Here is a 62,308-nt window from a genome sequence, read left to right on the forward strand (position 1 = left end):
GCAGTCCTGCCACAGAGCTCAGCCACCGCCTCTTAAGGCCAGCGCTGCCTTCGGAATCAGGAAAGACAAAGTGTTTGCTGCCTCCTGGTGGCCACTAAGAGAATATTCTAAGAGGAAAAACAGCTTGTAAATTAGGGAGTATCGACCTCAAAGCAAAAATTAATTAATTAATTGATTGATTGATTGATTGATTAAGGCATGCATGGGATTAAAAAAATACTCCGTGGGGTTGGAGAGACGGCTCAGCATTTAAGTGAGCTTGCTGCTTTTGCAGAGGTTTGATCTCCAGTATCTACATCAGGTGACCCAGAGCCATATGTAATTGCAGCTTAGGTGCTCTGACACCCTCTTCTGGCCTCCAAGGGCACCCGCACATGCATGCAAATATACATAAAAAGATAATAAAACAACTCGTCTTTACAAAGAGAAAAAATGCCTCACACAGTTTGTATTGTTCTGTGAAGGGACACCATCACCCTTATAAAAGAAAAGCATTTAATTGGAGACTTGCTTACAGTTTTAGAGGGTTAGTCCCTGATATCATGGCAGGAAGCAGACAGGCATGGCACTGGAGCAGTAGCTGAGACCTCTGTATTCTGGTCTGCAGGAAGGGAGAGAAAGAGACACCGAGCCTGGACTAGGCTTTTGAAACCTCAAAGCCCACCCAGTGCCCTGGGACACACCTCCTCCAACAAGGCCACACCTCCTAATCCTTCTCAAACACTTCCACTAGCTGGGGACCAAGCATTCAAATATGTGAGCCTGTGGGGGCCATTCTCATTCAAACCACCACACTCAGCTTAAAAACACAAACAAGTTTTACCTCAGCCTCCAGGTCCCCAGATCCCACACCATCTCATGCTTCCTTCCAGGAACATTTAACAGCCACACAGGAAAGCGCAAGTACACATGCTTTGCTGTATCTGGGTTCTTTTCCTTTTTAATCTGATGTGGTGATGCACACCTAGAATCCCGGAACTCGGGAGGTAGACACAGAACAGTCAGGTCAGTCTTAGGTACATAACAGGTTCTAGCCTGGGCTAGCCTGGGCTGCCTGAGACCCAAACAGTACACAAATGCATAAGAACAATATATCCTGAAAACTGTTCCACATCTACCCTGGACCATTTCATTTTGTTTTTTAATCTTATGGTATGTGTATGAGTATTGTGCTTGCATGTGTATGTGTAGACCACGTGTATGCCTGGTGCTTGCGGAGGTCAGAACTGCTGTGAGCTGATATTAAATGCTGGGAATTGAACCCAGCCAAAGCTCTTAACTACAGAGTCATCTCTCCAGCCCCTACCCTGGGCTGTGTGGAGCCAGGCTCCAGTAGTGGATGCCTGGATTGTTTTTTTCTTTCTTTCATTAGTGTGTGTGTGTGTGTGTGTGTGTGTGTGTGTGTGTGTGTGTGTGTGCATGTGCATGTACTTGTATCCCTCCCCAGTTGTGGAGGCCAGAGGACTACTTCCCGGAGTCTGTTCTTTCCATTATATGGTTTTAAGGATCAGACTCAGACCCCTGGGCTTGGCAGCAAGCACCTTGGCCCACTGAGCCAGCTTACCAGCCCACTTAGGTTGTTTCTAATGCCCGGCTTTTGTAAGTGAAGCTGCATGGTGATCCTTGAACTCAGCACTTTGGACGATGATTTCTGGCAAGAGCATCTACCAATACTGGAGATCAAACCTAGGGCCTCACACTTGCTAGGCAAGGGCCCTACCACTCAGTTATACCCCCAGCATTTTTTTTTCTATGTTTTTATTTAGAGACAAGATCTAACTATATCACCAGGCTGGCCTTGAACCCACTCTAGTCCAGGGAGGACGTCCTGAGTCCCTGGAATGACAGACCTATGTCACCAGGCCTGGCTACTCACAACATTTCCTGAAGTACGTGTTTCTGTCTCCATTCTATAGACGAACAAACAGACACTCGAAGAGACTAGCTCCCTTACCCAGGCAGATCCAGGCATGACTCAAGCTAGGTCACCAGCCCCTCAGTGTAAATTAGACAAAGACATGAGCCGCACTGGGGGAGGACTTTGCCAGATCAAAATGGGCTGAATTTCTGGGCTTGGTTGATCCGAAGAGTGCCCGGTTTGCCCGATCCTTCATCAAGGCTGTATGCAGTTCCTAGGCATAAGAGGGTTATGAGTTCAGATCTAGGAGACTGAGGAGAAAGTCACGGGTGTGAATCAGATTTGGACCAGTTATTTGCTTCCATTCTTTGCAGCCTCTGCTGGGAGCCAGGCCTGGGAGCGATGTGGGAAGCAGACAGACAGGGCTCTCACATAACCCAGATTCCAGCCCTGCCGGGACAGGCAGCTTCAAGTCTCCCATGGGACAGAGGGAAGGAGCACAGCAATTCTGGGGTGGCCATTTATAACTTATTTATTATTATGATGGGGTGGGGGTGCTCGAGTGTCCTGTGTGGAGGTCAGAGGACAACTGGAAGGAGTCAGTTCTCTCCTTCCACCGTGTGGGACCCGGGCCTGGCCACCAGGCTGTCTGTCAGCCTTGGCTGTGAGTGCCCTCACAGCTCAGCCACCAGCCCAAAACATTTTTATCAACTGTCCAGGAAGGCTGGTTGATCTTTCTCTTCGTGGGAAATACAATGAAATTCTTGCTAGATGGCAAGCATGCCACACGCAAAAAAAAAAAAAATGCACAAAAGAATGCACAGCATGGCAGGGAGGTAGAGAAAAAAAATCGTTTGTTCTAATTAAATGTTCTGATTGTAATAGACTTGTTCTGATTATCATAAATGAGGCTACACAAGCCGTAACCCCAGAATTTGAGAGACTAAGGTAGAAAGACCAAGTTAGAAAATTAGAGACTAAGCCGGGCGGTGGTGGCACACGCCTTTAATCCCAGCACTCAGGAGGCAGAGGCAGGCGGATCTCTGTGAGTTTAAGGCCAGCCTGGTCTACAAAGTGAGTTCCAGGAAAGGCGCAAAGCTACACAGAGAAACCCTGTTTCGAAAAACCAAAAAAAAAAAAAAAAAAAAGAAAGAAAATTAGAGACTAGCCACATATCTAGTAAAAACATGGCTCCTAAAAACAAACAAACAAAAAACCCAAAGAAACCACAAAAACCCACACGTTTGTAGGTTAGCCTGGGTTTGGCCTTGGGTTCTATTTTCTTGTCCTGTTTGCTGATGAGATAAGATTTTAGATAAGATTCTATAGTGATATTTCATTTGTGCTGAAATGCGATTTTATGTTAATAAAATATGTATGTTAATAAATAACGTTGCCTGGAGATCAGAGCTAAAAGCAAGCCATTTAGCAGAAGTCCGGCAGTGGTGGCACATGCCCTTAATCCCATCACATGGCAGGCAGAGTCTCTGTGTAGTCAAGGACACAGCCAAGCGGTGACCCTAACCTTTAATCCCAATACCAACCATAGAGACCTGGAGGTCTGTATAGACAGGCAGTGATGAGGAAATCATGTGGTTGGGTTTAGTTGAGTTTAGAGCCATGAGAAGGTAGAACAGAAAAGCAATAAAAAAGACAGGTCACACAGGAGAAGGTCTCTCTCTCTCTCAGGGGAAGACACGGCAGCAGGTGGTAAGCCAAAGGCTGTTCGCTAGTGCTCTGACCTCTTTGGCTTTTAACTCGGTATTTGGCTTTGTGTTTCTTATTTAATAAGACTGTTTAAAATTTCATCTATAAGATTCTGTAGCTCAAGCTGTCCTGGAATTCACTATGTAGCTCAGGCTACCCTCAAACCCACAGTGATCCTCCTGTCTCAGCCTCCAAAGTGCTAAAATCACCATGTGCAGCTCCAAAGATCATATCTATAGAAATTTGTTTCTCATTCTAAACAAGTATATGTTTGCACTCAAAAATTATTTTTGTTTACAATTTTATTTTTAAAGATTATTACTACTATTATTATTATTATTATTATTATTATTATTATTATTAAGACAAGATTTCTCTGTGTAACCCCAGCTGTCCTGGAACTTGCTTTGTAGACCAGGCTGGCCTGGAACTCACAGAGATCCGCCTGCCTCTGCCTCCAGAATGTTGAGCTTGGGGGCGTCTTTGTGGGGGTGGGGAGAGGGACAGGAGCACTCCCAGTGGAGTCTTGGCTGACCTGAAACTCTCTTATGTAGACCAGGTTGGCCTCAATGTCTTTTTTTAAGATGTCCCTAAATTGTTGATAAAACTTCAAGCTCCGAAAAAACTTGAACTTCACCTCATCTTATTAACGAATTTCTCACCCTGAACATCAGTTTTTTAAAAAGATCCAAACTCTCTGGATACAGAGACGAGGCCAAAGATGTCTGCCAGCTCTGAGATTCTCTACATCTATGGCAACTGTTCCAGCCCCCGGCAGCTGTGAGCGAGACAGAAAGACAAGGAAGTCCTTTCTCGGAGCTTCTCCAAGTGTTTCCTGCTGTCCTTGGACTCCTCGTCCTGCAAGGTGGCAGGAGACAAAGGGCCAGTGTGCAGATCTGGTGAGCGAGGGGGGTGAGGGCAGGTGCTCTGCAGTTACCTCCGTGCTGGGGAAGGGAAGAGCAAGGGCTGGGTCAAACCCCGCGCTTGCTGCTGTTTGCAGCTGTCCCTCCCTGGGATGATTAAATGTCAGACTGGGGATGAGGCTGGGTGGATTGAGGGCTTGTCTAGCTCACAACAAAGCCCTAGGTTTAGTGGCCAGCGCCACCTAAAGCCTGGTGTGGAGCCAGCAGGATGACCCCGTGAATACAGGCACCAGCCACCAAGCAGATTACCTGAGTCTGGATCCCCTGGTAAGGTGGAAGGATCCACTCCTGAAAGTTGTCCGCTGTCCTCCACACATGGGCCATGTTGTATACATACATGTGTAAATGAACATGCAATGATTTTCAAAAGATTTGTTTTGTTTGAGACAGTGTCTATGTAGCCTTGGTTATTGTGGAACTTGCTTTATAGACCAGGCTGGCCTCTAACTCACGGAGATCTGACTCCCAAGTGCTGGGATTAAAGGCATGCGCCACTATAAAGATTTTAAGTGTGTGTGTGTGTGTGTGTGTGTGTGTGTGTGTGTGTGTGTGTGTGTACATGAGTGCAGAAGGCTAGAGGTGTCATATCATCCCGGTGCTGGAGTAACTGGTGTCAACCAATGTGAGTGCCAGGAACCGTACTTGGGTCCCCTGTGAGAGCAGAGCTCACAGCTGTCTGTAACTCCAGTTCCAGAGGATCCAATGCCCTCTGCCCCGCCAAAGCTCACTGCAGAGAGCTGGATGCTGGCATTCATTTATTCAGTGCATATTTATCGAACATGGCAGGGGAGGAGAAGCTTCCTCAGCCTTCCCGGAGTTCCTGACTAGGTCTGAAATAAAGCTGACCAAGACAGATCCACAGGATGGAAGCGTAACAAATTTATTTAATCAGTTTTCTATGACAGGTCACTTTAGAAGGAAGGTCTGAAGACCCTGAGTGAGCTCTCCATGTTCATGCTCCCATTTGATGAAACAGAAACAGCCATGCAGAATGCAACTGGGCAAGAGTGTGGTCTGATGGAGAGGGTGACGGCGAGGCCCAGCGAGGCCCAGCTCCCTTCTTCCTCCGGGGTGTGAGGCAGGCGCCCTCTGAGATGAAGATCTTATAGCTTACTGTTAGAGGGGTGCAGGTAGATGAGAGCACCCCTTTCTGGCTGGTTTCTTCCCCCAAAAGGTTGGGGAGTTTGCGGAGGGCCAGGTTTGTGAACAGACTTTAGATGGGGGTGCTAGTTTCTATGACTCACTCTGGGTGTGAGGAATTCTAGTTTCTCTGGTCTGCCTGGAGGGAAAGGGAAGGAAGGGAGAAAGGACAGCAGGAGATGAGTAGGCCTCTTTCCGGTTTTCTTCAGATCCACAGGCAATGTGTGGAGGGCCTTCTAAAGGCCCGGGCACGGCAAACATGGCGCCAGCAGGTCTTGCCCTCTCCACTTGCTAAACCGTTAGATTATATTCCTAGAGCTGACCACCCAGGCCTATTCTCTTATTTGGCCACTTCCTTATGTCTAATCCATTCCTGAGGTTGATCACCAAGGTCCAACTATCAAAACGCCAAGGTCCAGCACCAAAGTTCATTATTTGGTTATACTAACATGTCCAGTCAGGACTTAGCAACTCATCCTAACAGACATCCTTTTCTCCTTAAAAACCACTCCTGCAGAGACATTTGCTGCTGTCTTTGCCTGATCCAGAGGCAGCTCCCCTGCTTGTCCCCTCCCAGATAAATAAAACCTCCTCTGTGCTGAGAATTTGATGTCTGGACGTTCTGTGCCAACTCTGAGACTCCTTCAAAGTGGGCAGGTGCCACGATTTGCGGCACCGGGCTCTGAGACCCAGCACCTTCTGGACACCAGCAACTCAGGAGGAGATTGTGGTGATTAGTACTGTCAACTCAACAGATCTAAATCACCTGGGTGATGAGCTGCTGGGCATGCCTTGGGAGGATTATCTTGACTGAGTATATGGAGGCAGGAAGATCTGCCCACTGTGGGTGGCACCATCCCCCGTTAGGACCCTGGACTGTGTAAGTGGAGAAAGGGAGCTGAGCGGCAGCTTGGGTTCAGCACTCTGTTTCCCAGGTGCGGATGTGATGTGGCCAGTTCCTTCAGGTTCCACCAAGATGGACTGCACCCTTGAATTGAGGGCCAGAACAAAGGCTGTCCCCTTTAAATTGCTTTTGTCAGAGTATTTTATCACAGCAATGGGAAAAGAAACTCAGACAGAGATTCACCAGATGCATTTCCCCGGGGATGAAGTTTCCTAGACAGTTAAGGTTCTGGATGGAGAGACACACACACCATAAGCATGCAAAGAAATACATAGCAGGGGATTGTGGGTAGAGCCCAGTTGGTAAAGTGTCTGCCTATCATGTATGTATGAAATGTCTTAGGTTCAATCCCCAGCACCATATAAATCATCAGCCTGGGCTATAAAGACTTTGTCTGGGGGCTGCAGAGACCGCTCAGCGGTTAAGAGCACTGGTTGCTCTTCCAGGGGACTCAGGTTCAATTCCCAGCACCCACATGGCAGCTCACAACTGTCTTTGTAACACCAGTTCCAGGGATCTGGCACCCCCACACAGATAAGTATGCAGGCAAAACACCCATGCACATAAAATAAATCTTAAAAAAAAAAAAAAAAGACTTCGTCTGAAGAGAAATGGAAACTGAGGTGACTGACTAAAGATGTTGCTCTGTTGGTGGAGTATTTGCTTAGCTCAGAAAGCCCTAATCCCTTGCAGATGTGGTGGTACACTCTGAGATGGCAAAAACATCAGAGAAGTTCAAGTCCTGCCTAGGCTACATAAGACCCTGCCTCCCCCCAACTCCCAAAAGTGCCTGTGAATGGCGATCTGACTCTAAGTCAATTGGGCAAACGCAGTTTGGGTTTTATTTCATTAACAATTTTAATAATAAAAGAAAGAGGGCCAGGCCCATCTCGTGCTAGCTTTTTTTTTGAGGTACTATACACACGTATCCCCTCCTGTGGCTTATGGGTTGCGGCAGAGAATGACACGTCGCAGTGAACGCTGGGTTCAGGAGAAAAACCGACTGAAATGAGGTCACTGTGGTTCTCCAAGGTGAATCTAGATCCCTCCCCAAGGCCACAGGCTCGCGGAACTGGATTCGCCGGTTCCTCCGTCTCAGATGATCTTTAACTCTCCCGGGCGCGGGCTCGCCGGAGAGGGCACCAGTGGCCACTTCCCAGGCTTGCCGCCAGGGACGACAGAGGGCAACTGGCTGGGCATTCCGGGGACCTCCCCAAGGCGACCCGCCGAGGATGAAAAGACGCGGGTGAAAGAACGGAGTATTTCGCATTGTTGCTCCCTGAACCCCCGCCCCAAAAGAGCCAGACTCCGTCACTGCCCCAGTTTGGGGAATGAGACCCTCTCACTTTGTTACCACCCTTCGGGCTTCCCCGGTGCGGGTTGTGTGCTCTGAGATAGGATATTCCCCATCGGCCTTCCACTGCTGATCACCTGCCTCGGCCTGACAAGTGCCGGCGTTATGACCTGGAGAGCACGTCCAGCTCCTCATCACCATGTGGGTTAGACAGCTGGCCTTTCTCTTCAGTGCTGGTCACAGAACTATCGAAATGCAATGAGCTCTTGCTTCGCGGGTTTGCAAGCTGACGGCAGGAGGAAGTACCGGGTGCAAGCTTCTCTGACCCTTGGGTGATTACAGACATACTCACTACCTGGCTTCCGGGTTTGAGGAATGGATTCATGGGGGCAAAAATACGTAGCCCCTGGCTGGGCGCAGTGACGCACCGCTTTAATCTCGGCACTTGGGAGGCAGAGATCAAGGGATCTCGAGTTCCGGGCCGGCCTGGTCTACAGAGCGATTTCCAGGGCAGCATCGTGAAACTCGTGCCACGGGGGGAAACAACGCTAAGACCCACGCCTGGGGCACTAAAGCACTCAGCAAACGCTAGCTTAACCTCGTCACTTTCGCTTTGGCCACGGGGCCCAGTCGCCCTCTTAAGGGACACTGCCACTTCCCCACTTGGGCGGAAGTACCCCCGAGGGCTCCGGAAGTGACTTCAGAGCCCTTCAGAAACATGGCCCCGGAGCGTTGTCCCGGAAGCGGTCACGGGTCTCTGCGTGACGCTGACCGAGTGAGAGCGTCCCGCGGTGTTTCTATGGTGCCGCCCGCAACCCCCAGGCTCTCCGCTTCCTTTCCCGCCTGAACGCCGGGAGCTGCGAGGCCGCCGGCGGACCCCACCCGCGAAGCGGACAGCGGACGCCCGGGGGGAAAGGGTTTGGCCAGGAGGTGGCGCTCTGGGCGGCCCCGCCCGCGTCTCGATGGTGCCCGGCGCTCCAGCGCCCCGTCCCGACTCCTCCGGGCGGACGCGGCCCCTTTAACCGGCCGTGGGCGGGGCCGAGGAGTTCCCGCGAGAGCGGCGGGGGGCCGGGGGGCGGCGCCGAGGCCGGGGGGCCCGTGGCGGATGGAGCCCGCGATGGAGCCGGAGACGCTGGAGGCGCGAATCAGTGAGTGTCCGGGAGGGGCGCGGGCCGGACCGGAACCGGAACCGGGGGCGCGAGGTTGGCCCCTTTCCCCCGCGGGGGCGGGGTCCGCGCGCCCCCTCCTCACGCCCCGCCCCCCGGGCCCAGGAGGGGCGGCGCCCCAGTTCGCCGCTCGGACCCTGGCAGCTGCGCAGCGGGGCTGGGAGCGGGCGCCGCCCACCCACCCGGGGACCGGGCCGCCGAGAGCGACCCCCAAACCCCGAGGGCCCCGACTGCTGCACCCAAGAGCAGCCCCTCGAGCCCTGCCTCCGAGGGACCCCCCACTAGCTCAAGGCCTGAGACTTTTCACCCTGTGCTCGCAGCTAGTCCCCGGGTCCAGGGACGGGCGGACTCCTGGCCCCTCTCCCCCTGCTCTGGCCAGGCTGGGAGAAACTCCCAGTGCTTAAGCTCGGAAGGGTCCCGTCTCAGACTCCATGAAAGAGACCCAAGTTCGCTGTCACTGCACCCAGCCCAGCCTCCCTCCACATCCCAGATGGCTTTCCCAGCCCCTCCTGAGCTTCCTCCCGAGGCCTCTGCCCTTGCTTCCTGTCTCCTTAGAAACGGCTTCCTACAGCTCCTGCTTCCAAGCCCCCAGCCCCTCCCTCTGCTCTCCCTGTCCCACCCTGCTGAAGATCCTTGGCTTTGCCAACCCCATTCTTTAGACTCTGCCCCCTGGGAGCCGCAGGCTGCCTCTTCTGGTCCATCTAGGGACAGGTCTCTCCTAAGGCCTTTCTGGATGGGGCTATCAGCTGAACCTCTTGGCCTCAGGTACACCAAGGACCCTGTGCGGGGTGATGTGGGAAGTCATGGCCAGCACCTTGGAAGCCGGTCTGGAACAGAGTTGAACCAGGAGACTGATTCCAAACCACACACCATCTGGGGGAATGTAGGAGAGTCAGCCTGGCAGTGGGGGAGGGGAGGGTGGGTGGGAGAAGACACTGGCTGTGGACTTCTGATACCACAGCTTCACAGGTCTCAGGAGGTTAGAGGTAAAGGGTAGCTTCTGGGGAGGACCATAGATGCTTTCACCATCAGAAGAGTCACACCCCCGTTGTGAAACACCCCTCCTCACGTACTCTCCCCTGCCACCTGCCAGGGGAGATGCTCCCCCAGGTGGAGGCTGGGGGAAAGGGAGGGGGCCTGTCTCCTCCAGCTCTAAGATCCTTAGTTTGCCGAATGCTGGGGAGAAGCTGGTCTGGGCAGTCAGAGTTTCCTTTTCCCTGGCTCCTGACTCCACATTGACTGCCTCCACCCTCACTGGAGCTCACGTGCCTTTGACACTTCGAAGGACTTCCTGTTTTAGCCCTTTTCCCAGCTGTCCCCTTTCCAGTGTTCAGTCCTTGGCCATTGTGGGGGACAGTAAATGTACAGCCTTCCCCGAGGAAGCAGGAGATGTCCCTGGTGTTGCTGGGGGCTCACTGGTGTCTTCTGTTTCTCTCAAGGACTGGAGGGTCCCCGAAAGACTTGTGGGATAGATTTGTACCAAGATAATGCTTCTTCAGCCCTCTGCCCAGCCATATTGCCTCTGAGCCCCTAGGAGAGAGCAGCCTAACCCAGGACCTCCCATTCTTTCTGCCCGCTCTGCCCTTCTCTACAGCCAGCCCTTCTGTGATCGCTAATCTGAGTCGTCAACGCTGCTTTGTTTAGGCCAGTGAGCTTCAGGAGAGCAGGGCTTTTGTCCACCACTGTATTTTTTAAAAATAAATATGGATCGTGTGGATGGCTGCCAGGCACTAGGGTGTCTAGGCCCCCAGGCATAGCATAGATCCCCAGCTGGGCAGGTGCCGCGTACTGGGCCCTAGCCTCCTCCGGTCTACAGATCTTTCACAGCCCCACCTCTTGGGCTGTGGCCCTCTGCACCCCCAGCATGGGCAGAACGGGGACACCACGGGGACACTGCAGCCTCACCACGCACGAAGCATTTGTCATCCGACCTGTGATTGGTTCGCTCTACAAGTGGGGAAATGGGGGTTCAGGGAGGTTGTATTGCATACTAGATCTCCACTTGGCCAGTGTTGGGGGCTCGAGAAGGGGATTGTCTGGTATTATCAACCACGCTCCTCTTTGCTATTACTCATTCCTGCATTCCAACTTCCCCGGCCTCATCCTGCCTTCCACTGCTCCCTCATCCATCCATCCTCCTCTCACACACTGAGGGGACATCGCTGTGTTCACGATGGCAGAGGTCACAGTAGCACTGTGTAATAGTCCGCTCGGGCCCACAGCAAAGAACAGTCAGGGGCACAGCCACTGCCACCCTGGGCAGAAGCGAGGGACCAGAGAGGACCGTCAGAAGAGGTATTCCTGAGCCACTCCCCGGGGACAAGGTCGGCAGGACTAGACCTGAGGTCCAGGGTACAACATTTCCCAGGCTCATGTCCTTAGCTGGGCAGATGAGCCCTCAGCCTGGTTAACTCCTTCCAGACTTAGCTGGAATGTTACCTCCTCTGGGCAGCTGCCCTGGCCCCAGGCTGACCCAAGTCTGCTGCTCTAGGTTCCTATGGTTTCTTGGCCACTCACCCTTTCTTGAGAGCCTGGCTTTTCTTGGCCCACTGCCCAGCTTGTAGTTCTTCAAGGACCAGGACCCTGACCTTTCCCTTACCCCTAAATCTCCTGAGTACAGATTCCAGGATAATGGGGATGCTGTTCTCGAGAACAGACTCAGAGATGGTAAAGTCAGCATGGTGGGTACAACCATGGAAGGTGGTCCCTGGCTATCATCTCTGGAGGTGGGGCCCTCGGGTGGACAGGCAGGGTAAGCAGCAGCCATGTGTGCTTCTGCCCATTGACTGGGCTGGAAGGTCGGGGCTCAGGCTTGGGGCTGTCCGGCCAGAAGTGGAGGGAAGCCTCTCCCATGTGTTCAGTCCCTCCTGACCTCGCCAGGCGCAGGGAAGAGTAAGGAGAGGCAGAAACGCCACTAGCCCATACTGACTCCCTCTGCTCCTGCAGACAGAGCCACAAATCCCCTGAACAAGGAGCTGAACTGGGCCAGCATCAACGCTTTCTGCGAACAGCTCAACGAAGACTTTGAGGGGTAGGTGGCTCCACTTGGCTGACACACGCAGCGGAACATGGCGTCCCGTCACACACACTCCAGAACCTGGTCCTGGGCAGGCTAGAGACCCGGTTTCCATTCTCAGTGCACCCACAGTTAACAAAGACAGTGGCACTTTTTGCTGGAGGCTACACATAGGCCACCCTCTTTGAATCTCAGCAGGACACTGCAGTCCTGAGCTCGGTCAAATCTCACCCTACTATGTGGCTGATGGTTTATTGGGGCCTCCTAGAGGGCAGACTACACCCTCCCCAAAGGTCCTTCGTGTACCTGGAATGCTTGTCCCAAATGCACATGTGGGCCGCCCCTAGAAGTGACTCCCCAAGGGTTTGGACTCCCAGGCTCCTTGGTGCTGCTGGATCGCAGGGATGAGTCACAGGATGTTTCTCCTCCACCTTCCTTCCCGGGACAGGTGCTTCCAGCAGCCCTTGGTTTGGGGTTCACGGGCTTTGGGGCCAATGAATCCCACCTCCGATTAGCCTTGGGCAAGCCGTTTACCACTCCTCAGTGGTAGCCTGGCTCTGCCAGTGCTGCACGTGTGGGCGCTGCTGGGTGTCCCGCCACTGAGGAGAGCAAGGAGCGGGGCTGCTAGGGGTCACCTTGCATGGCCTCAGCACCCAGGCTGCGGTCACCGGTCCTACCATCCCGTGTGCAAGCCAGAGACACAGCTGCTTTTGCTTCTGGTGGTGAGGAATTAGAACTCAGGCCTCACTCACCCATGCTAGGCAGGTGCTCTATCAGTAAGCAACATCTCCAGGCCTGTGTCGTAGTTCTTAAAGCCGAAAGGGGCTAAGTGTATACCTCTTGAAGGTCCCTGCCTGCACTGGGTGCCTGGCACTGGCTCTCACCATCCCAGGTCCTGTTTGATCTGGAGAGAGGTGGGCCTTTGTATGTGCTTCGCAGGGCCAATAGAGGGCTGAAGTGCCGCAGTCTGGGGTAGTGACTGTCTCTTTGAGTGACCATGTCAGCCATGCCTGTCCCTTCTCTCCAGGCCTTCACTCGCCACCCGCTTACTGGCCCACAAGATCCAGTCCCCGCAGGAGTGGGAGGCCATCCAGGCCTTGACGGTAAGAAAAGATCCTGGGGTTCTGTGAGTGACCAGGTGATCCAGTATACAGGTCTGGGCCAACCTTGAAGGTTCCCAACAGCAGCCACTGGACTAGCCTTCTGTCACAGCTGGGCCTCTGATGGTGGTGGCAGGGATTCTCCACTTCAGCTGCCCAAAGGACACCTCCCCGGGATACATGTTAAACATAGTCAGGGCCCTCAGCATGCATGGTTTGGAGTCTGTGTTTGTAAAGCTCCCAGGTTCTCTGCAAGGGCTGGACAAGCCGCGCGGGAGCTGCAGACCCTGGCCAGCACCGTCCTCTTCAGTGAGAGCTAGGCTCAGGATTGAGGTTTCTTGGCTATGCCAGGAGCAAAAGAGGTGGGTTGCTGTCTGTGCCTCTGTGCACAGCCCACATACTAGTGACCTTGGGACAAGATTGTCCAAGGTCAGGGGGAAATTGCTCTAAGTAACCATACATGTTCCAACACATCAGTTTTGGTCTGGGGTTTCTTCCTCAAGTGTGCAAGGTCTTGTGACCTCACGAGTTTGGGAAAGGCCAGAGCAGTGCCAAATAGTTTTGTTTCTTAAGATTATTTATTTATTGTGTTTATACAGTATTCTGCCTGCATGTATGCCTGCAGGCCAGAAGAGGGTACCAGATCTCACTATAGATGGTTGTGAGCCACCATGTGGTGGCTGGGAATTGAACTCAGGACCTCTGGAAGAGCAGGCAGTGCTCTTAAGCTCTGAGCCATCTCTCCAGCCCGCCAAATTGTTTTTTAAAAGAAGAAAAATAAGCCAGGTGGTGGTAATACACGCCTTTAATCCCAGCACTCGGGAGGCAGAGGCAGGCAAATCTCTGTGAGTTCGTGGCCAGCCTGGTCTACAGAGTGAGTTCCAGGACAGCCAGGGCTGCACAGTGAAACCATGTTTTAAAAAAATTTAAAAATATGAAAAGAAGAAGAAGAAAAATAGTAAAAAGGCCATGTTCACATGATACGTGGCCCAGGCCAGAGAGGAACCTGTAGTCATACTGCAGCTTGAACAGTGCTGCTCAGGGGAAGACCCCTGACTCAGTGCTCTGGGGGGTGATGAGCAATCGCAGAGACCTTTGAGCCTCTGTACCTTGTGCCCTCAAGGGTCATTCCCTTCCTCTGGGCCCTGGCAAGGTCAGGAACTCCCTGACTGCTTCCTTCCCCAGGTTCTGGAAACATGCATGAAGAGCTGCGGCAAGCGGTTCCACGATGAGGTGGGCAAGTTCCGCTTCCTGAACGAGCTCATCAAGGTCGTGTCTCCCAAGGTGCGTCCTGGCCAAGGCCCAGAAGGCTGGGTCTGATGGGTTGTAGATAAAGGATCCCTAGGCTCTCCCTGTTGGAAATTTAGTACAGAGCCTTCTCCAGGGCCTGGCTGAGTCAGGAAAGCATGGTAGCTGAGGAACTATCCAGTTCGCCGGGAGAGCTGATCCCAGGTCACACACATGCTGTCATTGGGTGTGCCCAGCCTAGGTTGCCTAGATGTCTGACATTTCTCCCTGTCTCCATCACCTAGATGTGGTTTCTGTGAGCCTCAGCATCCAAAGCCACAAACCTGAGTCAGTTATGTTAGCAGATGGGCCACACCCTGGCTACCGACCTTTGGCCTGAGACGTCCTCCCAGATTGGGTACATATTCGATGCCCAGCCCCTGCCCTTCCTCTGAGCAGAACTCTGAGTGGGCCGTGCAGCCCCATGGCTCCCAGGAGAGAACTGTGCAGTCAAAGTCTCTTGGCCTAGTTGGATGCTGGAAATGATGTGTGGGGTCTGATGGGTGCACACCAGCCCTTCCTCCTCACCTGGAGCCCTAGGTTCCTTGCTGGGGTCACAAGGTTAAGTTCTGTGTGCTCTGAGCTCGGGGCCTCCAAGGTCCGCCTGCCCACAATGAGGAAACTGAGTCACAGACAATGGGCACAGCCATTGGGTAGTCCAGCTAAGAACTGAGCTCAGTTTACACCAGGCTGCAGGGCATCTTGGACTTTGGAGGCTTAGGACTCGAGTGAGCGGGGCTGAGCAGCCTCCGAGTCGAACTCCCTTTCTGTATGTCTCTGAAGTACTTGGGCTCCCGGACGTCAGAGAAGGTGAAGAATAAGATCTTGGAGCTGCTGTACAGCTGGACGGTCGGCCTGCCTGAGGAGGTGAAGATTTCAGAAGCCTACCAGATGCTGAAGAAGCAGGGTGAGCCTCCACCCGTGGGGTGGCAGGGACCAGTAACATGCCCGGCCTGCAGCTCAGGCTCCAGCAGTCTCAGGGTTCTCTGCCAGCAAGGCCATGGGTCTCTCCTTAGTGTCTCAAGAACACACAGCCAGTGGGGCCTCTCTGTGGCTGTGCCTAAGGCCAGCTTGGGTGAAAAAAGAAAGGTGGTATGGGGTCAAGCTTACCTTCAGAGGGTGGCGACAAAACACAGGTGCCCGGGCCCAGGGACGGGGCTCAGTTGGCAGAATGCTTGCCTAACATGCATGAGCTCCGGGTTCGTCCCCAAGAGCGAGTACTCCAGGTACGGTGGTGACACCTAGAATCCCAGCACTGAGGAAGAGGGGCAGGGGGGTCTGGAGTTGAAGGGCCACCCTTGGCTACAGAGTGAGTTCCAAAGGATTACATGGTAGCCTTTCTCAAAAAATATGTATGGAAGCTGGAGAGAGCGTTCAGCAGTTCAGAACCCTTGCTGCTCTTCCAAAGGGCCCAGGTTTGGTTTCCTGTACCCCTGAAGTGGCTCACAACACTGGTAACTCCAGCTCTAGGGGATTTGATGCTTTTGACCTCCATATGTGTATACCCACATGGAGACACAGACACCACACATAAAAAATTTTCAAAAATAAAAAATCTATTATTTATATTAATATAGTATGTATATATTAATATATATTGGATTCAAACCATCTCTGATGGAGTTCACTGTGCAGGTCAGAAGTAGTTTAATCCCAGTACTCAGGAGGCAGAGGCAGGCGTATCTCTGAGAGTTCCAGGCCAGCCTGGTCTACAGAGTGAGTTACATGGCTACACAGAGAAACCCTGTCTCTAAAACCAAAACAGACAAACAAAAATGTAGTCCCATCCATCAAAGTCCAAAGCTGGTGAGTTGACCTCCCTTTTGTAAAGCCTTTCCAGCCACACGAATGGCCAGGCCCCTCCCCCAAGGACCTCTAACTGCCAGGTTCCACCCACAGAACGCTAACTGCCCTAAGTGCTGGACCCTGCCCCTACCCTACAGAGTAAAAAACCCAGTCTCTGGACAGGAAATCCCACCAATCTCCATCTTGGAAAGCTCCACCCTGAAGAGTTCTACCCCCTCCCCAAGAAACTCTATGAGCTCTGTGTCTACTGGAACAGAGCAGACTGGACAGGACACAGGGCTCATATCTGCCCGAGCAGAGGCATTCACCCTCCTGGTTTTCCCTTCAATAAATCTCTTGTGAGGTTTGTTGTGTGGTGTGACTTTGGGGTATTCTTTGGCTCCTGGCTGCCAGGATACCTTTGCATCTGAGCTGTTGTACTTACATTGGTGCTGTGACTTGGATAGACGCCCATGCTTACACCCTTGACCTTGCCACCCTATTCTCATATGCCCCTCCTGATACCTCTGGTCCTGATACCTACTGACAGCCTTCTTCTGTCTTCCCAGGGATTGTGAAGTCTGACCCCAAGCTTCCAGAAGATGCCATCTTCTCCCTCCCGCCTCCACGGCCCAAGAATGTGATCTTTGAAGATGAGGAGAAGTCTAAGGTAAGAGCAGAGGTTCATGCCCAGTGTGATCCTTGTGGAGGTGGCTGTGGGAGGAAGCAGTACTTAGCTCCTGCTGAATACACTGACCCCATGCCAGCATCCGTATTCAGTAAGCACAATTCATGACCCAGGGTTGTGGGAGGAGCTGCACAGTTTTATGTCCTTGTATACCAGTTGACTTGCTTTTGGTTGAAGAAGCATTTCCAAGGCTACTACTGTGGTTTCTGGTGTGTCCGCCTGGAAGTTCCAAAAGCCACAGTGCTCTGGGGAGGGAGGGCTGTGTGCTGAGGACATCCTCCTGCTGTGCTCTGTGAGGAGTGTGTACGCTGTCTCTCGTATCTGAACGGACACCCATCAGATGTCAGTCAGTTTTCACCACTTTGCCTAGAGCTTGAGTGGTCTGCCCAGCCCCCCCCCCCCCCCCCCCCAGTCAGAGGGTCAGGATTAGAGATTCTGGCGTGGTGCTGCCCTCAGCCCTCAGTCACTTCCTTGTCTCTGCAGATGCTGGCCCGCCTGCTGAAAAGCTCACACCCAGAGGACCTCCGGGCTGCCAACAAGCTCATCAAGGAGATGGTGCAGGAGGTGATGGCTGGCCTGGGCTACAGGGTAGAAGGGATGGATGTGAAGCTAGGACACCAAGCGGGAGTGTGTGTGCGTGCGTGCGTGCATGCGTGTGTGTGTGTGTGTGTGTGTGTGTGTGTGTGTGTGTGTGTGTGTGTATTGCCACAGCAAAGAACCAACAGGTGCTAGGAGGCTGTTTAACAGGAAGAACTACCAGTGTCTGAGTGAACCTGCTATTCATGAATTCCTGAGGGGCTAGTATTTGTTAGTGATGAGGCCAAGAATTGGTGGCATATACCTGTAATACTGAAACTCTGGAGGCTGGGGCAGGAGAATTGTGGGGTTGAGGCTAACAAGACCCTGTCTCAGACCAAAAAAAAAAAAAATTGGAACCAGGCGGTGGTGGCGCACACCTTTAATCCCAGCACTTGGGAGGCAGAAGCAGGTGGATCTCTGTGAGTTCGAGGCCAGCCTGGTCTACAGAGAGAGATCCAGGACAGCCAGGGCTACACAGAGAAACTCTTTTTTTTTTTTTTTAAAGATTTATTTATTTATTATGTATACAGTGTTCTGCATGTATCTCTGCAGGCCAGAAGAGGGCACCAGATCTGATTATGGATGGTTGTGAGCCACCATGTGGTTGCTGGGAATTGAACTCAGGACCTCTGGAAGAGCAGTCAGTGCTCTTAACCTCTGAGCCATCTCTCCAGCCCCAAAACCCTGTCTTGAAAAAGAACAGAAAAGAAAGAAGGGGAAAAGGGAAAGAGGAAAGGAAAGAAGAAAGAAAGAAAATTGGGAGCCAGCAAGATGACTCAGCAGTTATAGATGGGTGCTGCCACCCTGAGCTAGGTCCCTGAGGACCCACATAGCAGAAGGAAAGAACCAACTCTGACCAGTTGTCCTTACTTCCATGTGCACACTAGGGCACATGTACACACACACACACACACACACACACACACACGTCAGTAAATACAAACACTCTGAAGAAGTACTTTGGGACTATATCGAGGCAACAGCTTAGTGGTAGAACACTTTTCCAACATGCGTGATGTCGTGGTATCCATCATCAGCACCCCCCAAAACAAATTGAACCCTAAAGTATTTTTTAAGTATGTATGTAAGTATGTGTGGATGTATATAGCTGTGCATACACACAGCAAAACACAGGTGTTAATGTATGGTTAGTGTGTAAGTTAATATACGTTGGAAGTTACACGGACATTTAATAAGGCAAATCATCAAAAAACACATTCAGGACTGGTGTGTGCTAGTGCACGCCTTTAATCTTAGCACTTGGGAGGCAGAGGCAGGTGGATCTCTGTGAGTTCAAGGTCTACATAGTTCCAAGACAGTCTGGGCTATGTAGAGAGAGACTCTCAAACCAAAATTTTTTAAGAAGTATTCAGGATGTGGCAAGGTGGCTCACACCTCTAATCTCAACACTGGGGAGGCCAGGACAGAAAGATGGCCTTGACTTGACTTCCAGGCCAGCCTGAGCTACACAATGAAACTTTGCCACAAACCAAGGCACTTAATAGCACAAACAGAAGAGGCCGGACTAACACATTCTCTAGGCTCAGGATTGGCAGTAGGGAAATCAAGGGTCAAGGCCACAAGGCAGATGCCCGTGAGACAGGAGACAGCCCAGCCTGTACCCCAGGTGACTGCCCCCTGCAGCCCTGTATATCTAGATCATCAAGTGATTTTTTTTTTCTTTGAAAATATAGACTTCAAGCCAGGCGGTAGTGGCGCACGCCTTTAATCCCAGCACTTGGGAGGCAGAGCCAGGCGGATCTCTGTGAGTTTGAGGCAAGCCTGGGCTACAGAGTGAGTTCCACGATAGCCAGGGCTACACAGAGAAACACTGTCTTTGAAAACAGAAAGAAAATGTAGACTTCTACATGAAATCTCCCAACTCACTAATGATAGCAGCATAGAATTTTCCAGATGTTTTAAAAGTGTGTGCCTCACAGAAACTTCTAGTTCATTCTTCCTCAGTGGCAAGATCTAGTCATGCAGGTTGGTCAAGCTAAGCCTGGGTCCAGATTGCCTGGCAGGGGCTGCTCTTCAGTTCCCGCTGCAGGAGAGGGCGTGTCACAGGCCTGGGTGGCTTCTGTTCAGGGCTGTGTTAGAGGGCCAGGCCTTGTGAGACGGCCCTGAGCATGCCCACCTCCTGCAGTGGAGACACTAGGAACAGAATGGGCTGCAGAGTGGATCACCTCTTTCAGCTACCTGTAAAGGCCAGCAGCCCCCGCACTTGCCGGGCACCTACGGATACAAGGAGGGACAGCGTACCTTGTTTCTAGGTTGTGAGTGCTGACCAAGAACGCTGCCCTCTCACTGTCAAGTGTGGGGGCGTCGTCTTCAAGAGACAGACACAGGGAGGGCAAGAACGGCACAGGACCATAGCCATGAGTCTAGAAACTCTTGGGGTGATCTCGGGCCACCCCTGGATCCGGGACTCTGGCAGGAGAGTAGGAAGGGGGACACATGGTGGTAGACTGCTTCTTGGACAGAGGACCTGTCCCTGAGTGGCAAGCTCTCAGCAGGACTTGGCCACACAGAGCTGAAGTCATGCCCATCCAGTTCTCTTCCCGACTCGTCCCAGCTCCAGGCCAGTGGCAGGCCTGAGACAGCCTCTGCCGTTTGCTGCCCACAGGACCAGAAGCGGATGGAGAAGATCTCAAAGCGGGTGAATGCCATCGGGGAGGTGAACAACAGCGTGAAGCTGCTGACAGAGATGGTGATGAGCCACAGCCAGGGAGCCACCGCCAGCAGCAGTGAGGACCTCATGAAGGTGGGCCTGCTCCTGGCCGCTCCCAGCCTGGTCCCAAGCCCCCCCCCCCCCCCCCCCCCCCCCCCCCCCCCCCCCGAGAACCCTTGTCCACTCACCCTGTCCCCCTAGGAACTGTACCAGCGCTGTGAGCGCATGCGGCCCACACTCTTCCGATTGGCCAGTGACACAGAAGATAATGACGAGGCTTTAGGTGAGTCAGGCCCAGCCCTGTCCCGCCACCTCCTCCCTCAGGCCCTGATAGACACCGGCCCGCAGTTGGAAGGAGCCACCAGGAGGGGGCCCCCTTGCCCAGCCCTGACCTGAGAAGGCTGTAGAGACCGCTATGGCGGACTCCATGCACAAGGTCCTGAGCAGGCATCTCGTCTCCTGCCCAGGAGGGGGAGCTCACCTCATTTCCCAGCAGGGGTTCAACAAGCGAATGCCTCGCTCAAGTCCCAGAGCACCAGGGTGGCAGATCATCCCATCTCATCCACTCAGGCCCTCCGACCCCTCCCTGTCTCACTCTCCTCCCTGCCTGGCTGTCCCCTGGACGTTCTGAGTACATTTCCACCTCCAAGTTTCTACGCCTGCTCAGCTCTCTGCACCCCATAGATGCAGTGGGATGGGGGCCCTTCCCCTTCATATACCCTTTGGAGCCGGGCGGTGATGGCGCACACCTTTAATCAAGTGCTTGGGAGGCAGAGGCAGGCGGATCTCAGTCAGTTCGAGGTCAGCCTGGTTTACAAATCGAGTTCCAGGGCAGCCAAGACTGTTGCACAGAGAAACACTGTCTTAAAAAAAAAAAAAAAAAATCCTGCGTGAAGGACATTTGGGGTTGGGGATTTAGCTCAGTGGTAGAGCACTCCTGGGTTCGGTCCTCAGTTCCGGGGGGTGGGGTGGGGGGAACCCTTTGGGGTGGATGTGGGAGGCTCTTCTCCCCTATCCAGAGGCCCCATCCTTTAACTGGCCTCTCCCCTCCTTCCTGTTCCAGCTGAGATCCTGCAGGCTAACGACAATCTCACCCAGGTGATCAACCTGTACAAGCAGCTGGTCCGGGGTGAGGAGGTCAATGGTGATGCCACGGCCAGCTCCATTCCTGGTGAGAAGCGCAGGAGTGCTGTGGGGGGCCCTGAGTGCAGGGTGGCATGGCATGACCTTCAGTGTGACCTTGGCCCTTAAGACCATGAAGGTCCTGAGAAGGGAGTGAGGCATCCTGTGGGAAGCCTAAAGCTGTTGGGGAAGGAAGCCCAAGTTTGTCCCAGAGCAGAAGGAAGGAGGTTTTTCTTTGATCTGGTGTATCTGGCTCCAGATGTGCGGAGCTGGATCCTAGCCTAGGCCTGATTGGACTGCCAGAGACAGGGAAAGGGCTTTAGACACAGACCTGCAGACCACTCAGGGAAAACGGCAGCGTGGTATGTGGGGCTGGGGCACAGGAGAGGCGAGTGGTGAGTGGCCCTTGGAGAGTGGGAGGACCTCTCAGGTGTGAGAGCAGGAGTGATCTCCTAAGGCTGTCCCAGGGGACACCTCAGCTATCGTAGCTGGTATCACTGTTCAGTCACACTGATGCCACATTTCTGACATGTCCCTCACCCTAAAGCTGATTGCATTCTAAACACAAGTGCCGTCCGTCCATCTGCTAAAGAAAGGGCCAGGAGGCCTGGGGTGCGGAGTGGAGGAGGGGGAACCCCTGAGGTTCGGAGTGGCCCCCAGGACTTGCCCAACTCTCCTTTCCATTCAGGGAGTACCTCAGCCCTGCTGGACCTCTCAGGCCTGGACCTCCCTCCCTCGGGCACCACATACCCAGCCACGCCCACCCACCCTGGCAACCAGAGCAGTCCAGAGCAGCCCAGTGCCTCGGTGTCCCTGCTGGATGACGAGCTCATGTCTCTGGGTAAGGGAGAGGATGGGGCAGGGGCAGCCTGCGGGCACCAGCTCTGCCTACCCTGTCCTGGGTGAAGCCGGGGCTCCTGGCGACTCCAGGTCGGCCTGGCGGAGGCGGGGGATTGCTGGAGTGTGGCTGTGCTGGGGAGGATTGGCAGCTTCTCCCAACAGGAAGGACAGGATTCAGTAAGATCCACTGGAGTGAGGAACACTGAAAGTGTAAGCAGTGAACACTGTTTTCCTTAGGCTTGGTGGGTGGGTTCTTTTGTTTGTTTTTGTTTTTTAAAGACAAGGTCTCTCTGTGTAGCCCTAGCTGTCCTGGAACTCACTCTGTAGACCAGGTTGCCTCCATCTCAGAGATCCACCTGTCTCTGCCTCCTGAGTGCTGGAACTAAAGGCGTGTGCCACCACACGCAGCCTTCTGTGTGTGTGTGTGTGTGTGCGCGCGCGCGTGTAAGCTTTATTTGAAATATTTTTTTCAAGAACCATCACTACTCCTCAGGACAAGGGCAAGGATCACCCTCTGCAGAACCTTGGGAACTACACACACAACTGTGCAGAGGCAACGTCTCAGCTGAAGCTGGGGGCTGCCCTGGAGTGGAGGGGTGGGGTGCAGGTTCAGGCAAGGAGAAGAGGGCGTCAACTTCAGCTGCCACCGGGGTAGTATCTCGTGCTCCTAGACAGTAGGCTGTCTTCGGGAAGTTTGAGTACACGGGAATTCCATTATCTGGCTACACCCCTGGCTCAGGGCCATCCAATCGTCACTCAAGTCCCTGGCCAGCCAAACACTGGCGGCAAAGAGTCCCAAATGAGGAGCCAGGTCTCCTACGTTGTCCGGAACCTCAGGGGCCTCACTGGCCGAGCCGGAGGCGCTCACCATCACCCCACTAGAAGCCATAACAGCACCGAGCCCCTCCCTCTGGGGTCTTAAAGGACCACCATAGGGAGACCTGACAGTTGCTGGTTCCCAGCCTGCTGGAGAGCACCTGCTGAAAACGGGTCTCTCATCTTCTCTAAGTCAATACAGGGGAAGCTTGGCTGAGGTGTTCAGAACAGACAGGGCTCATGCTGCTTTCCTGCCAGCCAGGGCCACTCCTCAGGGCCCTCCAGCACCAATCAGTTGGCCTTATTGGCTAATGCCAGTCTTCAGTCTACCTGATCCACCTTGCCGTGGTCCACATGGACACAGGTTCACCCAGGATAGCACTTGCCCACAGATGCTCACCTGGACCCGTGAGCTCAGGCTCTCCTCTCCTCCTCACGACCTCAGCTCCCCCTCTTAGCTGCTGAGGGGCAGAGGTGAAAGTTCCAACTTCTGCCCATAAGTTGGCTTCTGTGGGGCCTTGCCGGGAAGAGAGGAAGCAAGTGTGGGCTGCAGGATGGCTGTCGGGACAATGGTTTCTATTTCTGCTCTGCCACTGCTTCCCTCTGAGAAGTGTGGGTTTCATTCGTGAGCCTCTGAGAAAGGGAAGAATCCAGGGATCCCCAAGCCAGTGCATGGCTAGCTTTTAGCTTCCCTGGCCAACCCTGTCTTGCTTTCTCCACAGGCCTAAGTGACCCCACACCACCTTGCCCCAGCTCCGACAGTGTGGGATGGAACAGCTTCCAGGTAAGAAGCTGGTTAAGATGCTGAAGCTGGTTCAGCCTACGACAGACCCAGGGGTGGGGCGGCTGGGGCCAGGAGCCTGAGAGGTGACGGCCAGCCCGCTGGGTGTGGGCGAGGCTCTCGGAGCAGGGCAATTCCACCCTCGGGAAGAGCCCCACAGTCTCTTCTAACCTCACAGAGGTGCCTGGGCCTCAGCCTGTGGTCCCCCAACAGGACCACAGCCTTGCCTTCAAGGTTAAGCTCAGGGGGCTCTTCTTCCCTTAAAGGTGACTTGGGGGTCCTCTGAGCATGCAGCTCCAGCCAGGCCCAGTGTTCTGCCTCATGACCAAGTGGTCTGTTGTCCTCTCTGCTTCAGCCGTCTCCGCTGTCCCCTGCGGGGAGGGGAGGGCCGCGGGCCTGGTGTGACCAGGGCACTGTAGTCTCACCCCGTCTCCTTCGCCCACAGTCCTCAGATGGCGCTGAACCCTCGGTCCCCCCTCCAGCCCAGGCCCCCAGCGTGGACTGCCGACCCCCAGCACAGGTACCCCCACCAACGAGCAGCGGCCTGGACGACCTGGACCTCTTGGGGAAGACCCTCCTGCAACAGGCACTGCCCCCGGAAGCCCAGCAAGTGCGGTGGTGAGGGCTGCTATTGCCAGAGCGGCCCCCCCCCCCCCCCCCCGTCCCCGTCCCCACCAGCCAGCAGGGGGTCAGCTCCTGGGAGCCCAGCGTATTGCCTTGCCCACTGTGACAAGGGCTTCACACCACACAGTTGATGAGAATGGGGCACGGTGGTGCCCACCAACATGCCCCCTAGAGGGGGGGGGTTCAGCACGGGAGGATGCCCAAGGCTAGAGCCACTGACCTGCAGGCACAGAGCTAGCTGGGAGCCCAGTCCTTCCCGGGCCCTGACAAGAGCACCTGGAAATGAGTTGCTAACGCACTGTTCCCATTAAGGGAGAAGCAGCAGCCAGCCCCCCGGCTCACTCTCCGTGACCTGCAGAGTAAGGGCAGCTGCAGCTCGCCCAGTCCAGGAGCCACCAGCCTCCTCCACAACACGTCCCCAGAGCCCCCTGGGCCTCCACCACAGCCAGCACCCACCGAGCTCTCCTTAGCCAACATCACTGTGCCCCTGGAGTCCATCAAACCCAGTGAGTGGGAGAGGTGGGGTGGGAGGGCCAAGCCAGGTCAGCTCTTGTCCCCAGGGCCTGCCACTGCTGACTCCAGCGCAACCCTGCACAAGGGCTCCCCATCCTACAGTGATGCAAGGCTGCTTGCTCTCTGATCTCTGAGTCACACCCGAGGGGACTTTTTTTGTTTTTTCAAGACAGGGTTTCTCTGTGTAGCTTTGGAGCCTGTCCTGGAACTCACTTTGTAGACCAGGCTGGCCTTGAACTCACAGAGATCCACCTGGCTCTGCCTCCCCAATGGACTCTGACCCCCTCCTTCATAGAGAAGGCAGGGGCCAGAACTAGAAGGTTTTGTAAGATTATAAAACCAAGCCTCAAAGAAAGCTCCAGACCTGGGCCCTGGGCGTTTCTCACTCAGTTTCTCACTGAGCAGTCAGCCGGTAGCGCTGCCCGACTCGGCCTGAGCCGACGACTAGCCAGGCTGCACTGATGTTCTCAGGAGCTGTGACCCAGGGCAGCACCCCTTCCCCATCCTCCTTTCCAGGAAAACTGACCCTGAGCCCTTGACTCCAGCCTGGGAGAGAACCTGGCTGTGACCTGACTCTAGGGTGGGTGTCCAGCCTCCACCATCTGATCCCACTGTGTCTTCGGGCCCGTGGAGGCCAGACCCTGGGTGAGAGGCGGATAGGTATGTCCTGGCTCCACCCATTCGTCACCCTCAACCCTTCTCTCCACAGGCAGCATCCTGCCGGTGACAGTTTATGACCAGCATGGCTTCCGCGTCCTCTTCCACTTTGCTCGGGACCCACTGCCAGGGCGCTCTGACGTGCTGGTGGTGGTGGTCTCCATGCTGAGCACTGCCCCCCAGCCCATCCGCAACATTGTTTTCCAGTCGGCTGTCCCTAAGGTGACAGGGCAGACCAGACAGGTCTTCCTCCCTGAGACTCGATGGGCAGCTAGCTGGCTGGCCATGGTCAGGGGACAGGATCTCCCTCACTGGGGAGCTGGGGGAGGGGCAGCGGGAAGCCAGAGGAGAGATCCCTAAGACCCTGGGAGGGAGCTGGGTCCTCACCAGTGGCCACCTGACCAGCTAGCCGTACATCTCCTGCCCTCAGGTCATGAAGGTGAGGCTGCAGCCTCCTTCGGGCACAGAGCTGCCAGCATTTAACCCCATCGTCCACCCCTCAGCCATCACCCAGGTCCTGCTCCTTGCTAACCCCCAGAAGGTGAGGGCCCAGCTATGACAGGGCAGTGCCCGGGATGGTGCTGACCTCTTTCCTGCTCTAATCCTTGTTTCTGCCATTTGTGCCCCAGGAGAAGGTTCGCCTTCGCTACAAGCTCATCTTCACCATGGGCGACCAGACCTACAACGAGATGGGAGATGTGGATCAGTTCCCCCCTCCAGAAACCTGGGGGAGCCTCTAGGACGGGGTGGCTGGAGAGAGGAGGGCAACAGGACCCAGTCCTGCTCAGCCTGGGCTTCTCTCCTTCCTGTGGTCCCCAGTGACTTCCCTCTCCCTAGGCCTCTTCTCCTGCTGAGCCAAACCCGGCAGGAGGCTGGGCCTGGGTTTGCCATAGCTGCTGGGATCCCCATCACCAGAGGGAGCCTGGAACAGGGAGGGGCTGTGTGCCCTGGAAAGACTCTCGGGAGTGAGGGAAGAAGCATGGCTGTTAGGCCCAGCTCTGACCCCAGCCTGAGGTGGGGTCTTCCCCACCTGTCTTTTATGCCTTACGGAAAGGCCCAGCCATAACTTGGAGGCCATGCTGGAGCTGGGACCAGCCCGGGCCTCCTCTGTGGGACCCAGTGACTGGGGTAATGCCCACGCCCTAGCTGTTTGCACTTGGTGTGTGGTTTGGCTCTTTGCTTTGCTTTTGGAATGGCCCTGTGGTCTCAGAGCTGAAGGAGCTCCACTCAGCTCCTGTCCCTCTGGAGGCCTCCCTCTGCTCTCAGGCCTCCTGCAGGGCCATGGGAACTTGAAAGCAAAGCCCGAGGACATGCCCTCCTGGAGGGCCATGGAACTCCCAGAGTTCCATGCTTCATTCATCAGCTTCTGCTGGGGCCTCCTGTGAGCACCTCACATCTGCCCACCCATCTGTGGTCAAAAGTAGGGTCTGTGTGGGTGACAGCGGGAGTATTTATGAAAATAAAATGACCTTTTCCTGGAGCAGCCAGCCGTTCTTGTGAGATTGAGGGAGGCAGGGGAGATCCAGGAATTGGGGGCCTAAGGACTGTGCTGTAGTCCTACCCCAGTTCTGCACCAGAAGAGGCCCTCCTGGGGACCTGTGGCTGCTACTGAGTCACTCAAGAAGCCTTGGTCTGTGGTGACCCAGCACAGTCCCAGTGGAGATGAGGCGGCCACTGAGGGGTTCCGCTGCTGCAGAAGCTGAAGGACAGCCCTGGCTCCTCACTTCCTCCTGCGCACCCCGCAGATTCTCCGACGGGCTCCTCCCAGCCCAGGTGCTGCTCTGGGAAGTGGGGCTCCTGCAGCAGATGCGGCAGGCCCACCCCAGGATCCCTGCACCACACCCACTCCAGCCAGCCTCACCGCCCTGGTGTGACAGGGCTGTGCCCAAGCAGGGTGCGAAAGCCACACAGCTAGGAAAATCTGCCAGTGGGGTGCAGTAAGGAGCTGGCTTCGAGCCCCACAAACTGCAGGAAGAGAGTCCCTAAATGGGGGGGGGGGGGGGGCAGGCGGCGCAGCCTCGGTCCTGAGCAGCTGTACTGTCACTGGCTCCAGGAAGTCCCACATCTGAGAAAACACTTTCACTTTGTCTCATCTGGCAGTTCCTGATCTGCAGATGGCTACTAAACCCTTTCTGCAGATCCGGTGAAGCCCTCCTGCATATGATACAGCTCTGTGAGTCCCCCGGACGAGGAACTCCTGGTGGGACCACACTGCACGGAGTGAAGGCATCTCGGGTGGTCTGTACAGCAGATGGCAGGAGGCACCGGTCCCCCTCAGCCCCCCTCAGTCCCCCTCCAACCAGACTCCACTACGTGACTCACACCCGACAGAGCTGATGGCCTGTCCCGGCACCTGTCCAGTCTGAAAAGTTCCCACCTGGGGCCTCAGACTTGACTCCAGTGTAATCTTGATAGATGGCCCCTGAATGGGTGAGGGGAGGCATGAGGTCGTGGGACCATGAATTTGGGAGTTCCATGAATTGGTGTGCTGGTTCCAAAGTCGCTCACGGACTTGCCCTCCCTTTCTAGGTTCCTTGTTTAAAAGGGTCACAGGGTGGGGACCCAGAGAGCCAGTAAGGCCCCTTTGAGGGATCTGTAGGCCCAAGAGCCCAGGCTGCCATGTAAGAGGTACCCCTTCAGTTTCCCGGCCCAACCCCACCACTGGCTAAAGTGGCAATTAATGAGGCAATTCCACATAGTTTATCTAGTAGTCAAAAGGGGTTTATTTTGAGTTTATTTACAACAAGCAAAGGGAGTTGGTTACAGGAAATCCAGGAGAGGTGAGGCCTGGTCCAACGTGGTTCTCTGGAGAACTCTGATTTGGTCTGCAGTACCAGCATCCAGCATCTGGGATCATGAGGTAGCCAAGAGGGAGCAAGCATTTAAGCATTTCAGGTCTAAGGGGTCCCTGTCTCGGCCACGCCCCGGGCAGGGGCAGGTACCTAGCAGTCACCTGCTGCCTGCCTGCTAGGGGTGATGCTTCTGGGGTTGAAGCACAGATAATCACCCCTACATCTGGCCTCATCCTGGTCTGTCTATGAGCAAATCTCTGGAGCACTCCCATGCAGGTATGACCCATCTCAAAACCCGGCAGGAACTTAGGAGACTGGAACCTAGCACGGCACTCTCAGGAAGTGGGGGGACAAGGGACATCCCTGGAGGTGTGCATCTGTCTCAGCATGGGCACCCTGGGAAGTATCTTCTCTGTCTTTGAAAAGATGAACCCCATCACCACACCAGGGCAGCGGGACTTCCCAGACCTCACAGCCACACTTCCACTTCTGGGACCCTGGCCAGAGCCAGCAGTTAATTCTTTAGTAACCACAGGCTGCTCATCTTTTAGCAGAATCCAAGAGTGATGGGGAGCCTCTGCTACCCTGGGCCACCCTCTGTGGCCTCTACCCCCAGGGCAGCGGAGAGGAGCCACCCACCTTGGCATGCTGCTGAGAGTGCTGGCTGCAGCCTCCCCCTCCCCCTAACTTTGAGTCCTCAGAACTGCCCTGTGAGTGGGAGACTGTCCCAGCAATCTGGAGGAGGGGGTCTAGAGGGTAGATTGTCAGAGCCACCCGGGCCTGCCTTCCAGCCCTGACACCTGGCCTCCTTTGCTCCCAGCTGGGGTCAAGAGCACATATTGCCCCAGGGCTAGCAGTATCAGGAGGAGTCCCGCCTCAGCCCCACCCCAGGGTTCCTGGAAAGGCCTTTCGACTTGTGGAAGTGAGGGTGGGCAAGGGAGTTACCATAGCCCGAGGAAACACACCTGCTGCTGGCTGCCGTGGGCAGGAGCCTCCTCTGCTTGGAAGCTTTCTAGTATTGCCACAATCCAGCCATGTGGCAAAGTGTCTCAGCCGGTATGATAAAGCCAACAGCCTCCACCCCAGCCCGCCCACTGGCTGCCCTGACCACATCCGCTCAAGTCTCACTAGCAGATGCCAGCCAGACTGTCAGGGATGGCAGGCAAATCTGTGTGAAAGCTGGTCAGTCCCTCTGTGGCCATAGTGAGGGCAGGAGCAGAGGCCAGCCTCGAGGGAGTTTCCAGGCAATACCATGTGCGCAGCAGCAATGGCTCCGGGGCCTTAGGTCTGTCTTCTACATAGCCAACTAGTGTGCACATCTGGTCTGTACCTCTATCTGGTCTGGCCTGGGTCTGCACATCTGCCAAATGGAGGCAAAGATACCAACCTTAGGGGAGGGTGAACTAAGGGACATGCCAGTCAATTCTACTGTCCTACGGCAGCTGGACATACTTCACGGGCAACTGAGGCAGGGGTGGTCAAGGTTCTCGTCATTCCTGACTTTTGGTGGTTGAATAATGATGGAACAGCAGATAGTGCCAGGCGCTTTTCTGAGAATTCTACATGCTTAATTCCTGTAATCCCATTAAGCTTGTGGTGTTTGTGGCTGAGGGGTGAGCTGTCTTATCCAAGGTCATTCAGTTAGAGTGCTGGCGAGAGACAGTCCCCCAAGTCCCATGCTCTTCTTTGGGGATGCAAATAATCACTCATCTGATAGCATCCAGATCAGTCCTGACACCATACTGCTGAGCTACTGAGCTCCAAAGGGCTCAGCCATGAGCTAGACCAGACCAGGCTGGCTGGCACTCCACCCAAGTCAACAGGCCCGAAGTTTGGGGGAGGGTCCAAGGAGGGGTTAGCTGGAGAACTCGGAGGCTCTTCTGTGGTACAGTTCTGAAGTCCGTGATCGTGTTTTTGGGTGGTTCCTAGCAGCATATATCTGTAATATCTGCTACTGAGGAGGCAAGAGCATTGCAAGTTCAAGACCAATTGGGCAACTTAATGAGACTTTCTCCTAAAATTAAAAAAAAAAAAAAAAAGGAATGGTGGGGTTGCTCAGTGGGTAGCGGTACCGGCCATCAAGCATGGGGACCCGAGTTCGACCCCTGGGCCCAACATGGTGGAAGGAGAGAACAGACTTCCATAAGCTATCCTCTGACACCCTATGAGAGTAATGTTTACACATGTGCACACAAGTACACACTGAATAAAAAAATGTGATTAAGGGAGCTGGAGAGCTGGCTCAAAGAACCAGGTTCAATTCCCAGCATCCACATGGTAGCTTACCGTGATCTATAATTCCAGTTCCAGGGGACTCAACACCCTTTTCTGGCCTCCACAGGCACTGCACACTCATGATACATGGACATACTTGCAGGCAAAACACCCGTATACATAAAATGAAATTAAATTTAAAAAATTAATTTGCTGGGTGTTGGTAGCGCATGCCTTTAATCCCAGCACTCATACTTGGAGGTAGAGGCAGGTGGATCTCTGTGACTTTGAGGCCAGCCTAGTCTACAGAGGGAGTTCCAGGCCACCAGAGCTATACAGAGAAACCCTGTCTTGAAAAACTAAAAAAAAAAAAAAAAAATGCCGGGCGGCGGTGGCACACGCCTTTAATCCCAGCACTTGGGAGGCAGAGGCAGGTGGATCTCTGTGAGTTCGAGGCTACGTCGGTCTACTGAGCGAGTTCCAGGACAGGCACCAAAACTACACAGAGAAACCCTGTCTCAAAATCAAAACAAAAACAACAAAAATTTAATTTAAATTTTGTTTAGAGAGATCTGAGGCTGGGACTCAGTGGTGGAGCACTTGCCAAGCAGCACAAAGCCTTGGGTTTGATCCCTAGTACAAAACCAAAATATCCACCCAGCCCCACAAAAGACAGCCCAACCCAGCTATGATCCCAGCATTTACTAATCAAAACTTTCTGATTACAACATCCTTTGAAGGAATAGCCTGTGATCCAACCTTTGGGGCTTCCAACCTTCTATGATTCAACCAATGTGACAAAAGAGGCCTTCCTTACAAGGTCACCCAGCCCAGAAACACAGCAGCACATCTGGGCAGACGCAGAAGGGCCCTGGGTCCGGCTTCAGGGAAAGCTAGAGCTGGGGACTGGGGGCTGGGCAGAGGTGGGTGGCTTGATAATATACTCTGGTCATTTCTGAAAACAAAACAAAACAAACAAACAAACAAACCTGCTTTTCAGCCCAGGGAGCTGTCCCCTCCCCAGGCTAGAGTCAGGACTAGGCCCGGACAAGCCTGGGAGGCATAGGGTATAAGCCAGACCTGCCCTCGGGAACTTCCAGCCCAGCCAAGCAACCTGATAGCCTGACAAGCCCTGAACTTGCAGGCAGAAGCATCATGGAGTTCAGAGACCTCCCTAGGGGCAAGAAGATGACATCTGGAGCCAAGCCGCTGACCTGGGAACCACTCGCTCACCCATCAGAGCGCGCCCATTGCCAAGTCAGGGAAAACTGAACCGCAAGAATGTTCTGGGTAGGACCTAGATGGTGGGAAAGAAAAGGGCCAGGACCAGAAGCAAGGCATCGCAAGTCTGACGTCAGGAGGCCAGGTCTACACCGCTCTGGTGTCTCCATGAGTGTACCCCAAAGCTGGACCTCTCTCAAGGGGTCTTCTACCACCCCTTCTCCAAACACTGGTCAGCAGCCTTCCCATTGGGAAAAGAGAGGGAGGGGAGGAACCTGGCCTGCCATCTCATATCCCCACCCACAGAGCCAGGATTCCGGTGATTGGGGGGGGGGGGGCGGGGGCTGTTCCTAGCCAGGATGTTCTGGTCCTTTGCAGCAGCTGCTGGGACCCCTCTGGGCTCCTGCCAGCCTCAATAGGAGTTCATGAATGAGTAAAGGGGCTGCCTGCTTCCAGTGAGTGACCCCCAGGTGCCAGGCCTGTGTTGAGGGTAGGGTTTGCAGAGATGTCTGGAGCAAAGGGGATGCCTTTGAGAAGCACGCCGGGGCTGTGTACCCCCACACAGTAGGTGCTCAAGTGGTATGGCTCTGAACTGAAACTAACAGAGTAAAAGGTGCCGATGTGGGGCTCAGGGCTTCCTGTGGCCTCCCCCCCCCCCCCGCCCTCCCCAAGCCTGAAGGGTGCACGGGGAGCCAGCTGGCTGTTGCCCATGGGGCTCTCTTGCCCTGTAGTGACTACCAGTTGTGAACACCTCCTGTATTCCCAGGCTGGTCTTCAGCGGCACGTTCTAAAGAGAAAACTTCTATTGGGTTTGGGGGTTCAGAGCAGCATCCATATTAGTGCCTAACAAGAAGGATGGGCAGGGACCAGGGACCGTTTTGCCAGGAGGGATCAGAAAGAGCTTTACAAATGGAGGAAACTGTCCAAGCTGAGGACCCTTAAAGTGGAGGAACTCTAAGGCTGAGGAGCAGGCCCGGGTATCTTGTTTACCCTGTGGCATGGGCTAGTCCAGGACATGTGTCCCCAACAAGCCACTATACACAGTGAATGAGGAACTTTAGGGACCGGTCCAAGGACAGTAGTCTCTGGTGGTCCCAGGTAGCCCAGGTTCCCAGCCACTGGTCCAGCAGGCATGAGGAATGGCCAGGGAATGGTATGGGGGAAGAAGTCTCCAAGGAGCATCCCCTGGTGACTGGCCTGCACAGGTCCCAAAAGCCTGCTCCGGGCCTGTCCCTTCAAAGCACGGAGCCTTCTTTCCTCTTTAAGAGAGCAAAGGTTGTTTATATCCAGGGCAGCGGTGGCTGGAGCGGCTTACCTGCTTCCCGCCACCCGCCGCCGCAGCCGGGCAGGGTGCAGGAAGGAGGATCCCGCACTCGATCTGCGGTACCGCAGAGAGACAGACCGACAGACACTCGCCAGGCGACCGGCCGGGGGGTCGTTGGGGCCCGGAAGCCGCGACCGAGCGAGACTCCAAACTTGGAGAGAGGAGTGACCTGGGGGCCGGGGGCGGAGTCGTGAGCGGGGGAGGAGAGCGCCAGCGCCAGCGCCAGCCAGAGGAGCGCGGCGGCCCAGGAAGCCAGAGCGCCGCCCACCCATCCGGGGCGAAGCGCGCGGGGAAGCAGGCTGGGCCGGGGGCTGCCAGCCTCAACCCCCCACGGCGACCCCTCGACCCCCCCCAGCCCGGACCCAAGATGATGAAGAGGCAGCTGCACCGCATGCGGCAGCTGGCCCACACGGGCAGCCTGGGACGGTGAGTGTCACCCTCTTCTAGCCCCGCTGTCGCCCCGCAGGACCTGAGCGGGCGCAGGAGAGTGGGGAACCCGTCACGGAGGTCGGGGACATCTGGGCAGCGGCCCTCTGGCATGCCAGAGCCCTGACCTCGCTTCCTGGCGTCTGAAGCCCCTGTGGTCGCACAGGCACAGCTGGCCTTTGCGCGGGGGAAGGCACCTCCATTCCTGGTTGGAAAGGCTGCAGGGAGCAGAATGCGCCCTAAGCCCGGATGCTGCCCGGAGCCTCATTTGTCCCCTCTGGTCAATGGGAACAGTTAACTATCTCTTAACTGCAGGGCTGGGGAGGAACAGAGCTGATCGGGGGCCCCCAGACCCTGGGGGAAGGGACTAGCAGTGTTCTGGCCTGGGGAGGAGGGGCCTGCTCTGCGCTGTGCTGGGTGTCCGTCCCCTCCCCCAGCCCAGGGGCCTCCTGCTTCTGCTTTTCGCCCGCTCAGGTAGAGGCACCCCCTGGTCTCCTCGGTCCCCAGCTCCAGAACTAGGGGAGCGGAAGTTTGGGGAGTTTCTCGGAGCTTTTCTCTCGGCTCCTCTTCCCCAGCCTGGGAGTTCCCCATTCTTTGGGCCCAGGGAGGGAGTATCCAGAAACTTGATCCAGTCCCACGATAGACAGCATAGACACCTGCGTGCACCTACGAAGCCGGGCCACGTTGCTCTGAACCCTTGTCCCTATGTGTCCCTGGGCAGAGTCCCGGGACCTGCCCACAGCTGCAGCCCAATGTCGTGTGCCTGTGGGCCTGACCACCCCAGAGGCCCGCTTCCACACTTCCCGTTCTGGGGGCCAGCAGAGGCCTCCTCTTTCCGGGGCAGGCAAACAAATTGGGGGCTGGGGAGAAGAGAAACTTTTCCTCTGGGTCCCAAAGCTGAGCCCTGGGTAGCTCACTCCTGCCCTGCCGGTGTCCTGGGTCCACCCTCTCCCAGGGCACACAGCCCTGGGTGGAGGAGGAAGCAGGCATGCATCCTCTAAAACCCATGGAATGTGCTCCAACTGCGGTGGAGACAGGCCACCCAGGCTTGGTGGGTCCTGGAGGCAACTGGGGGTCCAGGTGCCAGATGCAGGGCAAGAGGGAGGCAGTGGGTTTCCTAACCCAGACTGACTCAGCAGAAGCCCCCCCCTCCCCCCACAGCACCCCAGAGACTGCCGAGTTCTTGGGTGAGGACCTGCTGCAGGTACGTGCCTGGGCGGGCTGGGCTGGGCTGGGAGGCAGGTCCGTGCAGGCTGTCCGTATAGAGAGAGGCTGACAGGCGGGGACAGCAGTGGAGGGCCGGGTTGAGTCATTCCCTGATGGCCAGGGGAGCCCCGGGAGGGAAGAGAAAAGTGATTCTTGCGCTGAGGGAGACAATCCACAGTCCCTACGTGTACCTCCCAGGTGGAGCAGCGCTTGGAGCCTGCCAAGCGAGCCGCTCACAATGTTCACAAGCGGCTGCAGGCCTGTCTACAGGGCCAGAGCGGGGCCGACATGGACAAGCGGGTGGTAAGTGGGGGGTCCCCAGGAGGAGGGTCCTGAGCGGGGAGGGGTAGGGTGGGAATGAGGCCCTCTGGTCGGTGGTGAGCTGCAGCTTCTGAAGTTTGCTCCCAACCAGCACACCCTCCGGGCGTCCTAGGTGGGCGGAGCACCATATGAGCTGGATGGAGGATGCTGTCTGTTACCCAACAGGCAGCATTTATTGACTCCCGCCAGACTGTTGCTAAGACGCTGATGCTTTGTCTCCCCAACAGCCCTGGCAAAAGTCTCTTGTACAAGTCGCTTGTGTATAATGGGAAACCAAGGCCTAAATGTACTAACCCACGATCACAGCCAGCAAGTGGCAAAGTGACCCTGCGGTCCCTCTGATTGTAAAATGTAGTGTGTAGTGTTCTCCATAACTCCGGGAGGGCGGGGGGAGTACAGGGATGGTTAAAAATTCATGTGGCTGGAGCTGGAGCCTTGGCTCAGCAAAAGCATTTGCTCTTGCAGAGACCTGGGTTGGGTTCCCACCGCCCACAGGGTTCACACTGTCCAGTCCCATTCCCTGGGACTCTGAAACCCTCTCCAATGCTCGGAAGGCGGCAGGCATGCCTGCCCTCCCCTAGAAGGGCCTGGGTGTGAGGCAATAGGCAGGCTTGGAGAGCTTGAGCTAGGTGGTGACCTGATTAACAACCTATGCCCTCGGGCAGGAGGGAAAGGAGTGAGGGCCATCTCACCCCCAGCCACAAGGCCAGCTCTTCTCTTTGCAATGGTGTGACCTTGGGGCAGCTTCCTGCTCCCTCCCTCTGCATGCCCCTCCCCTAGTCTTTGTGGGATTCATCATCCCTTCTTGCCTAGTCAACCCGGGGTAGGTGGGAGATCTTGTGCATGAGACACAGACAGACACACACACATGCATGCATGCACACATGCACATCATCCAGTTTCCACTTTACCTGTGACTGTGTACTTGATTGGTTGGCTCCTCCCTCTGCTGGGGTGTGGGTGTGGCCAGATGCTCTGGGCATCTGTTGGGTGGAGGAGGAGGCTGGTAAACTCACCCTCCCTCACCCTGTCCCCCCTGCAGAAGAAGCTTCCTCTCATGGCTCTTTCCACCACGATGGCTGAGAGCTTCAAAGAACTGGACCCCGATTCCAGCATGGGGTGAGCATGGACAGGGGCCTGGCTCGTCACTAGAGAGGATGCCAGGAAGCGAGGAGGGGGTCAGATCAGCCAGAGTGTCTACCTCGAAAGGATGCCCAAGCTGGGAGCAATGTCCAGGTCACCAAGACCCGGGAAAGCAGAGAATGGAGAGGCGGGGACCTTCAAGTATTTCTAGGTGGAGGTGAGGAGCCAGGGGACCCTTCCTTGGCCCATTGTGCTGTCTGTCCACAGGAAGGCCTTGGAGATGAGCTGTGCCATCCAGAACCAGCTGGCCCGAATCTTGGCTGAGTTTGAGATGACCCTGGAGAGAGATGTCCTGCAACCGCTCAGCAGGCTGAGCGAGGTGACCCTGTGCCCCAGCCCCAGCCTCCCTGGCCTCCTGCTCCCCATGTCCCGCCCACCCAGGCCCCTGAACCCTCCTTGTGTCTACCCTCAGGAGGAGCTGCCTGCCATCCTCAAACACAAGAAGAGTCTGCAGAAGCTGGTGTCCGATTGGAACACCCTCAAGAGCAGGTGGGCACCTAGGTCAAACCATAGGAGGGCTCTGCAGGCCCCATTGGGTACCTGTGGCCATACTGGTCCTCAGGAACACATGTGGTAAAGACATATATATATGTGAGGGTGTGCATGTGCTCCCTTGTGCCACGGGTGACCCCAAAACTAGAAAACCACTAGTTCCCAAGATCCTTATATGGTTGTAGGGCTCCTCCCCTGCATTCAGGAGCTGGGTAGCTGTGGTCACCAGGAACACCACAAGAGGGAGCCCTACAGCACTTTGGCCTAGTCTGGGCAGAGGCCCAAGGAGTTTCTGTTTTGCCTCTATAAACCCTAGAGTCCTGTGTGATTACGTGTATGGAGGGGACACTTAGCTCTGGCCATGCAATGGGGCCAGTGACCACCCACCTTGGGACCCTCCCCAGGCTCAGCCAGGCAGCCAAGAACTCAGGGAGCAGCCAAGGCCTGGGTGGCGGCCCAAGCAGTCACAGCCACCTCACCACCGCCAACAAGGTGGAGACACTGAAGGAGGAAGAGGAGGAGCTAAAGAAGAAGGTGGAGCAGTGCAAGGTGAGGTCACGTGGGGTCTCCGTGCAGGTGACAGCTGCGGGTGCCCTGTCCATTTTACAGAGGGGAAACCCGAAGCTCAGAGCAGGGGCCGAGACTGGCCACGGCAGCCCTGAGTTTTGAATCCAGGCAGTCAGGGGTCAGAATCCACGTGGTGGAGCGCCACCCCAGAGGCTCTGCCATCCTTGTCCCGTGCATTAACGGCTGGGACGTCGCCACTGGGACTCTCAGTGTCTCCTGAGTGAGTGAATGAATGGTGTTTGCTGAATGAATGAATGGATGAATGAATGAATGAATGAATGAATGAATAGCATTTGTTTGACAAATGGGGGTTTGAGAGAATGAATAGCGTTTGCTGGGTGGGTGAATGAATGGGTGAGTGGTTACTGAATGAATGAATGAATGAATGAATGGTGTTCATGAAGCGAGTGAATGAAGGGTGGATGGGAGAGTGAGTGCGTGGTGAATGAGAACACAATGTACTAAGGATCTGAGAACCCAGTGTAAACAACTGGAAGCCATAAAGCCTCAAGAATATGAGTCGGTCGGTCGGGTGGGCAGGGCCCAAGTGTAGACCCTGGCCGAGAGAGAAAGCTGACTGGGAGCTCCCCTGCGGCAGGTTACTGACTCTCCAGTGGTCAGCCTCCCTGCCAGACCCCCAGCCTCAGCTGCCCTCTCCCCTCTGTCCCCAAGGATGAGTACTTGGCCGACCTGTACCACTTCTCCACCAAGGAGGACTCCTACGCCAACTACTTCATTCACGTGAGTCCATGGCCCAGCTCCAGCCACCTGGAACTCGGGGGGCATGCCACAGGGAAGGACTTCTGGGCCCCCGAAGGGATGGTGGGTGTCTGTTCTGGAGACCCCAGGGACAGCGGGTGTCTGTTCTAGAGACCCCAGGGAGTGTGTGTGTGTGTGTGTGTGTGTGTGTGTGTGTGTGTGTGTCCCGTTTCCCTCATGTCTCTGGGGCATGTCCTTTGTCCCCACAGCTCCTGGAGATCCAGGCTGATTACCATCGCAGGTCACTGACCTCGCTCGACACGGCCCTAGCTGAGCTGAGAGACAACCACAGCCAAACAGGTGGGGACATGAGTGAGCCGGCCTCACGCCTCTGAGCCTCGTGAACTTAGGGCTCTGTAAACGCTTGCCCCTTAGCCAGACGCGGTGGCTCTCTGTGTTCAAAGCCAGCCTAGTTTTCATAGAGAGTCCCTGGACAGCCAGGGCATCCTGCCTGGAGAAACAAACCCAAAACGTTTGTTCCTTATCCAGAAAGGCAGGAGGGAGCCATGGGTGAGCTGGGAGCTGAGAGAGGGCTGGATTAGGGCTTTGTGGATGGGTTTTCTCTGCTGTGGAGAGGGAACAGGACAGGAGCCAGGAGACCTTCTAGAAGGTTGGTTTCTGGACGGGGCAGGCCGGCGGAGATGGGCAGATGCAGGAGGTAGGCTAGATGGTTGTGTGTGCCACTGAGGCAGGGTGGAAGGTCGATTCCTGGGGGTGGCCTGTCTGCCCTGGCCCTACTGCCTGGGGCAGGAAGAACCAGGCCGCTGATGGGTCTCATTTCCACAGATCTCTCCCCCTTGATGACGGCTGCCCCCGTCTCCAGGGTCTATGGGGTGTCCCTGAGAACCCACCTGCAAGAGCTCGGTCGTGACATCGCCCTGCCCATCGAGGCCTGTGTCCTAATGCTGCTGTCAGAGGGCATGCAGGAGGAGGTGAGAGCCCAGGCATGGGGGGTGGGAGTGGGAGGTGGGGGTGGGGGGGGCCCCATGCTGCTCCTCTGCTGGTATCCACACACAGTTCCCCTCTCAGGGGGAGGCATAACCTCCCATTGCTGAACTGACCCTGACTCACTGAATGGCACGACAGGGGCCTGGTACTGTGCCACGGGTAACTGAGCAGTCCCTGCTCCAGTTACTACTCCCAGTGGTCCTGGGTGTGTGTGTGGGGGGGTTCTCCATGGCTCTGTCTGGCCAGGGGGAGACAGGCAATGAGTCACATGAGGAACCAGGGGTCCTCAGTCCAGTCCTTGTCACATGCTGGCCCTTTCCTGAAGATGGACCCCTGCCTGGGTGAAAAATTACCCAATGGGAGGATTGCAGGCTCCCCACTAGTCATAATGAGACCCCCCCTTTCCCTTCCACCCCTAAGGAGACTTCTGTTCCCTCCCGTTCTCCCAGCCCCCTCACACACACCCTGCCATTTCCCAGGCCTGCCCTGTGCTCAGACTTCCAGACCTTGATAGTTGAGAGGGTCCATAGACACCGTGATGCCTCCTCTGACCACCACCTGCCCAGTGGGGACACGGAGGGCCAGCAGCCTGCTCCCGCCCCGCCCTCTGTGACACACAGAGTGTCTCTTCTTGCACCCCAGGGCCTCTTCCGTCTGGCTGCCGGGGCCTCCGTGCTGAAGCGTCTCAAGCAGACAATGGCCTCAGATCCCCACAGCCTAGAAGAGTTCTGCTCAGACCCCCATGCTGTGGCAGGTACCTGATCCGCTGGGAGCTGGAGGCAGAATGGGAATGGGCAGAGCTGCCTGGGGGGACACTCTCAGAGTTTGGCTTTAGGCCTGAAATGCTACCAAGGAGACACCTTGGGATGCAGGTCTGTGACGAACCCTCTGAAGTGTCTGTGCATTTTTTGGCGGGGTGGGAACATGCTTACTAAGTATTATGTTAAAAGGGCCTGGGACCCAAAGAAACTATCAAGATTTAGACATGTTAGTAGACTACAAGCTGGAGGTTCCTTCCAAGTGGAGAGAGCTGGGTCCTTGGGCATATAGAAGTGGGAGTTGGAGCCGGGCAGGGGCCGCGCACGTCTTTAATCTCAGCCCTCGGGAGGCAGAGGCAGGAGGATCTCTGTGAGTTCGAGGCCAGCCTGGTCTACAGAGCGAGATCCAGGACAGGCACCAAAATTACACAGAGAAACCCTGTCTCAAAAAACAAACAAACAAACAAAAAGAAGTGGGAGTGTTGGGGGGCTGCCTTACACCTTCTCCTGGCCTTGTTTCAGGTGCCCTCAAGTCCTATCTCCGGGAACTGCCAGAGCCCCTGATGACCTCTGACCTCTATGACGACTGGATGAGGGCAGCCAGGTGAGGAGGTGGGGGACGAGGGGAGTGGGGAGGTGAAAGCACTAACAATGTGGGCCCGGGCTGGCTCATCGGTGAGTCTCCCTTTTCAGTCTGAAGGAGTCTGGGGCTCGCCTGGAGGCCCTCGGTGATGTTTGCAGCCGTCTGCCGCAAGAGAATTTCAACAACCTCAGGTGAGCCCTGGCCCACCCCTACCCACCCAGTCCCACAAAGCTTTGCTTTTGACTCTAGCCCTGGGTTGCGCCTGAGCACAGAACCTCACCCGAGATGTCCTGGTCCTGTCTTTTATATTAGACTGTATCCCGGGACACACAAACGCAGCCAGCTCATGCCTATAATGCCAGCACGAGGGAGGCTGAGACGGGAGGCCGGGTGTGAGGCCAGCCTGGGCTACAGAGTGAGACCCATCTTAAGCAAAAATAATCAGGCTGGAGATGTAGCTGTGGGTAGAGTACTTACCTCGCACACCTAGCGTGCACGAAGCCAGCGTGGGTTTGCTCCTCAGCTCGCTGTGAACTGGAGGTGTTGATGCGTGCCTGCAGTTACTTACAGGAGGCGTGAAGATCAGAACCTCAAGGGTCATCCTTGGCTGTAGAGAGTTCGAGACCAAGCTGGTCTATGAGACTTTGTGTCAAAAGGCAAACAAACGAACAACTCTCTTGAACTGGTGGGGTCAGGTTGCCTGGCTGCAGAGCCCACCCCCGCCACTCCCTGACCCTGGGCACTCAGCCTCGTGTCAGCAATGGAGACGGTCCCCACTGCCTGCGGCAGCCAGGAGGTTCTCAGCTTAGTCCTCCTCTCACATACAGTTGGCACTCAGAAAATAGATCAGAAGGAACTCAGCTGGGAAAAACTTAACCATGCCGCGCGGTATCTGTTCCCCTCTGGAAACCCTAGGGTAGGACGTTCTCAGGCCTGTAAGGGCATCCTGGGTGCACATTTATGACCCTCTCCTACCCACCCAGGTACCTGATGAAGTTCCTGGCACTACTGGCAGAGGAGCAAGAGGTGAACAAGATGACACCCAGCAACATCGCCATTGTCCTGGGGCCCAACCTGCTGTGGCCTGCTGAGAAAGAAGGGTGAGAGCCGGGACTGACCACAGGAGCTTAGTCGCCGGCCTCTGATTTCCCCAGGTCCCACTTCCCTATCTCTGCAGTGGGTGGAGCAGTTCTTCATCCTGAAGCTGCTGTGAAGAGCAGCCTGAGGGATTAGGGTAATGGTAGTGATGGGGTCCCTCTGTGGTGATCTGGTATGGGTGCTGGAAAGCACGAGGTATGAGTTGAGCCTGACTCCCAACCTTCCAGACGTGAGCCCTGGAGAGATTATGTACATTCTAAGGGGAGTTGCTCTGGGAATTAGATGGGAAATGCTTTACAAACTGTAAGGTGCAGTGATACGTGAGAATCGTCATTACTTTCCAGGCTACAGACAGATGGCAAGGTGGCTTCCCATGTGCTGAATTATAGTTGCTTATTAGGGTCAATCAATCCAAGAACTGTGGAGAAGGAGCCCAGAATTGATTAGTGATGTCTGTCATAGGTGAAGGCGTGGGAGATGGGGTATGTGAGCTATACATGTGCTATCAACCATGTCCAGCAGAGTCGCACCATGTTGGGGGTCACTAAAATTCTTGCTTCTCTTTTGTGCCAGGGATCAGGCCCAACTGGATGCAGCCTCTGTGTCCTCAATTCAGGTGGTGGGTGTGGTCGAGGCCCTGATACAGAATGCAGACACCCTCTTCCCTGGAGGTGACGTCCTTCCTTCATGTCATCTCTAGTCCTCTACCACCCTGGACTCCAGCCCAGTCTCAGTCCCTGGTTGCCCCCACAAACTCTCCTTGTGGCTTAGAAGAAGCTGCTTTTTCACACGGGGCCTCAGTTTTTCATCTGTGAAATGGGAATAGTCCTGCCTGACCCGTGGGAGTGGAAAAGCCAAGGGCCATCCCATCATTTCAGGGAAAGGGAGTCGCCCTGGCTCAGGCTGGCAAAAGTTACGACCTTGAGCTGGGTGGGCAGCAGTGGCGCACGCCTTTAATCCCAGGACTAGAGAGGCAGGGGCAGGTGGATCTCTGAGTTCCAGGCCAGCCTGGGGGTGGGTGACCTTGACACCTGTCCATTCTACTTCTAGACATCAACTTCAGTGTATCAGGCATCTTCTCAGCCCTGGCCCCCCAGGAGAAGGTCAGTAGCCAACGAACCGCAGAGGAATCGCCACCTGCTGCTGCGCCTGCGCCAGCTGCCACCCCAGCTCCCGCCCCGACACCTTCGAAAGAAAGGTAAGGGTGAAGCAGCATGAATGAATAGCCTCTTCATGGCCACACAGACATGCGCCTGGGGCGCTGTCTCTGAGGACTTAGGAATGTCAAGGCAGTATTTGTCCTGCAGATCTGGTCCCACTGGTTAGAGTGGGTGGGAGGAGCCCGCTCGTAGCCTTAAACGTGTTCCCTTCGTCATCGCATGGCTATTTCTGTAGCACCTACTACGTGCCAGGTGTTGTTCACGCCCTGAGACTTCAGGGAATTGGGAGGGGGTGGTTGGGATTTATAACTGTCCTGTATCTAATTCTGTAAGTCTAGAAGGGTTTTGTGGCACAGGCAGGTGTCCTCAGTGGCCCACACCACGGCCGTGGGCTCCCTCAGAGGAGGCAAACATATGCTACCCCCCAGCCCTTGCCTTGGGTGGGGCAGGGAGAAGGGACATACCCATCTTCATCCCTGTGATATCAGGCTGGATGCATGCTCTGCCGAGGGGTGGGGCAGTATGTGGGCGGGTGGAGAGCTGCAGCAGTTGGGTAGGCCAGGGAGGCCTCCCTGGAATCCAGGCTCTGGAACTGGCCCTGTAGACCAGGCTAGCCTTGAACTCAGAGATCTGTCTGCCTCTGCCTGCCTCCCAAGTGCTGGGATTAAAGGCGTGCGCCACCACCGCTGCCCGGCTTGATGTAGGCTTTCTACTGCTGCTCACATCCTCTCTCTGCCCTCTGTTGACAGAACGTCCCCCTAAAGATCACATGGAGGTCTAGGGGGTGCCCCTTAACTGGTAGAGTACTTGCCCGGTTCAAGCCTCAGCACTGCGTAGAATGGGCATGGTGGTGCTTACCTGTAATCCCAGCCCTGGAGGGGTGCAGGCAGAAGTTCAGGATCATCTCCCCCTACACTGAAAGTTCAAGGCCAGCCTGGGCTGCACGAGACAGTCTCAGAAAGGAAAAAGAAGGCACCTGGAGAGCCAAGGCAGAGAGGTCACCTTGCATTCCACCTCCCACTCTGTCCCACTCTGTCCCGGTGGATTGTCCCCTAGATTACATCTCAGTCATGGCTTTTGTCCTAGGCTGCTCCCTGTTGCTATGATAAACATTGTGACCAGAACAGCTTGGCAGGGAAAGGGCTTATCTGGCTTTCACTTCCTGGTAGCAGTCTGTCAGGGGTGTCAAGCAGGAGCAGAGGCAGGAGAATGCTGCTCACTGCCTTGCTTGCCCTGACGGGTGCTCAGCCATCTTTCTTTCTTTCTCTCTCTCTCTCTCTCTCTCTCTCTCTCTCTCTCTCTCTCTCTCTCTCTTTTATTTTTTTAAGATTTATTTATTTAGCCGGGCAGTGGTGGCACGCACACCTTTAATCCCAGCACTTGAGAGGCAGAGGCGGGCAGATCTCTGTGAGTTCGAGGCCAGCCTGGTCTACAAAGTGAGTTCCAGGACAGCTAGAACTGTTACACAGAGAAACCCTGTCTCAAAAACAAACAAACAAACAAGATTTATTTATTTATTATATATACAGTGTTCTGCCTGCATATATAGCCACAGGCCAGAAGAGGGCACCAAAACTCATTACAGATGGTTGTGAGCCATCATGTGGTTGCTGGGAATTGAACTCAGGACCTCTGGAAGAACAGCCAGTGCTCTTAACTGTTGAGCCATCTCTCCAGACCCCAAAGCAAAGTTTCCTGCTCTTTGGAGACTAGTTTTTGTTGTTGTTGTTGTTGTTGTTTCTTTGTTTTTGGCGGGGGTGGGGGGGAAGGCATGGTTTCTCTGTGTAGTCCTGGCTGTCCTAGAACTTTCTCTATAGACCAAGCTGGCCTGGAACTTAGAGATCCGCCTGCCTCTGCCTCCTGAATGCTGGGATTAAAGGCGTGCGCCAGCACCTCCCATCAGCCAGCTCTCTTATACAGCTCAGAACCACCGTCCAGGGACTGCACGGCTCACTGTGAGCTGGGCCCTTCCACATCAATCAGACAGTTCCCCGGGCTGGAGAGATGGCTCAGTGGTTAAGATCACAGGCTGCTCTTCCAGAGAGGTCCTGAGTTCAATTCCCAGCAACCACATGGTGGCTCACAACCATCTGTAATGAGGTCTGGTGCCCTCTTCTGGCCTGCAGGCATACATGCAGACAGAACACTGTACACATAATAAATAAATAAGTCTTTAAAAAAAGACCGTTCCCCACAGACATGGCCACAGACCAGTCTGATTTGGGCAGTCCCTCAGCAGAAACTCCCTCTTTCCATGTGATTCTTGATTGTGTCGAGTTGACAATAAGTTCATTAGGACAGGCTTAATGGCCACAAACCCCACCAGTACCTGAAGCATCTACCGAGGGACGGAGAGGGAGGACAGAGTCTCCGCACAGCCGCAGGCAGTGGGGAGCAGGTCCTTCCACCCGACAGTTTGGAGTCATGCGGGATTCTGGGAGATCGCCAGGAGATGGCCAGGCTTGACCATCGCTGTCTTCTTGACAGGACAGAGTCGGAATTGCCCAAACCAGCTTCTCCCAAGGTCAGCAGGAGCCCCACAGAGATGGCTGCTTCAGCAGAGGACATGACCCGGCGAAGTAAGCTGGGTGTGGGAGAGAAGAGCCAGAGAGCCAGAAATCCCAGTCCCCCCATGACTTTAGCTCACCACAAAGGCCAGCAATAGACGGAGCGAGATGCTCAGGGTTTCCTGCCTGGCACTCTGGCCCCAGATTCCAGCTCGTACCCCTTGGGCAGGTGATGCTGCCGGCCTCCACACCCTGCTTTGTGCATTAGAAACTATAATTGCCCTGACCTTGAAGAGCTGCGTGAGCTGAGACCTCAGGGGGTGGGCAGGGCTCTGGCACACAGAAAAGTGCTCAGGAAAGGTAGCCAGTGTGATCGCGGTGGGTGTTCCAGCCCTCCAGAAGCCCGAGGACTACAAAGCACAGGGCCCAAACTGTGTTTAAGGGTAGAGGGAAGAGAGAGAGGCTTGGAAGGAGTCCAGGAGGCTCCTGAACTCTTCCAGCACACTCCTGTGTCAGCCTGGCCCAGAATGGACAGGTAAGAGCCAAGGGTCCATGTGGGGACTGGATCACTAGGGAGCCTTGACTCTTAGGCCCTGGGGACAAGGGGTTTCGAGCTGGGTGCATCATGCAGAGCTAGGAGAACAGCAGGAGGATTGTGCAGACCCACACAGGGACCTAGAAGACAGTCACCTGACCTGGCACTAGCTGCTGTGGGAGATTGGGGCTCTCACCCCATCTTACCAGTGAGGAAATGCCCCCCCCCCCCGCCCCCAAAGCAAAGGAGCCACTCCAAGACGGCCCAGTCCAGAGAGCCAGGGAGAGTTTTCACCTCAGCTCCACTTAGTCCCCCAGCTGTCTCACAAGGTCCAAGCTTGCCTGAGGACCTGGGACTTCTGAGGCAAGCAGGACCCATGTGTCAGCCGGGACGGGTGGCATTTATGTAGTCAACAGATGTGTGCCTGAACAGATGCTTGCCTGTGATAACCAGTGGCCACGTTGGGTTTATGTTCTAGGGAGAGGAACAAGTAAGGACCAAGTTAGATAAAGATGGACAAGGTAGCCGGGCGGTGGCGGCGCAGGCCTTTAATCCCAACACTCGGGAGGCAGAGGCAGGCGGATCTCTGTGAGTTCGAGGCCAGCCTGGTCTACAGAGTGAGTTCCAGGAAAGGCGCAAAGCTACACAGAGAAACCCTGTCTCAAAAAACCAAAAAAAAAAAAAAAAAAAGGACAAGGTAGTCTCAGATGACAAGTCCTCTAAAGCTAATAAAACCAGGAAAGGTGACTGTTACTGGGGTGGAGTCCGGGGGTGGGGTCCAGGGGCGCTATCATAAGCTGAGATGTTGAGGACCCCACAGAGTGAAAAGACACTATGATGAGGACCCCCTGTGGAAAGTGACCCCACCCCACCACACAGGAGGAACGCACCCAGACCCACGAACCCCTAACTTGCCTCTGTTTCGCTTCCTCCACAGCCAAGCGCCCGGCACCAGCCCGACCTACCATGCCGCCTCCCCAGCCCTCCGGGGCACGCTCGTCCCCTCCAGCTCCATCCCTGCCCCCCGGCTCTGGCAGTCCTGGCACTCCCCAAGCTCTGCCACGCCGTCTGGTAGGCACCAGCCTCCGGGCCCCCACGGTGCCTCCTCCGTTACCCCCCGTTCCTCCGCAGCCTGCCCGGCGCCAGAGCCGGCGTTTACCAGCCTCCCCGAGCCCGGCGTCCCCTGGCCCCGTCACCTCCAGCGCGCCTGCGCAGGTGGACCAGGGAGTCGGGGCAGAGGACAGAGGCGGCGCTGAGGCTGTAGGTGGGCACGCCACTCCTCCAATGCTGCCACCCCAGCCCCGGCCCAGGGGCCTCACCTCAGAGACGGATTGAGCAGGCCCTCCTGCCTGCCCAGTCCTCAGTGTCCCCTCCCTCCTCTTCTTGTCCTCCCGGGACAGCCCTTGCCCTGTGCCTAGGTGCCTGCTGGGTCGGCCCCCATGGCTAGCAGGGCTCAGGCCAGCCCTCTGCTTTCTGACCTTTGCCTCTTCCACTTTGAGCTTGGGGGGCTCCCACCTGACTCCCCACTCTCTGGCAGGGTCTCAAGGGAGCTACCAGAAGGAAGGATGGACTTGCCCATACCCACAGCCCTTTTATTTTTTCTCTTGCCAATGTATTTTTGTAAGGCTCATAAATAAATTATTTTTAGCAAAACTGGAGCGGCTGGCCAGACGATAGTGTCCTCCCCTGGAGAGACAGAATCTGCTGCCCTAAGGAGGGATGGGGACATAGTTTCCGCCTCCTTCCTTTATCCTGGTCTGGGGTATAAGAACCATGTGCTTGGCACTTTCTCAAAGCTGCTGATCTGAATATGGCTCCCGTCTAAAACTTTCTCATTGGCTGGCTCGGCAGTTCAGAGCACTGGCTGTTCTTCCAGAGGACCTGAGTTCAATTCCCAGCAACCCTTTGGAGGCTCACAACCATCTGTAATGAGATCTGGCGCCCTCTTCTGGCCTGCAGGTGTACATGAAGACAGAGAATTCAAGTTAAAAAAAAAAGTTTCCCATCAAGGTAATAGCGCCATCTGCAGGGGCAGAGGTCACAGCCAGCAAAGCCTGGGCCTGAGATGAAACATGAGAGGTTAGCTCCGAAGCCTGGGCGCCTTCCGTTTGCTCAGCGTCATAGGTTCGTGGGTTCCTCTGAGACAGTCTGGAAATTCCACCCTATCTGTTCTGAAGAGCAAAGCACCCGTGAGCACACACATATTCACACACACCATTCCCAGGAGCAGGGATGGATCTTCCCAGGACTCTGGGTAACACCCTGTTCAGGTGTCCTGGGAATGATGGGCAGGCAGGAATGACAATGGATGGACCTGGAAGCCCAATTTAGTAGACTCATTAGAGGTGGGGTCTCCTGGAAGTGACAGGTAAAGCCATCCTGACACTGGCCCCGTGAAAATGATGAAGGAGAAGGTAGGAACCTTCCGGGCGGAGGAAATTGCTTACATAAGGCACAGGGAACACAAGCCAGTTGGGCCTCAAAGGCATGGTTTTCCCCTGGTCTCAACTTCAGTTTCTCTGGACAGCCACAGCTCCGCTTAGAACCACACAGATTTATGACATTCCTGGTCCCACACTTTGAATTACTCTGGTAATTCAAAGGCTCACCAGATTAGAAGGGCAACTAATCAAATAATGGCCCTGGCAACCAAAATAATGCCCAGGAGAGGCCCCACAAAAACCAAACAAAAAAACCCATAAAATCAGATCTCTGGGCTCCTTTCTTATATCCGGGCATTAGAATTTTTTAGCATTTATTTATTTATTGAGTGTGTCTAGTGTGGATGCCCGTGTGGAGATCAGTCAACAGCTTGCAGGAGTATGTTCTCTCCACCGAAAGGGGCTGTCATCTGCTGAACCATCTCGCTGACCCTGCATCCGTGTTTTTAGAAGCATTCATCTAAAGCCATCGAACCGTGCACTAAAGATCACACACCTTACTAAATGTAAATGATACAACAACAACGAAAACCAAGTTGCCCAGGGGACTCCACAGCCCGAGGACCTGGAGGAGCCCTGGCGTGGCCCAAGAGCCCAGATCCTAAGAAGACTCGGGTCATGTGGCCTCGCCGCACGTTTCTCAGGACTGCTCAGGACCGGAGCATCAGTGGTTCCGAGGGCAACAAGCTCTGGCCCGAAGACGACATCTCTCAGCCTGTTTTCCTCCTAGCAACCAGTTGGCCTACGCTTCTCATTGGCTGCGAAGCACGCGGCGATTCGCTCCAGCCCCGGCTGGCTCTTTACGTCCCGCCCCTTTCTCCGAGCCCCTCCGGGAATCGGCTCGGGCCCTCGACCAGACTCGCGCCGCCATTGGCCGAGGCGTGCGGTCGTGGCCCCGCCCCCCAGGCCCTTCCCGCGCGCCCATTGGTTAGAGCCAGCCCGCGGCCGCGGAGGGAGCAGGGCGCGCGCGCGTGCGAGCGGCCAGCCGGCTGCATGGCGCGCTGCGAGCGGCTGCGCGGCGCGGCCCTGCGCGACGTGCTGGGCCAGGCGCAGGGCGTCCTGTTCGACTGCGACGGGGTGCTGTGGAACGGCGAGCGCACCGTGCCGGGCGCCCCCGAGTTGCTGCAGCGGCTGGCGCGGGCGGGCAAGGCCACGCTGTTCGTGAGCAACAACAGCCGGCGCGCGCGGCCCGAGCTGGCGCTGCGATTCGCCCGCCTGGGCTTCGCGGGGCTGCGCGCCGAGCAGCTCTTCAGCTCTGCGTTGTGTGCCGCGCGCCTGCTCCGCCAGCGTCTGCCCGGGCCGCCCGACGCCCCGGGCGCCGTGTTCGTGCTGGGCGGCGAGGGGCTGCGCGCCGAGCTGCGCGCCGCGGGGCTGCGCCTGGCGGGGGACCCCGGCGAGGACTCGCGCGTGCGCGCCGTGCTCGTGGGCTACGACGAGCACTTCTCCTTCGCCCGGCTGAGCGAGGCGTGCGCGCACCTGCGCGACCCCGACTGCCTGCTCGTCGCCACCGATCGCGACCCCTGGCACCCGCTCAGCGACGGAAGCCGGACCCCCGGTGAGCGTGGGACTGGGCGCGGGGACACGTGCAGGGGTCCCGACGCGCGTCTCGTGAATTCCTGCAACTGCCGCCCGTGAGAGGTGGTGGCCGAGGACCCGTTTGACAGACGAGCCAGCCACGGCTCACTGTGGCTTAGGGAATTGCAGGTGGGGTCCGGGTCTGGAACGGGGAGCCTCCTGGGCTTTTTTGTCATTGGCCCCACCCGCTCTGCAGGTGGGGTAGTAGAAGCCGCCTGGAAGGATGATCCCAGGGGAGAGCTGGATCCGCACGTGCAAAGCAGGATGGAGGCCGAGGTGGAGGCTGGAGGGTCGTGGAGCTTGACCTCAGTTGCAGTTCTGGCCTCACTTGGTTAACCCTGTGCAGTTACATAATCTCGGAGCATCCCTGCCTGGGTGTGAGCGGGGCTCCTCACCATACCAGTCATCCCAAGGCGCCTGCCTGGAGGGAGGTTCATGTAGCCAGCCCGCCAGCCTTGTGATAGCTTTCGGAAGCCTCCTAATGCTGTTTTTACTTCCTTTCCAGATTTCACTCCTAAAATAAGAGTGTTGTTAGCCCATGTCTCAGTTAGAGAAATCGAGGCTCGGGGGGAAGTGAGCTGCCAGAGAACAGACATTGAGCAGAGAGTCGGGGAACCTGAACTTGGCCCTGGAAACACCCTCCCCCCCCCATCCATCCATCCAAGGGCACTCCTGGCTGTTGTTGGGGGCGGGGGGGGGGGCGGTAACTCAGTCCTGCACCTAGGCAGGAGCAGTGTGGGTCAGAGTGAGTCAGGTGGAGGCAGTAGCGACTGTCAGTGGTGAGTGGATAAGGACGGATTGGGTACCCCAGGATGTGGCACGGCTGTATCTCTGCCACTCCACTCTGCTGGCCTTTGGCCCAAATCGTCTTTAGAACCAAATCCTGGGAGGGAGTGGGGCTTTGCAGGGTGGTGTCGCAGGAAGCGAGGTAGTCACAGCTTTGTGATGGATAGGGCAGCAGTGAGGCCGGTGTGTGTGGAGAGGATCTGGGAGCCTTCCTGGAGGAGGCATGCTGCAGGGCAGGCTGACAGTGAACAGGGAGATAATGGCATACTGTTAGGATGGTGCAGCCGAAAAGGAAGCTATGGTCTGGGCCTTTCCTGGCTCCTGGCTCTGCCTGAGGCCTACTTGCTGCCCATTACATGAACCTTCTCCCCATAAGTCTTAAGGGAGAGGTCACAGCTGCAGCATCCCCTCCCCCATCATGCTACTCTTAAGTCAGGTTTCCCCCAGAGCTTGGGGTGAGGCTGTGGGACGAAGAAGGCCTCCCCAGGGTCCCAGAAAGTGGTGTGAGGAGCTTGGGAGAGATCGGACCTAACCCCAGGCCTCTGTAGGACCCCTCCTGACTTCTGTCTCCATACCCACCTAGCTGTATTCACCCATCCTGCTGGTGACTCCTACTGCCTGGAGGGGGAGACAGAGCACTAAACAAACACAGACTCAAGCCGCACTTGGGAGTGATGTGGCTGCCAAACTATGGTGTTAACACACACACACACACACACACACACACACACACACACACACACACACACACGGTAAGCCCCGAGGTGCACACCTTTAATCCCAGCACTCCGGAAGCAGAGGCAGGTGGATCTCTGTGAGTTCCAGGCCAGCCTGGTCTACAAAGCAAGTTCTAGGACAGACAGGACTGTTACACAGAGAAACCCTGTCTCAAAAAAAAAAAAAAAAAAAAAAACCCTGCTGGTTGTGTGCTAGTAACCCAGGAGCAGGAGGAGCTTAGGCAAACACACGAAAATTAACCTATGTCCCCATTATGCATCGGATTCTGAAATAATGTGAAACCACGCCCCAGTTCCCTCCCTCCTCACAGGCCTATCAAATCGTGTGTTTGCTTGAGCTGGCAAGTAGAATTGGCCACGAGTACAGGAATATGCCCCTGCGCGCGCGTGCGCGCGCGCGCACACACACACACACACACACACACACACACAGCAGCCCCGGGTTAGGTGTTACAGCCACGGGCTTCCCTACTGGGCTGCTTGCCCAGCCATCATGGTGACTGTTAGGAGCCTCAGGAAAGCTTAGCCGGATGACTGACAGGAGATATAGGGGCCAGCAGGAACCAGCTCTGTCCTGGGAACTGGGAAAAGAACAGACTCGGAGCTGGGAACAATCTTTTTGTTTACTTCGGTGTTTTTGAGACAGGGTCTCAGCCTTGGCCTGCCTGCCAGTTGCTGGGATTAAAGGTATGAACCACCACCCTCAACAAGACTGGATCTTAACGTTGCCCATTACTGGCTTTGAACTCCTGATCTTCTTGCCTCAGTCTCCTGAGTGCTGGGAATGTAAGTTTGTGCTGCCGTGGCCAGCTTGGGCCCATTCTTGCACTGAGAACAAAAACATTGGAGGGTGACTCGGTGGAGTCTCCTGACCAGAAGGAACCTCTAACCAGGGACATGGTTGGTTCTCTCTTGTGGGCAAACCAGGGCTGGGGGGTGTGTGTGGAACAGACGTAAAGGGGGTGCCTGATCCTGGGTTCCCTCCTCAGCGCTCTCCTCTATCTGTGCCCTTATCTGGTGGCTGGGCAGCTCCTCCTTATCTTAAGGCCTTGGGGCTGGTGGAGTACAGTGATGTAGCTATGAGCGTGGAGATAGGGGGCCCTGCGTGTTTGGGGTCAGGCTGAGGTAAAGTAAGAACTATTTCATCACAGGGAGGAGGGCTTTGATTGATGTCCCCAGACTGACATCTGATAGAAACTCTCCCTTTTGGTTGGTGTGCAGATTGCCACAATCACCTCAGGAACACAGTGGAGGTGGCAGGCTTTCAGAACATACTTTATTGTAAATAATTGACTCTGATTTTGTTGTTGTTTTTTAAGATTTATTTATTATCTATCAGAATACAGTGTTCTGCCTGCACGTATGCCTGCAGGCCAGAAGAGGGCACCAGATCTGATTACGGATGGTTGTGAGCCACCATGTGGTTGCTGGGAATTGAACTCAGGTCCTCTGGAAGAGCAGCCAGTGCTCTTAACCTCTGAGCCATCTCTCCAGCCCTTGTTTTTGAGACAGGGTCTCACTGTGTATGTAGCCCTGTGTAGCCTCTCTCGGAGCCTCCTGCCTCCTAATGCAAGTCTATTAATTCCTTTTCTGTTGCTGTAAGACACCTTGGCCAAGGCAACCTAGAGAAGAAAGAGTTTACTTGGGTTTGTAGTTCCAGAGATAAAAGTAGTCAGTGGTGGCAGAACAGAGGTGACAGACAGGCTTGGTGGCCAGGACAACAAGTTGAAAGCTCACATCTTGAACTGCAAGCAGGAAGCTGAGCGCATACACTGGAGACGGTGGGAGACTTCAAAGCCTGCCCTCAGCGATGCTCATCCAGCCACATCTCTTTTTTTTTTTTTTTTTTTTTTTTTTGGTTTTTCGAGACAGGGTTTCTCTGTGTAGCTTTGCGCCTTTCCTGGGACTCACTTGGTAGCCCAGGTTGGCCTCGAACTCACAGAGATCCGCCTGCCTCTGCCTCCCGAGTGCTGGGATCAAAGGCGTGCGCCACCACCGCCCGGCTTCAGCCACATCTCTTAAGTTGTTGGACCACCATACTAAGGAAGCTCAGCCCTGGTGGGTCCCCTCCCCCCCTTTTTGGGTGGGTAGGGTTTGAGACAGGGTTTCTCTGTGTAGCCCTGGCTGTCCTGGAACTCACTTTGTAGACCAGACTGGCCTCAAACTCAGAAATCCCCCTGCCTCTGCCTCTGCCTCCCACATGCTGGGATTAAAGGTGTGCACCGCCGCCACCGCCACCGCCACCACCACCACCACCACCCGGCTCTCTGGGCAACTTTCTCGTCCGTGAAATGGGCTTTCAGGAGTACCCTGAGTAAGTGGTGGTGCTCCTCTTCGTTAGTTGTGGATGTTGGTGTAAAGGCAGGATGTTCTGGCACGAGGACATGCCTGTGGGCAGGAACAGCAGGCTCACTGTGCCAGCAGAATGGTGCTGGCTCAGGGGCGGGACTACCCTTTTCTAAACAGACCTCCCATTGTCGGGCTCCTGGGCGCCCTCCCCAGCTTTGGTTACTTCCCATGGTCACTGTGGTCCCAGACATCTTTGAGCGTGTTGCTTTTTGTCTCCAGCTGGAATTTTCTCTAGGGGATCGTTTTTCCCTGCAAGGCTGACTGGGTCAGAGGTGTGGGCATTTCTGTGCCTTGCTGCATTCCAGGCGGCATGTGCCAACTTTCCATGCCAGGAGCGTGGCTTCCTAAGAGCAGGAACCACCACTGCCTAACTGCTCTTCTGTTTGCAAAGTGCCTCCCGGTGAGGCCCACAGCGTCCCTTCAGGGGAAGTGTTCCTTGATCCCCATCTTACCACAGTTCAGAGAAGGTCAGAGAGGCTTCAAGGCTTGCCCCAAACACACAGCTGCCAGGCAGGACAGGCAGAGGCCTGTTCACACACACAGGAGGGACCACGGTTGCTACCTTCGTGTTAGATGGAGAAACTGCACACTCAGTGTGCCCAGAGCAGTGGTGATGGGTTCTGCATTCAGGTGCCTGGCGGCCATTAGGTCGGGGCCCAGCCGCCACCCTCCTGCTGACCAAGTGTTCCCTCCCCACAGGCACTGGAAGCCTGGCTGCCGCAGTGGAGACAGCCTCAGGACGCCAGGCCCTGGTGGTGGGCAAACCCAGCCCCTACATGTTCCAGTGCATCACCGAAGACTTCAGCGTGGACCCCACCCGCACCCTGATGGTGGGTGACCGTCTGGAGACCGACATCCTCTTCGGCCACCGCTGTGGCATGACCACCGTTCTCACACTCACAGGGGTCTCCCGCCTCGAAGAAGCCCAGGCTTACCTGGCAGCTGGTCAGCACGACCTCGTGCCTCACTACTACGTGGAGAGCATTGCGGACTTGATGGAGGGGCTGGAGGACTGAGCCCACCTCCCCCGTTCCCTGACCCCATAGACGGAGGCTGCAAGCCGTGAGTCACGTCCAGCACCAGGAGCTCCCTGGCACGGGTGGTGTCTGAACCCCAGTGAAGGGAAGCTGGGATCCAGGAAGGCTTGTGGGCCCTCATACCCCTCCCGGCAGTGACTGGACACTCTGCTCTTCAGAAGCTGTCCCCCTATGTCTTGAAGGTTCACCCTGGCCTGACGCCACCAGGTGGCCTTCCTTCCTGTCCTGCCAGCTCCCCTTTTGAACTCTATAGGGGCCCTGAAGCCAAATGAGAATTTTCTCCATCCTGAGTACTTAAGCTCCTCCCCTTCCCTGGGCCCTCTAGTGCTCTGTTTTTGGGTCCCTGTTGACCAATCAGAAGTCTATGGAGCTCCAGCCATTCCTGGCCTTAACAGGCCTATGCAAGGCAAACTGCCCGTAGTGACTGGTACGATAGTGTCTCACAGGGGGCCCTTAGTGGACCAAGGAGGAGCTTAAAGAACACCTTGCCTATCCTGGAGCCCCAGAGCGCCAGTCTAAGGCTAGGTGACCTTGACCTCTGGGTGTCCATGAGGACAGTAACGATCCACTGGCCTCTTATTTCCCAAATTGAACAAGCTACAAGTCCAAGGCACAGTGGCCTTTTGACCATCCCAGCCTGACTGGGTCAGCCAAGGGTCCAGGTTTTAGCAGGGCAGGGTACATAGGACATTTGCCTGTACGTACAGCACTTGGGAGGCCAAGGCAGGAGGATTGCTCTGAGTTTGGCGACCTGCGTTGCAGAGTGAGACCTCATCTCAAAAGCACCAACTTCAAAGTTAGCCGCCACCAGGGACTGACCAGTGGGCCCCCCTGGCCCTGGGTAGAGTGGAGAGGCCCCCACCATAGTACCGTCCAGTATTGATGGTTGCCACAGCTTGCAAGGGGGCCCTTGTGCCCCGCCCCTTGAAGTCAGTGTTGGCTGTACCATCTCCAGCTGCCTGTCCCCAGCTATTTATTTGTTTGTTTATTTATTTATTTATCGTGTGCCAGTGAGGGTGGGGGCAGGGCGGGACCTCCCCGCCACCTCCACCCCTGTTGTAACCAGTCCTTGAACTTAATAAAATGTGAGTGGGATTGTCCGTGCCCCAGTCTGCAGTGGGGAGTCCTGCCTGAGCCTGCCTCCCTGAAGTACCAACACCCCCTCCCACCCCCGCAAGAAATGATGCCTCCCCTTCTGTGTTCTCAGCACAGATGCGCTTTGACTCCTGAGCTTCTGGCAACTCTGAGACCTTAGGTGTCAGTTTGTTTCAGTCCTTTGAAAAGCCAGTGTTGGGGCAGGGGAGTTAGTGCAGTTGGTAAAATGCTTACTTTATAAGCACAAGGGTCAGAGTTTGAGCCCCAGAACCCACAAGAAAATGTCAGGGGAGGTGGAGACAGGTGGATCCTGGGGCTCACTGGCCAACCGTATAGACTATGGCTAGTGAGAGAGCCTGTCTCAAAAACTAAGTGGATGTTGCTGGAGGGGTAAACACTTGAAGGTCTCTGGCCGCCACACACGTGACCCACAGGGACATGTAGACACACAGCCAGGTGCCTGCACTGCTCTTAGGAAATAGCAGGTATGTGACGCTGAGGGCTGGGCTGGGAAGGGGGCTCAGGTAGATCAGGAGCCTCCTGTGCCTCGGGTACCAGCACCATAAAGAAAGAAGAAATGTGATGTGGACTCGGACCAGGGCAAACAGCTGATCTTTGCTTTGAACTAGAGATAGACATTTGCCCAGAAGGCTGTAGCCCCCTCCGGAGAGGATAGGAACAGGAGGGCAGTGGATGAGGTCCCTACCCTCAGGCCATCTTGCCAACCCCCTCCTTAACTTTTAGATGATATAGCATTATGTACTCCTTAAAAATCTGTCAAGACTGCAATTTCTTTGAAGGATGACTCATTCCTGACTCCCTGTCCTTGTTCTGCAGTTTATCAGAACAGATACTATGAATCCACAATCCATTTGCTTCTCCATCTCCCATGGATGATGCATTTCACACGCCGCACATGACACCAGCATTCCTCAGGGCACTGTGCAGTGATTTAGAGGTTCAACCTTCATGCAAAGTGCAGGACCTTGTCTCAAAAACACAAGGAAACTACAGCTGGAGAGAGAGCCCAGTTAAGAATGCTGTTCTTGGACAGCTCAAAAACACCTGTAACTCCAGCTGCACCGGATCTGACACTGTTCTGGCCTCTGACAGATACACATGCACATTAAAAAGAAAAAAACAATAATAACATCTTTGAAGCCCCAACAGGAGAGTGGTTTAAAAGACATGAAGGCCCAGCATGTGAGGGAAATAAGAACTCCTCTATACTTTTGTTTACATACTGTTCAGGGGAGAAAGAAAAGATACTGCTTGGCCCTTAGGAGCCACTGGGCTGACTCACCCCTAGGAATACTTGGAAATTCAGAGGAAGAAAAGCCCAGCCTACATTGTCATTTTCAAAAGTAATGGAAGGCTTGAGTCCAGCTAATATTCTATTGAGTTTGAATACAGTAAACATTAATTTCTCATTGCAGTAATTTTGCTTTTTTAAAACGACTTAAGTACTGGGCAGTGGTGGTGCATCCCTTTAATCCCAGCACTTGAGAGGCAGAGGCAGGGGGATCTGTGAGTTCAAGGCCTACAGAGGGAGTTCCATGACTACACGGAGAAACCTTGTCTCAAAAAAAAGTTTGTAAGCATTTTGCTTGTATGTGTGTGTGTATGCATGATGTGTATGCCTGGTACCCATGGAGGTGGGGAAAAGATACTGGACTCTGGAACTGGAGTTACAGGCAGCTGTGAGCCACCATGTGGGTCCTGGGAAGAAGACACACCTTGGAGGATCTCTATGCCTGTCTATGTTGAGGTTTCACTAAAGGAAAACCAACCCTGAATGTGGGCAACATCATTCCACAGGTTGGGGACCCAGACTCACAAAGGAGAAAGGAAAAGCAGAGCCCAGCATTCACCTCTGTCTGCCTGCTTGACGGCCAACACAGTGTAGCCAGCTGCCTCACACCTGCCGCCATGTCTTCCTCACCAGGACGGGCCGTTTCCCCTCAAACATCACCCTTCCTCTCCCTTTGTTCCTTACCGTGTACTCACAGCGACTAGAATCAGCACAGGAAACTGCTGTTGGAAGTGGGGCTACCGTTGTGAGAAGCCTGTGCATGTGGTTCATGGACCTTCTGAGCTGGTTTATGGGAGGAATGGAAGAGCCTGGAGCTGCTGGCTAGAGAAGGTCAGATGCTCTAAGCAGCGCTTAACGGGCCATTCTGGTCCTTTGAAGACCAGAATACAGAGAGAAAGGTGATTACTAAATACCGTGCTCACTCACAAGGTTTCAGAGCGGGATGTGAACTCCAGCAGGAACTGGGCTAAAGGCCGTGCATGTTCTATTCTAGCCAAGATCCTAGCCACATGTCCTGAAAAGTTGTATGAGGCTGTACTCGAAAGCGATGGAGTAGTTTGTTCAGAATTATCAAGGCTGCACACCATCCAAACTGTGGCATGGTTGTGGCTCCCCGTTCTTAGATCTCAAGTGAGTAAGAGCAGAAGGTTGCAGAGAAGAAGCTGGGTAGAAAGGAAACAGTTATAATGGTTCAAGAAATTAGTGCCATGACAGAGAGACAGTACTGTGCCTGAGACAAGAGGAAAGATCCCTTGGGAGCGAGACTGCAGCCTCTGAAGGAGACTCACCTTGGGAAAATGCAGTCTTGAACCAGGTGGTGGCGGCCCACACTTTTAGTCCCAACACTCAGGAGACAGAGACAGGCAGATTTCTGAGTTCGAGGCCAACCTGGTCTACAGAGGGAGTTTCAGGACAACCAAGGCTACACAGAGACTCTGTCTCAAAAAAAAAAAAAGAAAAAAAGAAAATGCAGTCTTGAAAGCGGTCTAGCTGAGACTACTGGAGGGATCCCCTGCTCAAACACCACCGCTAGGGAGGGGTTTCTAGGTCCACCCACCAAGGCACACAACACAATACGCCTGTGGCCAAGGGGCCCAGGCCATGCATCAAGCTGTCAGCAGAACTAGGCAGTGTATCTATCTCACAAGGTGCTAGTTTTTCAAGCACAAACTGCAAGTCTCCAGGTCATGGAGGTTCCAGGAAACTGCCAAGCCAGGCAATGTGTAGCAGGGTTGTTACTTGAAGCTATGAGAGTGAGGCTTCAGTTAACCAGCGCTGTAGGCTGAGAGAAGCTTCAGGCCGCAGAATTGGAGTGGGTGGGGCTACTGGAGGATGTTAGAGCCCAGGGGATGCCAGACACCTGGCAGGAAGCTTCTGGGTCGGTATTTTCTCTGATGGATTTCAGGCTTGTTTGCATCTGATCCCATGCTTCCCTGTGGGGATGGGAATGTTTACCACTGTATACTGGAAGCAACTTGCTTTTTAGTTTTTTCTAAGAGTTCATGGCTAAGGTTGTCTTGAGTCTCAGGAGAGGTTTTGGACTTTGGGCTTTCGAACAGTGTTAGAACTGTTTGGACTTCTAGAGATGGACTAAATGTCTTTTGTGATAAGAGATAAATCTGAGACTTTGGGGCCAGAGGTGAAGTGTTGTGTATTAAAGTGAAGCCTTTGAGTATCAGGTTGACGAGAATTGGGTTGTTCACCTGACTGGACTTAAAAGCACCTAGGCGACACATCTAGACGACAGGGCATACCTGTGAGGATGTTTCAAAAGAAGTCTTAACTGACGAAGCAAGCCCCATCCTGAATGTGAGAGGCACCCTCCCAGGGGCTAGAGGGAAAAAAAGGAGAACGTGAGGTGAATGCCAGCATTCATCTCTCTCTCCCGGAGTGCAGACACAACGTGACCTCTGCCCCCCACTCATCCCACTCTGCCTTCCTTGATAGGATGGACGGTTGATAACTTCAACGTAAGCTAAAACAAGCCCCTCACATGGCTTTTGTCAGGTACTTTTGCCACAGCCAAGAGAAAATTGAAATACAATGATTTCAAAGTAATGCGCTAAAGCTTAGGCCTGAGCCCTGGAGGCTGGGGCTTCTGATCAGAAGAGGACCGACCCCAGGTGGGGACCAAACTGGATGAGAAGGTGGCTGCCTGGAAAGCTGGCACAGTGGGCGGCCCCAAGGAGGTGCAGTGGGGGAGGGTACCAGCACAAGCTGGCAGAGGGTGTCAGGAGATGGAGGCAAACCTCCCCCACACACACACCCTTCTGCCCTTCATAAAGCCATTTTTGAGGTCCCTGGGTCCACGCTGTTTTCCTCAGCTCCAGCTCCCTGTGAGAGCACAGCCAAGCGCCCTCCCTCTCTAGTCTCCACATCCTTAAACTGCAATATAAGATGTGGGGGAGCAGGTCCGGCATGGCTCTCTGGGGTCCCTCCCTGCTCTGTCTTCAAGGACTCCGTGTGGGAGCCAGCTGGGTGGGTGCCGTGGATGGTACCCATGTGCTCCATGGCTCGCTTCCAGTGCTGACTGAAGAAGGTACAGGCCGCGTCAGGGCTGGGGAGGAGCTGGAGCCGGGAAGGGCCTTGCTGGCTGGGACCTGTGTGGACGAGCTAAGCCCAGATCCAAGGGCTAGGCGGCAGGACAGAATTCCAGAGGACTCTGCTGGCTGCTGCGGGACTTGATCTGAGGGAGGATCTCCAGGGCCGGGCTTTGGCATGGGGGAAGGAGAAGGGAGGAAACATCCTCAATACCTGCAACCCTCAACTCGGCCAGGAACGATTGACATCATTGCTGCTTTCTAGGGTCTGGACGTTATTCAGAACCGCCAAGGCCCTGGGCTGCAGCCCCCAAATCCATCTTGCCCCTGCCCCTCCTGCCTCTGCCTGGGATCTGGCCACAGCTGCTGTTCCCTGGGCACAAGGCACAAGTTCACCGGGTGGGCAGACACTAGGGTGAGATGATATGCTCAGATGAGGTAGGCTATGAAAGCAAGGCGCCGGGCCTTGGGCCCGACAGATAAGTGGGTGCCACCCCCACGACGCCCTGAGGACTTCAGGGAGGGCACAGAAGGGACTTTGTCTTTGTCCGCCCTGCCTTAAAAACCATAGGGCCGGTTCCAGGGGATACTAGCATCTGGCAAATCCACACAACCCAGGTGGGCGAGGTTCTGCCAGACACCGAGGAAGCTAACCTTGGAAGAGGGGACCAGGGGGGCTATAAAACCTAAACTCAGCTAGGCATAATGACTCACACCTGTTATCCCCGGCAGGCCTGCTTCAAATTCCAGACCAGCCTGGGTTACACAGTAAATTCCAGGTCAGCCTGGACTACAGAGTGAGATGGTCTCAAAACCCCCATGAGCTCCATTTTTTTAAAAAAAGGTCACCTATGACCTGAGTCCTGCCCTGCATTACCCACAGGCAGGAAAGCAGGGCTTCAGGGCCCAGTTGCCAATGGAGACGCTGAATCCGCAGGCTAGAAGCAGAAGCTGAGTCCCCAGCCCGCCCCCCCCCCCTCCCCCCCGTCAGGAGTCTGACCCTCATACCATGTTCCTCCATGGCCTGCCTGTGCAGACTGGCTAGAAGGGTCCTCCCCACTCAGTCGGTTCCTGGTGCAGGTCTTCCTACCCAGTCATGACCTGGCCGGGGCAGCTCCCAGAGCCCTGCGCTCCCAGCACCTGGGGTGGTGGCCTGGCAATTGCCTGCCTCATCTCTGGTCCTCTCCCTGGAATTCTGCCTGATGTGTCCAGTTCCTGATGTGGCAGAGGGGCACACAAGGGAAGAGTCAAGGACCTGGGTGGGGCCCTGACAGTCCCTCCCCATGACTGAAGGCTGGGGAGGCCCCACAGGAAAGATTGAAGCTTCTGTGGTTAGTCTTCCTGGTAGCTGCCTGAAGGCGGGGCTCGGGACTGATAGGCAGCCCCAACCTCACCCCAGAATTGACAGCCCTACAGGCTTCCCTCTCCTCCCATCCTGGGTGTGCTTTCCTCATCTGGAAGAAGGAGCTAGAGATTGAGCCTGGGAGGGCAAGGCAGATGGCTGGCCTGGCCTCCAGATGTGACTGACTCATGGTTCCACATCTGCATCCCTCTTCCAAGATGACAGTTTCAAAAGGACAATGGCAACATGGACTCCCTATACTCTCCATGCCCTCCCCATCCGATTCCCCAGTGGGAACTGAGAACCCCTCTGACTAACCAGAGATTTTAGGGTATTAGAGGGAGCTCTGGCAGCCAGCAGGCGGGGCTTGGCCTCTATACCAATTAAAGAGATAAACAGGTGGTAGAATGCTTGCTTGCTTAGCATGGACAAAGGCCTGCGTTCAATCCCCAACAAGACACAGACCAGGCATGATGTCACAAGCCTATAATCCCAGTACTTAGGAAGCAAGAACAGGAGGATCAGAGGTTTAAGGTATAGCAAGTTCGAGGCCAGGCTGCGCTTCATGAGACTCTCTCAAAAGAGGCTAAGAGGGTAATGGTAAAACACACAGATTTAGTCAATGTGGCCACACTGGGGAGGGGAACAGATAAAGGGATCCAGTAACCCCAAGTCTTTTTTTAGGGTGCTAATGTGTGTTGGTTTTTGAGGGGGAGCAGTTATTGCTGTATTAGCTGTCAATGTTTTATATATTTATTTATTTTTTGAGACAGGGTTTCTCTGTGTAGTCTAGGCTGTCCTGGAACTTGCTCTGTAAACCAGGCTGGCTTCGAACTCACAGAGATCCGCCTGCTTCTGCCTGCCGGGTGCTAGAATTAAAGGTCTTGCCACCACTGCCCAGCTAGCTGTTAATTTCTTTCTTTCTTTCTTTCTTTCTTTCTTTCTTTCTTTCTTTCTTTCTTTCTTTCTTTCTTTCTTTCTTTCTCTCTCTCTCTCTCTCTCTCTCTCTCTCTCTCTCTCTCTCTCTCTCTTTCTTTCTTTCTTTCTTTCGCCAGGGTCTCATGTAGC

The 62,308-nt window shown here is 55.1% G+C and overlaps 3 protein-coding genes and 1 pseudogene across 6 annotated transcripts; 3 read left to right on the top strand and 1 right to left on the bottom strand.

Moving 5' to 3' along the window:
• The first annotated feature begins 8,729 nt into the window (after positions 1–8,729).
• On the top strand, positions 8,730–26,951 carry Gga1 (golgi associated, gamma adaptin ear containing, ARF binding protein 1). Of its 3 annotated transcripts, none has more exons than XM_042264534.2 (17): positions 8,730–8,974; positions 11,939–12,023; positions 13,036–13,111; positions 14,294–14,392; positions 15,179–15,302; positions 16,750–16,850; positions 17,352–17,432; positions 20,074–20,211; positions 20,320–20,401; positions 21,182–21,289; positions 21,929–22,081; positions 23,619–23,680; positions 24,123–24,295; positions 24,614–24,807; positions 25,524–25,693; positions 25,902–26,012; positions 26,101–26,951. In XM_042264534.2, the coding sequence occupies exons 1-17, from the start codon at positions 8,932–8,934 to the stop codon at positions 26,209–26,211; spliced, it is 1,911 nt and encodes a 636-aa protein (XP_042120468.1). In that variant the 5' UTR covers positions 8,730–8,931; the 3' UTR covers positions 26,212–26,951. The 3 variants fall into 3 exon arrangements, with proteins under 3 accessions (XP_042120468.1, XP_042120469.1, XP_076412376.1); XM_076556261.1 differs by lacking the exon at positions 8,730–8,974 and adding an exon at positions 9,147–9,757; XM_042264535.2 differs by lacking the exon at positions 25,902–26,012 and having other exon boundaries at positions 8,906–8,974.
• Positions 22,748–22,976, bottom strand: LOC121824243 (mitochondrial import receptor subunit TOM6 homolog pseudogene; annotated as a pseudogene).
• Positions 26,952–33,239: 6,288 nt separating the features above from the next.
• Positions 33,240–47,183, top strand: Sh3bp1 (SH3 domain binding protein 1). 2 transcript variants are annotated; one of them, XM_076556262.1, is made up of 18 exons: positions 33,240–33,448; positions 34,610–34,652; positions 34,853–34,957; positions 36,018–36,094; positions 36,326–36,437; positions 36,531–36,607; positions 37,015–37,159; positions 37,850–37,918; positions 38,146–38,236; positions 38,723–38,868; positions 39,527–39,638; positions 40,165–40,246; positions 40,336–40,416; positions 41,209–41,325; positions 41,897–41,994; positions 42,374–42,521; positions 44,971–45,062; positions 46,463–47,183. In XM_076556262.1, the coding sequence occupies exons 1-18, from the start codon at positions 33,390–33,392 to the stop codon at positions 46,858–46,860; spliced, it is 2,052 nt and encodes a 683-aa protein (XP_076412377.1). In that variant the 5' UTR covers positions 33,240–33,389; the 3' UTR covers positions 46,861–47,183. The 2 variants fall into 2 exon arrangements, with proteins under 2 accessions (XP_076412377.1, XP_076412378.1); XM_076556263.1 differs by having other exon boundaries at positions 33,251–33,448; positions 36,927–37,159.
• A 1,754-nt stretch (positions 47,184–48,937) lies between these two features.
• Positions 48,938–55,566, top strand: Pdxp (pyridoxal phosphatase). The gene is made up of 2 exons (XM_076556264.1): positions 48,938–49,521; positions 54,113–55,566. Exons 1-2 carry the CDS (start codon positions 48,960–48,962, stop codon positions 54,427–54,429), a joined length of 879 nt encoding a protein of 292 aa, XP_076412379.1. The 5' UTR covers positions 48,938–48,959; the 3' UTR covers positions 54,430–55,566.
• The last annotated feature ends 6,742 nt before the right edge of the window (positions 55,567–62,308 follow it).

The sequence above is a fragment of the Peromyscus maniculatus genome, chromosome 20 (genome assembly GCF_049852395.1).
Source record: "Peromyscus maniculatus bairdii isolate BWxNUB_F1_BW_parent chromosome 20, HU_Pman_BW_mat_3.1, whole genome shotgun sequence".
NCBI lineage: Eukaryota > Metazoa > Chordata > Mammalia > Rodentia > Cricetidae > Peromyscus > Peromyscus maniculatus.

What these genes read in the sequence shown, in the direction of transcription:
- Pdxp (XM_076556264.1), top strand. Translation starts at nt 48,960, where the DNA reads ATGGCGCGCTGCGAGCGGCTGCGCGGCGCGGCCCTGCGCGACGTGCTG. An exon ending in CGACGGAAGCCGGACCCCCG is followed by an intron (nt 49,522 to 54,112) that starts GTGAGCGTGGGA and finishes CCCTCCCCACAG; the next exon opens with GCACTGGAAGCCTGGCTGCC.
- Sh3bp1 (XM_076556262.1), top strand. Translation starts at nt 33,390, where the DNA reads ATGATGAAGAGGCAGCTGCACCGCATGCGGCAGCTGGCCCACACGGGC. An exon ending in CCGACATGGACAAGCGGGTG is followed by an intron (nt 34,958 to 36,017) that starts GTAAGTGGGGGG and finishes TCCCCCCTGCAG; the next exon opens with AAGAAGCTTCCTCTCATGGC. An exon ending in AGAAGGTGGAGCAGTGCAAG is followed by an intron (nt 37,160 to 37,849) that starts GTGAGGTCACGT and finishes TCTGTCCCCAAG; the next exon opens with GATGAGTACTTGGCCGACCT.
- Gga1 (XM_042264534.2), top strand. Translation starts at nt 8,932, where the DNA reads ATGGAGCCCGCGATGGAGCCGGAGACGCTGGAGGCGCGAATCA. An exon ending in CCTGGAGTCCATCAAACCCA is followed by an intron (nt 24,808 to 25,523) that starts GTGAGTGGGAGA and finishes TTCTCTCCACAG; the next exon opens with GCAGCATCCTGCCGGTGACA. An exon ending in TCCAGTCGGCTGTCCCTAAG is followed by an intron (nt 25,694 to 25,901) that starts GTGACAGGGCAG and finishes TCCTGCCCTCAG; the next exon opens with GTCATGAAGGTGAGGCTGCA.